Below are 72,089 nucleotides of genomic sequence, written 5' to 3'. Positions count from 1 at the left end.
TGCTGGTTCTGTATGCCTTCAATTTTAAATAAATCCTCAATAGTGTCAGCAGCAAAGCACCCCCACACCATCACACCTCTCCCTCCATGCTTCACGTTGGGAACCAGGCATGTAGAGTCCATCCGTTCACCTTTTCTACAAAGACATGGTGGTTGGATCCAAAGATCTCAAATTTGGACTCCTCAGACCAAAGCACAGATTTCCACTGGTCTAATGTCCATTCCTTGTGTTCTTTAGCCCAAACAAGTCTCTTCTGCTTGTTGCCTGTCCTTAGCAGTGGTTTCGTAGCAGCTATTTTACCATGAAGGCCTGCTGCACAAAGTCTCCTCTTAACACTAGAACTACTGAGGTAGTTATTTTGACTACTTTGCACCATGTATTTCTATATAGGTGTCACAAGTCCAGTAGTTCTAGTGTTAATAGTTGTTCTAGAGATGAGAAGATGTGTCCAAACTTTTGGTCTGTACTGTATATGTACCAGTCTGTTCATAAAGTCTGTTACCACTGCTGCTTTAATGCAGTGGCCAGAGATAAATAGACCAAAGGAGGACCGACGCAACTTGAGGGCCATTGCCTTATGATTGCCCCCCAGGCTAAAATGGGCCAGCCAGCCCCTGATCCTGTGATATATGGGTAGCCAGTGCAATGACTGGCACAGAGCAGAGGCATCCGAGTAGCGGTTAGCCAAATAGTCCATCATTAATGATGGACTGTCGAGGAGAGAGTCTAGTTAGGGGGAGACCAATTAATAGAGAGTTACAGTAGTCAAGGCGGGAGTGGATCAGTGCCAAGGGGAGAGTTTTTGTTGTTTCCATTGAGAGAAAGGGGCGGATTCTTGACATGTTCTTGAGATGCAAGTGGCAGGAGCGGGCAAGAGATTGCATATAGGAGGTGAAGGAGAGATTGGTGTCAAGTATAACACCCAGACAGCAAGCCTGCTGCCTAGGACTTATCGTTGTGCCACACACAGAGAGGGAGATCTCGGGTTTAGGAAGGTTGGAAGACGGAGGGAAAAGAAGAAGTTCAGTTTTGGAAAGGTTAAGTTTCAGATAGAGAGCAGACATGATGTTGCTGCAGTCAGGCAGTCACTGGTGTTCTGTAGAACAGCGGGGGTGAGCCTAGGAGATGAGGTGTATAGTTGTGTGTCATCGGCATAAAGATGGTACTGAAAGCCAAATCTGCTGATGGTCATTCCAATTGGGGCAGTGTAGAGGGAGAAAAGAAGAGGGCCATGGCCTGAACCTTGAGAGACCCCAACAGTGAGAGGAATAGGAGAAGATGTGGAGCCAGCATATGATACACTGAATCAGGGCTGTGGAGTCGGTAAGCCGAATCTGCGACTCCGACTCCTCAATTTCCCTTGCACCGACTCCGACTCCCACATATATTGCTTATATTTAAGTGAAAAATTTATTGTAGTACATTTTTATAGAAATAAAACAAAACTTTGCATAAATTAATGGTACAGATGACAAATATAAAGTTTGTAAAATATGTCATTAGATAGCTTTACTTTGAATTTCCAATCTCAGGCTTTTCTTAGGTACAGCTCACTAAATGTTTCACATCAGATTGCTTCAGTCTATGAAGAGGGGAGGAGGGAGGGAGCAAGTTTGTTGTGTATCATACTCCAGGAACAAAGAAACTGATAATAGAGCTAATAAGTTGATGTGTTAGCTTCTATACAGGTCCTCATCAATACTGTTGCTGTATTTTCCCTGTATATTGTATGTATATTGTATAGAAGCTATCTTCCCAAAAGTATGTAGCGCCCCTGAAACCATCAGGGTGCTACAAGGTTCTGCATCTCCGCAAGGATGAAGGGCCTACCCCCTAGGCCCCGGAATACCAGCGCTGGTAACATGAAAAACCCAGGTAATCCCAGTTTTCCCCCAAACAATCCCCCATATAATGGTGCAAAGCTAGAGTCAGACCAATGGATGGCCGCCTAGAAATGGAACCAGTCCAGTCCACTAGTTGACAGGTGAGAGGAGCGGAGTGTGGACACTGACAGCAGAGTAGAGTAGAGTGTGACGGAGAGTGAAGGTGGACGTGAAAGAGCGAGCTATCCCGGGTTGACGGTAACCTTGTACCCACGAGAGTAGTTGCCGGTGGAGCCAGTGGAGTGCTCCCGGAACTATGCACCGACAGGGTACAGGACCCTAGGACAGGAAGAGCTCCACGCCGACCTGTTAACACCTGAACAGCAAGGGGACCATCAAGGACCTCGCTGACCCCTAAAAATCCGAAGACTCCGTAGCAAAGGGAGAACCGGGGACAGAACCAGAGACTCCAACCCCACAGGGTTCACGCTACCGTCAGGTGGACAGAAGTGGACAAACAACCAGATGGGGACCCCCAGTTGCTCTATGCCACGGGGACCCATTTAGCAGAGAACAGGTGCAGGGGAAGAAGGTACCAGAGTACTGAACTGGCACTGGGACAAAGGGGACCTGGAGGTGAAACCAGCCGGCCTCGGGTATCCAGCTACTACCAACCAGCAGTGAGTAAAGACCAGTTGCACTAAATCTCTGTGTGGACTACATTCTTCCTCTGGCCGTTATATCACCCATCCTCTGGGGCCCGGCCCTGCTTGCAGAGGGCCTACAATCCAGGCTGCAATTAACACCAGCCCCAGTAGTGACATTCTTCAGCGGCAGCTCCACTCTATGTCACAGTAAAAAAAAGTATAGAGTATTAGTGGGGTACAACACCGTTCACATAGTGCATATAACGAAGCTGCCGCCTCACCACCGTGCAGAGCTGCCGCCTCACCACCGTGCAGAGCTGCCGCCTCACCACTATGCGGAGCTGCCGCCTCACCACCGTGCGGAGCTGCCGCCTCACCACCGTGCGGAGCTGCCGCCTCACCACCGTGCAGAGCTGCCGCCTCACCACCGTGCAGAGCTGCCGCCTCACCACTATGCGGAGCTGCCGCCTCACCACCGTGCGGAGCTGCCGCCTCACCACCGTGCGGAGCTGCCGCCTCACCACCGTGCGGAGCTGCCGCGTCACCATCGTGCGGAGCTACCGCCCAACCTACACCCCACCTAATATCTCCTCCCCAAAATCCTATAGAATGTAAGCCTGCAAGGGCAGGGTCCTCTTCCCTCTGTACCAGTCTGTCTACTGTAACTTGTATATTCTGTATGTAACCCCTTTCTCATGTACAGCACAATGGAATCAATGGTGCTCTATAAATAAATAAATAAATAAATAAATAAATAATAATATATGTAGCCGCAACACCGCAAGTGGCATCACGTATAAACATTAACCTAAATCCCATGTAAATATATCCCCCTTTTCAAAAAGCACCCAGAGCATGGAACCGGGCAACGGCCACCAAAGTGATATTCCCCAATTGCAAACCGCCCGGAACCGAGTACTCCATAACCCTGGGTGACACAAGTACATGAGCTCAAAGAAAAATAAACAAGCATCAAGCATACAGAGAGAACATGCAGTATACTGGACTATTGATTTATGCACAGTCTGTTGAAAGTGTAAATGTGCTTTAAGAAGTAATGACCTTAATCTTGTGATCCTGCTCACTCTAGCAATTCTGAGATGAGTGCAGCCCTTCCTTCTTTCTGAGTGTGTTTACTTTTTACCCTTGCCTGTAGAGGAGGAGCTTCAGTGGTGCTCAAGTGCAGCACAGACTTATCTCAGCTAAGACAAAGACTAGATCCTGAGGCTACATACATTCACACACAGCATTTTTGCGGATGTTTTTTTGCAGTGAAATGCAGTGACTCTGGGCATTCAAGATATGACATTTAGACACATCGTTTTGTGAGGATCCGTTTTTGGGCTCAAAAACGGATCCTCACAAAGAATGAGCATGTCAGTTTGTGTGGCGTTTTCCTAATCTGCCTTTGCTATTGAAAACATTATCTATGAGCTCAAAAACCTTTCAGGTGATGCGATTTTTTTTTTTGTTTAAAAAAAAGATGATCTACTTTAGCAGCTTAAAAACGTATCCTCAAAAAACGCAGCAAAAACGCCGTGTCTGAATGTAGCCTTAGATCAGGAACAGAATAGCTATTTATAGGATATTTCATGACTTTCTCAAATTCCTATGAAAAAATATTCAGCACATTCTGCATTGAACTACTGTACCCAATTTATTATATATTTTAGGAGTCGGAGTCCGTCCATTTTATACCGACTCCGTCTCCACCTCCACCAAAATGAACACCGACTCCAACTCCACGACTCCGACTCCACAGCCCTGCACTGAATGAGCGGCCAGAAAAATAGGAAGAGAACCAGGAAAGCACAGTGTCCTTTAGGCCGATAGAATAGAGCATAGAGAGAAGGAGATGGTGGTCAACAGTGTCGGAGGCGGCAGAGAGGTCAAGAAGAATAAGCAGAGAGTGGTCACCATTACGTTTTGCTGTCAATAGGTCATTGGTCACTTTTACAACGGCAGTTTCTGTTGAGTGTAAAGGGTGGAAGCCAGACTGTAAAGGATCTACTAGAGAGTGAGTGGAAAGGTAGTGGGTGGACGAGAATAGACCAGGCACTCCAAGAGTTTGGAGATGAAGGAAAGATTGGAGACTGGTCTGTAGTTGCTTCTGCAGGATGGATCAAGAGAAGGTTTTTTTAATAATGGAGTAATGACAGAGTGTGTGAGGGAGGAGGGGAAAATACCAGAAGAGAGAGAGATTGAAGATTTTAGTTAGGTGAGTAGTGACAACCGGAGAGAGAGAGTAGAGTAGGTGTGAGGGGAAGGGATCAGTAGGGCAAGTGGTAGCACGAAAAGAAGAGAGGAGCCTGAAGACTTCCTCCTCTGTGACTGGGTCAAATGTTCAAAGTGAGCTGGATGGGATGTGGGGAGGGATGGGACGACGCTTGGTGGCTGGGAGCTGATCTCTCGGCGGATGTTTTCTATTTTCTCTGTGAAATACGAGGCCAGGTCATCAGCATGAAGGCTGTGATAGGGGTCTGTACTTTGGGACTGAGGAGGGAGTGAAAGGTGTCAAAGAGCTTTTTTGGATTGTTGGATAGTGAGGAGGTCAGGGTGGTAAAGTAGGTCTGTTTGGTGAGGTGAAGGGAAGAGTTGTAGGTCCTTAACATGAACTTGTAGTAGATGACGTTTTCTGGTGTGCGGGTTTTCCTCCATAGGTGTTCGGCACTCCTAGAGCATCGCTGGAGAGATCGATTTTGGGATGTGAGCCAAGGCTGTTTTACTGTGTTTGGAGGTTCTGAGGGTGAAGGGGTGCTACTTGGTCCAGGGTTCTTCTGAGTGTGTCATTGTAGTGATTTACAGCCAGATCAGGACAGGAAAGGAAGGAGATGGGGGAGGGTGATGAGTGTAGAGAGTCTGTAAGTGTCTGAGAGTCAGTGGCCTGTAGGTTTCTGAATGAGTGATAGGTGGGAGTGTGCTGGGGTGGACGACGGTTTGTAAGCTTGAAGGAGAGGATGTTGTGGTCAGAGAGGGAGGAAAAGAGGTGAGTTGTCAAAGTGAGAGACTTAGCAGAGGCGGATAAAGACCAGGTCAACAGTGTTACTATCTTCATGTGTCTCAGAGGATGAGAGCTGTGAGAGGCCAAGGGAGGTGGTTAGAGATAGAGCTGGGATGCAGATGGGGGGAGGGTCTGTTTATGGGGATGTTGAAGTCTCCTAGGATGAGGGTTGGTAATTCTGAGGACATGAAGTGCGCCAGCCAGGCTGAAAAGTGGTCAAGGAACTGGGTGGGTAAGCATGGTGGATAGTATATGACAGCTACTCTGAAAGAGAGGGGATGCAAGAACCTGATGGTGTGAACCTCGAAAGATGGGAATGAGAGTGATGGAGCTGGGGGATGACGTGGAAAGTGCATTGTGGGGACAGGAGTAAGCCGACTCCACCACTATATTTGTTTTCAGGTCTTGGTGAATGAGAAAAATATAAACCACCGTGAGAAATGGCAGCATGGGAAGTAGTGTCAGAATCGTGAATCCAGGTTTCAGTGAGAGCTAGCAAATTAAGAGAGTTATTGAGAAAGAGGTTGTGGATGTAGGGAAGCTTGTTACATACAGACCGTGGATTCCAGATAGCACAATTAAAAGAGGGAAGTGAGGGTGTACAACTAATGTTAATGAAGTTAGCAGGGTTTCTATGGAAGGTGGGGGAGGAGGTAAAGTTGGCATGGGTGGACCAGGATTAGGAGAGATATTGCCTGAGAGAAGTGGTGTAAAACAAGAAAGGTCAGATGGTTTTTGGAATTGTGGCATGGCTTTTTCTGCAAGACCCTGGAGCATGATGGACTGAGATTATTCAGATAGGTGAAAAGAGCCTGGGAGCTATAGAGAGGGGAGGAGAGAGGGACTGATGTAGATGAGTGATGATGGAGGGGGAACAGGGCAGTGAAAGCACATAGGATGATGGAGATAGAAATAAAGTTAATGGTTGAAACAAAATGTGTCAAAGCTTAGTTTACCTGCCTACTGCCCTAACTAACTTCCATTGAAATAACTACCCCACACTTAGCAACGATGGCACTTTGCATAAGATGGTACGCATGCAGGCACCCCACACACGTGCACCCCTTAAGAAGCACACAAATATATAGGGAAAACTAAAGGAGTAAGTAAGGGGGATTATGGGAGCTCAGCATGTTAATGAAAATTAACAAATGATGATCACACCAGGGAATAATTAATGAATCAAAGGGAACAGGACACATTTAACACCCGGCCTGACTCCAGTCTACACAAAATCACACCTTTCACCATCAGAAAAGAATTACAAAGAGGAAAATACAGTCATACATCGGTGAGTATTAAACATAATGAATGTAAAGATGACATAGCATACGTCACAAAAGCAGAGTTATGTACCTGGAGAGAAATTCAACAGGAGGAGAGGGTAGCAGTCATTGCCTTTCAGCAAGCAGAGTTATGTACCAGGATAGAGATTCAAAAGGAGGAGAGGGGAGCAGACATTGCCCTTCATCAAGAAGAGTTAGGAAGGGGACAAATATACCAGGATGGGTCCAGGACGGGGACATATATACAAGGAGTGGGACATATTTATAAAAGGAGGATATTATACAGAGGGGCAGTGTGTGTGTGTGGAGCGATATACTAAGGGGCAGTCTGTGGGAGGATATATATAAAGAGGGGCAGCTTGTGTGGGGGATAGTATACAGAGGGGCAGCGTATGTAGGGATATTATACAGAGGGGCAGTGTGTGTGGGGGATATTATACAAAGGAGAACTGTTTGTGGGGAGATATTATACAGAGGAGCACTGTGTGTGTGGGGATATACAGAGAAGTGTGTGGGGTGGATATTATATAGAGAAGTAGTGTGTGGGGGGGATATTATGCAGAGTAGTAATATGTTTGGGGGGTATATTATACAGAGGAGTACTGTGTGTGGGGGGGATATTATACAGAGGAGTAATAATAGAAAAGAGGCACTCCCAGATTAAAGTGAAAAACTTGGAAAATGTATTAAACATTCAGTCTTAGTGCATCAGACGTTTCAGCCCAGGACATGGCCTTTGTCAATGACCAACAAATGAGTTATACCTTCAAACCAAAGAAATTCCTTGAGTAGGGAACATGTGCAAAGCGCTATTAGGTATGCGCTTGTGAGATAAGGCTCTATTGAAAGCGGTATCCACCGCTATGTATTTACAAAGCACTAGTGAGTTGACACAATCCGTATGGGATCTATGAAGCAGCAATATCCATCGCTGTGCTAGCAGAGGCAAAGCTGGGGTGGAGTCTCAAAGGGGCCCCAAAATTTTTCCAGTATGGGACCCTGAAATTCCTAGTGGCAGCCCTGCATGTTGATGTCAGATGTATGGGCCCTTATAGCTTTCTAAATCCTATAAAGACAAACTTGTTGCTCCCCTTTATTATGTAGTAATCACAGCACTGTCACCGCATGCACAAGATATCAGAGACTAGTCTCGGCACTTTGCTATAACGTCACCACGCTGGGACTCTGATGTCCTGCGCATGCGCTCATCATTGTCATCAGTAATAGTGCAGGAAGATTGCGTCTCCTGGCATTACCACAGAGGTTAACTATATCAGCGCGCTGAAAAAGAGAGTATGAGGGCACCAAGGCAATATAGATGGGATCATCCAAGAGCACACCAAAATTAGCACAATAAGAAAGGGAAGAGAAAAGGGTGTGCTAAAACAAAGGAGATCGCCAGAATATAATGGCAAAAAATACACAAATTTTATTATAGAAAAAAGACACCAACACAATATTTAAAAACATCTAAAAAGACATAAGTGCAATAAATATCAGGGGTTTGCTAAAATACAGCACAGAAACCCTAGGGGTATCCACCTCAAAATAGTGAACCATGTCCTGTGACCACAAATGACCAATAGCAATGCATAAAGTACAATAAATAAAGAAGCTGCCTAATATAAATGTATGCTAGGGGGGGCACTGGGCCCCCAAACCTGCCGGGCCCGGTCGTGATGGCGACCTCTGCGACCGCAGTCGTTACACCCCTGAGGTTGAGATTCCCCTGTAAATGGAGTAAATACGCCAGCTTCAGTTAAAGGGAAACTCAGCAATTTAAAGATTGTATTAATATGTTAAAATGAGCCCCAAATGTCTTGTAAGACATTATAAGGGGAGCAAAGTATAAAATATGAAATAAAAAAGCACAAATAAAACAGAAAAAAAGCATAAATAAATAAAACAAGGCTAAAAAAGAAACCCTGCCAGTCTGAATTGCTGTTTGTAGCTTTGCCCCTATTGAAAAAAAAAAATATGCTCTGTATATAAAAATATTTTGTATGGAAAGGGGTACATCATTTAAAATGTTTTTAATGGTCTTTTGTGGTGGATAAAAAAAGAGCATTTTCATAACATGAAAATTAAACCCATGTATTATGAAAAAAGGGGCAATAATTATTTGAGTATCCAAACAAGAAATTTGTTTTAGCAGTATTAACCTCTTCACAACTTTTGAGATCGGATGATCACAGCTTCAAGTCCGCTTAAGGAATTATTAAATAAAGTAAAAAGAAAAAAAAAATTGGAGAAAAATAGGAAAAAAAATAAAAATGGCACAAAAGTTAAAATCAGCCTCTCCCTTTTTGCACCATTAAAAACAAAACAGTTTGAAAAAAATAAACATGCACATATTTGGTATTGCTAGTTTCAGAAATGTGTTTTTTTAAAAAAAAATATAAATTAAATTAATCCAATTAGTAAATGCCAAACAAAACAAAAAAAAAATCAAAATTCCAGAACTACATTTTTTGTTCACTGCAAAATTGCAATAAAATGCAATAAGAGGCAGTCAAAACATTGTATCCACCCCCAAATGGTATCAATAAAAATGTCAGCTCAGGGCACAAAGAAAGAGCCAACATACAACCCCAGATCACGAAAAATGAAAACGTTACAGGTCTCGGAAATTGATGACACAAGCAAATTTTTATATATATATATATATATATATATATATATATATATATGTGTATGTGTGTATATATATATATATATACAAATTTTCCCCAAAAGTTTCCCCACTTAAAAGAAAATGTACATGTTTGATATCAATCTACTCGTACTGACCTGGATAATCAAATTGCCATGTTAATTGTATCATATGTTGAACATGGTAAATAAAATAAATAAAACCTCAAAATTGTGTAATTACAATTTTTTGCAATTTCAATGCACTTGGAAAGTTTTTTTCATTTTCTACTACATTATAGATAAACTCAATAGTGTAATTCAAAGTACAGCCTGTCTTCAAAAAACAAACCCTTATACAGCTATATTAACAAAACATTTAAAAAATTCTTCATGGAAAAAGGAGTGGAAAAAAACCCGAAAACAAAACAGAAAATTGCTCAGGGTGAAGGGGTTAAAGGCATATGTTTGATAAAACCCCAAATAGTGCCTGGAAAGGAAAGGTGTGAACAAGCCCGGTCATGAAGTGGTTAAATAGCTAGAATATTGATGGTGAGTAATGTTATACACACAAAAAAAAAAGTGCTGGTGTGATTCTCTAAAAAGAAGTCTGCAAATGTATATTTTATCAGCATCACAAATTCGAAAACGTAGATTTTATCTGGTGCTCGCTGCTTCTAACCTCTGGAAATTCTGCAGTAAGCACTTTACCACACCTTTGCTCTTGAGTGACTGTTGTAGCATCCGTCCAGATGTCTACTGCAGTCCCCCTAAAGAAGGTGACGCTGAAACGTGCGTTTGGGTGGGCGTATCGTGTACATTTCTGCTGGTGCTGCAATCAGAGGTATAGTTGTTTATATTCGATATCTTTACATTACATATGGATTATACACATCTATGTGCTGGTCAGCCATAAACATTAGATATACAGACACATGGCAATACTTTTTATACTCTATATACATGCCACTTTGCTCTTCACCATAATGACTTAGTGTTTCCTATACTGTTTAAATTTATCAGCCTAATACCTTTTATACCACCTTCTTCACAGCACTTGACACTTTATATTTATTACCAGCATTGTATTTTTTTAATATTTAGGCTTAACTATGTGATGTGTGATATTTAATGAGTCATTTATGTCTATTACCTATTTTTCTATTTACATTGACTCATCAATATTTACCTTGCTATTTATGCCCATGCAGCCTGAAACTCACTCCTATTATGTGTTTCCTACAGGTTTTGTACTAATTTGTGAATTCCAGTTGTTTCAAGACAACCTTTTCTGTCATATAATATAATAAAATTATTAGTATTTGTCATATAATAAAGTTATTAGTATTTGTCAGACCTTTGTTCATTTTTTTTCTTTTGCTTTTACGATTTAGAAAATTGTAGATTTTCTCTGGTGCACACTGCTCCGGACCTATGGGTATTCTGCAGTGAACACTTTACCACACCTTTGCTCTTGAGTGACAGTTGTAGAATCCATCCAGATGTCTACTGCAGTCATCACTCAAAAGTACAGAGAAGGTGTTGTGGAGGCTTATTATAGCGAGCCTAGGGCACGTTAGTGTTAGGAAACACTCAGAAAGCTTTTCTGCTTAGCGTTGTGCACCAGATTAAACATACACAGCTACTAAAAACCTATAGAGAGGTACAACAGAGTTGACATCATGCACAGAAACACCACAGGCTTAATCATAGCCGAAAGTCCTGGTTTAGACTGGTTTAGAAGGCTTGTTGTAGCGCACATAGTGACGTAATGAAGTGCGCCATGAGTTTAGGACATGTACTCTTGGAGTACCCAGGGCATTCCTGTGTAGGCGTCCAAAAGTCCTGGCTCAGCATGAAGACACCCCGCTCACCAGTGGTGAGAAGAAGGACCAAGGACCTACAAGAGACAGTAAGCAGTGTCGTATTAGTAGGGGTTTTTTTTCTATATCTTATGTTTCTTATGTCCGGGGGCTCTCAATACCCCAAGGGTTAATAAAGGACTTGAGTTTATAGAGAATAAATTTACTGTGAATCACAATTTTGCGGTAAAATCCTTGCGATTTGGCGAACTTGAATCTCGCCAGATCTGTTTACCTCTAGTGATAAGTTTCATTCTGGAAAAAAACTTTAAATGTTCACATTGTTCAATCTCTTGACAGCTCACATGATGCACAAGCTTTACTTAGAGCTGACAATGTCCTCATTGTGAATAATGTACTGTACAGCCAAGTGATGTATCCCATTTATCTCCCCTGATAGGATACAGCGGTGTTCGGCCAACCACCTCCAGCACAAGCTCTCCTTCCATCAAAGAGAGATTACTATTCCACCATAAGATCGGCTCTGGAGCTTTTGGGAAGGTCCTGATGGCGGAAGATACTTTAACCCGCAAACAATTTGCTGTTAAGATCATCAGCAAGAGAGCCCTGCTAGCAGCTGGTGATGACGAGGATGTCATGGTGGAGAGGCGAGTTCTTCAGCTGGCAACTGGAAGCCCCTTCCTGGTCCACGCAGACTTCTCATTCCAGACCAAGGTATCATGACATTCTGATCATTCTCTGATCACATACAGTGTGAACAGTGTGACTTGTATAATCAACCCACTGGTGTGACCCGAGCCTTAAAAGGGTTTCCACTGGTTTGATATTGATGTCCCATTCATCTGAATAGAAGCTGTTCTGCTGTAAACAATATTCATTCCTTACAATGTTTACATGCGAATTTTGAAGGAGCCGGTAACAGCTGATAGGACCCTCACCAATCTGATACTGATGATCTATTCTAAGGCTAAGTAATCAATATCATAATAGTGGAAAACCCCTTTAACAAATGTCACTGCATGGATTAAAAGCTTCACTGCTTAATGGCCGATGCCTCTGGCAGGGGGCAAACAGTACAGAGGTGATATAGAAGATATTAGTGTTCAGAGCAAAATAGCTCTGTATAGTCTTGAATGTAGTTGAGCTGAAATACCAAGCACAGCCCATGCTTAGACAGCACTTTATTTCTGGAAGAGCAAGCTTTTTTCTTAAATCTGAACAGCCTCTTTAAGGGCTCCTTCACTCATCGTCAGTGTTTTTTCCACCAGTGTGTCATCTGTGTGCCATCAATGTGCCATCAATGTGTCATCTGTGTGCCATCTGTGTGTCATCTGTGTGCCATTTATGTTTTTCCAGTATGTCTAAAGAAATAAAGATATCACAAAGCTTTTTCTATTCTTTTAATATTAAACACGTACAGCACACAGATGGCGCACGGACAAGTGAGCAGCACCATAGGTTATAATGGGTAGGTGTGTCATGTGTGAAAAATACGGAAGCCACATGTACCTGAAACACTGACTTGTGGAGGAGGCCTAAAGGGATTTACTAGACCGCTTGTCATGCAGTATTGATAACATTCCTGTTTTCTCTGCTGTAGATGTAGCGTTCCTCAGAATGCTGAGCTCTGTATAACCCCACTAACACCACTTTTTAGCAGCTTATTGTGTACATTGTGCATTATAATATACAGTGCACGCAAGAAGCTGATAATTAGTGGTGTAATGTAGTGTTGATAATTATCAGCAAACTGCTAATCAGTGGTGGCAGCGGAGTTACACAGATTAGCTGAACTACGTCAGAACATGTCAAACAAAACCTGAGTTTAAAATCTGTACCCCTCAAAGTGTTCTACATTTAAGAGGTTTGTTAACACTTTAGGTGCTTCACAGGAATTAATGCAAGCTGGAAAATAAACTAAAAATTATATTTTTCATTTAATAAAATTTTGCTTTAGCCTCACATTTTTCATCTTTTCAAGGGTAAAATGTTGCTTTAGCCCCAAATTTCTCCTTTAAAGGATAGCAGGTCAAAATTGATCACAAAATTTGTTATGTAATTTCTCTTGAGTTTGTCGATACTCCATATGTGGTAGGAATCTACTGTTTGGGAACAAGGTAGGGCTTGGAAGGGAAGGAGCGCTATTTGATTTTTGAAATGAAAAGTTATCTGGAATACTTTCTGGACACTATGTAACTTTTGCAGAGCTGCCAAGGTGCCAAAACAGCAGAATCCCACAAAAAGTGACCCAATTTTGGAAACTAAACACTGTGAAGGAATTTAAATAGAACCCAATGGTGCTTCACAGAATTTTATAATATTGAAATATTACGTTTTTTTCAATCAAGATGTTGCTGAAGCCCAAATTTAGAATTTTCACAAAAATAACAAAAGATGCGCATTCAACTGAAATATATTTCTGGACAGAAACCAGTCAGATCCCTGCACAGGAAAACAAGCTGCCGGCCAAAGAGAGGCCAACAGCTAATGTAGGCGCACCTGTGACTGGCAGTGACGTCATGCGCTGCCCATCACTTGCACACTGAATTCAGTTGTAGCTTCAGCAGAGGACGCCGTGTGCTGGGAAGCAATGAGAAAGGTAATAGAATTGTTTTTCATGTATTAAAATGCAGTGCCAGATTGGGAGGCATATACACCAAGATGGGGGACATATACGCCAGGATGGGGGACATATACACTAGGATGGGGATCATATATACTAGGATATGGGAGATGTCAGGATGTGACCAGAATGGGAGACATATATACCAGGATGGGGTACATATATAACAGAATGGGCCTAGGATGGGGCACATATATATATATATATATATATATATATATATATACTAGGATAGGCCCTGATTGTGGGAAATATATACTGTATACCAGAATGGGCCCAGAATGAGGAACATATATACCAAGACAGACAAATGTATACCAGTTTGGGGGACATATATACCAGGATGGGCCCAGGATGAGGGACATACAGTGTACATATATATATATATATATATATATATATATATATATATATATATATATATATCAGGATGGGGAACTTATATATACCAGGATGGGCCCAGGATGAGGAACATGTATACGTGGATGGGGGACATATAAACATATATATCATGATGGGGACAAATATATCGGGATGGGCCCAGAATGGGGGAATTACTACATAATGTAAGGAGGAGGAGGGCAATCCATATGGCCTTATAGGATTTAGAATGCTGCTAGGGTCCATGCAACTGACCAATATACGGGGGGAGGGCCAGGTTCAAATTTTCCACCATGGTCCATTGGACTCTAGTTATGCCACTGGTGCCAGGACAGCAGAACCCAACATAAGTGGCCCCATTTAACAATCTACACTCCTTACTAAAATAATCTGGGGGTGCATTGAGCATATTGACACCACAGGTGTTTCACAAAATGTTCATTGAGCAACAAAGAAAAAAATATATTTTTACCACTAAATTATTGTTTTAGCCCCAGATTTTACATTTTCACAAGGGAAAATAGGTAAAAATTGCCCCGTAATTGGTTACACAACATCTCCTAATCATGGCAAGTGACCATTAACTTTTGGAACACAGATTTTCCTAGAATAGTTTCTGGACTCCATTTGCAGAGCCCCTAAGTGCCAGAACAGCAGAAAAAAAGCCAAGTTACCCCAATTTGGATACTAAGCCTCTGAGAATTCATCTACGGATGCAATGACAATTTTGACTCCATAGGTGTTTTCCATTAACAAGTACGCAGTGCACATTGCAAACTGAAAATTGCAAATACTTTATTATAGTGCCCAATACAATGTGCCCAGCTAGTACTTCGGTATACATGCACCTCATAAATTTAGCGGGCTTGCCTCACTATAATATTGACAAACTTGTGGATGCTAACTTCGGTATACCAATCCTAATCACATATGACTTTTTGACACATTTTATTACATTTTTTGTTAAGCTTTATGATGCAAAAGCATAGGTTGATGCAAATATGGCAATACCAAATATGTGTATTATTTGATTATTTTTGTTTTTACATAAACGTGCCTTATTCTGCTTGTTGTCAACATAACTTGTAAAAATTGTATTTCACTTTACGTTATAAAAATCAATAAAGTATACATAAACGTGCCTATTTATTGGTGTAATATTTGTTGCTCTTTATTTGGGGGGGTAAAATTGTTGCTAATTTTTCATGACTTTTTCTCACTTAGTCCCTCTATGGAACTTTTCCTTTTATTTGTCATGTATTTCAATGCATCAGAGCTGTCAGATTACACAGGCAGAATGCCTATTAGAACTAGGCCATGGCTGAGTCTAACAGGCCACCATACCTGGCAAAGCAGGAGGTCATTGTTTGGCCTGTGAGTGCCATGTCAACCTTTGGCTCCCCGTTATTGCGCTGAGCTCCCTCACAACCTTCTAAATGCCGTGATTGCTATTAATCACAGTATTTTTCAGGTAAATTAGCCTATAGCGGTGCTGTCACCGACCCTGGCTGTTACTGCTGCAGTGCAGCTGTCAGCTAAGTTGAATGCTGAACTTCTGCCGATCACATGCTGTGATATGTTAGTCAAATTGGCTAACCAATCACATTGATCAGAGAGCAGAGGCAGCTGTAATTGGTCACCACATCACTAGTTGTACTGGTAGCTCTCTGTGACTGCTGCCGGCATGGACCTGTCCCTGTGTGTCCGCACAGTGACAGTTCAAGTTCATGATGAGCATATGCATCATAATGCAGGAACTGACACCTACTTTTGACAGAAAATATCTGTCATTACTTAAGGGTTTAAATATTCAAATGTATATTTGTCTATAATGTATAATAAATGCATATACAAGTATGTTCCATGTTACAGAGGAGTCTCTTTCTTGGTATGGAATACATGCGCTGCGGGGACTTTGCCAAACTTCTACGGAAGAAGAAGGGGCGGCTTGACATCACCAGTGCCAGGTAAAGTGTCTTATGGTTTGACCTGCATCAGAGGAAAAGTCAGTCACATAATTTCCCTGTTTTCACTGTTCAAGTGGACAATCCTGTGCTTGCAAACATGTGGTCACATGCCGACTAGTCTCACCTGGCTGCACTCAATAGGAGAGAATTGAGAGAAGTGTAATCCCAAGTATGTAAGTTGCATACATGCAGTCACGAGACTGCCCAAACACATGGTAAACATAATGGAATATTGACACTGTGCACTTTTTACACCGTCACATTCGACTTTTCTTCTGAGACCAGACAATTACTTTAAGTAAAACTTCAAGCTACTTTGTACATATATGGGTAGTTAGATACTTCAGTCACAGCGTTACTTCCAATTCTGAAAGGTCAGGTCCTGAGAGTATAAACTAAATAGCAAGTTACCACTGTACGTGGAATAAAGATTCCTGACACCACAAAAGTTAGTATAACACAATAGCAAATAGGTGTATGACACAGAAAAAGACTTAAAATATAACTTTTAATAAATTTATGTAAAATGACCTAGGTCCATTCTGTAAAAAGACACACTAAACGAACATGAATCATTACACAATGGACCACCAAGCTCAAATGGGTCCAAGTGTATGCTGTGGCACAATAAAAGGGGACTGACCCCAAACTATGTACTATGTGAGGCCCGTAAACCTTAAGGGAGCTTTTAAGAGAGCCTTTAAGTTTCTTTGCGTTCCCTGCTGTTGGGACACCTGGAGGTTTTGAACTCTGGTGCCCGTTCACAGCATCCAGATGTCCCAGCAGCTGGGAACTCAAGGAACGTTAAAGGCTTTCTTAAAGTCTCCCTTAAAGTTATCAGGTTGAAAGCTGCTGTGAGAGAGCCTTTAAGAGAGCCTATAACATTCCTTGAGTTCACAGCTACTGGGACATCTAGATAGAGACATTTCTGTACTATATCTGCATCTCTTGGCAGGAAACTGCATAAAAACTGAGGTTTTTTTGCCAGGAGATGCAAATTTGTTGCAATTTATACCGCAAATTCCTGCACTAAATCTGCATCTTCTGGCAAAAGGTCGATGCAGTATTGTTTATAAATTTCAGCACCAAATCTGCATCTCTTGTCTGAAAGAACGCGTTTTTCTTCCAGCAGATGGCACACATTCAGACAGTCCGGCAGTGCCTTTAAAGTTGAAATTCTGCCAGAGTGCGGGTTGCTCTGCACTCCGGCAGCAACTTTTATTTTCAGTCTCAGTTCACATGTTCAGGACACATTTCATCCTGGAAGCAGCATGTCCTTTCCTGTGGAGTCGTAAGTGTCCTCCGCAGGAAATTACAGCTGCCCGTGCCCATAATCAGCGTTCGTGGCGCTGCGTTATTTTCGTCTATTCTCCTTGTGGTGAATATTCGCATTTGCGTAGCATAAATTGACATGCTGCTGCTCTAAGAGCCGTTACTTTATGCTGCGGTGTAAAGAAGCACAGTTTGCATGGGATTTCTATAAATCCCATCCACTGTGCTTCTATTGTATAATACAGCGTTTTGGATGCAGCAGAAACGCGCTGTGTCCAAAACACTGCTATTAATTATCATGGGCACATACCCTCAAAGTGCGGGCGGTGTGTGGGCCGCAACTATACCCTGCATTGCGGCAGTTGCTTTCAAAGTGCAAGAGGAGTGTGGGCCACAGAGGCTGCCGGAGTGTAACATAGCCAGGGCCAGTATACTCGGCTGACGGATGCAGTCCTGTGCCAGCCCCAGCATGTTACAGACAGGCGGGAAAGCGTGTATAGTGGAGTGCGTATGGAGGTATTACCTGCTTGCAGCGGGATGTCCCGGCCATTAGCTGGCAGTTCGGGATCTTGTTGACACCGTGCGATGTTATATTCAGTATTACTACAGATGAGTCCACAACAGTTCTAAACTTTACATGCTTTACTGAATACACGTTTTAAACAATGTTGCATTTTGCTGATAGCAAATCTTATCATTACTACACATATAAATGTACAGTATACACTTAATACAAACATAGACGTCTTCAGGTGGTTGCACGTCACAGGCCACCTTCCTACATTCCACCTTTCTTTAACCGTGACCGTCTTTGGTCATAGTAGTTTAGTCATGTGGTAAAAATCTGCAACACAATAAAATCAGGCATAAAACCAACATATATCTCTATCTAGTCTTTTCTTCTCCGGGGTCTTAACATTTCCTTTCTTCAGGCCGGACAAGCCTAAATCTCCTGAACAAACAAAGTCTGTGTTCTAAAAACAGGCCTGTGGGCCAACAGTTACCATTCCAGTCCAAGGGCACAGTACTTCGCCAGACGACGTAACGGTGGTGGTACAGTCCTTAAAACTATTCATCCATAAAAAATAAAACATGTCCCGACCTGGCCAGCACATCGGGTCATCCTCCACTCATGATTCACTGGACTGGACAGTCTCTCAGGGGTTGGTTAGGGAAAAATCTATATTGGCAGGGTGTAAGTGGGCAAAGTCCATGAAGGCAAACTTCAAACGGCAGTTTGGAGCACAGTTCCTGAGAGCTGCAAGGGGCAAGTCCTTGTCTGAGGGGGTATCCGCCTACAACCCAGAGGGCTCAAAGTTCTCCAAATCCAACAGAGGGGAACGCAATAAGCACAAAACTTGAAGGGGGGAAACAGCACACAATAAAAACCAGGCCTATCTGGCAATATCTCCTTTCCTTTAAAATTTTCACCTTAGGGCCTTTTTCGGCCAACGTGGTTTCCTACTAAGGGTCCTAATGGGGACCTGACTGGCCCCAATTCCTTCCTTTACAAAAGGGCTCTGGAACTAGCTATTTTTTTTAACTTGGCCATCAGCCAACAGTGGAACAGACAGGGGTCATTAGTCCGGTTCAGGACAGCTTCTTTTTCCAGGCTTCCCAGGATTTAGGGGAAGGGGCCTGGTCGATTTCCATGGCTGGTCCAGGTATTCACTCAAGCCTCGGTCCTCTCGGAGAATGTTGCTGCTGGCATAAAATAGTTGTGCCGTCTAGTTCCCAGTAACATTTATGGCAGTACCGGACACAGTGCTGAAACAGGCGGCAGATTGCTGATATTCCTGTTCTGCCAAATGGGGATCTGGGCCACAGGCACCCTTCGAGGATTGAGCTATATGCTCCTCTTGGTGATGGGTCTCCCTTCGACTGACAGATAGCGTTCTCCCGCGATTCAGGCTTCGCCTTTCTTCCTCAGCCTCCTCCTCCCACCTCTCTGCATATCACCACTTGCGGTACCACAGGTGCATGAACGACACCCTTTGCCTCACATACAGGGTCTGTGTACGAGTGGTGAGGGTATGCCGTTTGACCATGACCTGATTCACATATATATGGTACCCAGTCTTATCTTCAGCTATAAACCCAAAGCCTTGGGACTGATTAAAGTCGATGACCTTGCCTTGGGTACAGCCCTTTTCATAGTCGACTCTCTTTGGCTCAGCCAGCCACTGCCGGGCTAAGGCATCTGCCCTCATCCTCTGCTCCACCACGTCAAATGTCTCGTTTATTTTCAGGGAGAAACCAGAGATAGGGCTCCAATGGACTGCAGGGCGGGGTGGAAGGCTGGATGTCTGACTCACTCGGGGGGTGGGAGGACTTATTCCTCTTATTCCTCTTCCTCCTTCTCCTGCTGGCTGCAGCAGACTGGCTTCAAGGGTCTTGTCCCCAGCTCCTCTGCCATCCAATCTCAGCGCTGGATACAGACCTCGCTTCAGACATGGCCGAGCACTGGGTGCTGTACCGTCCCCCATGTTACATATGTGATGGATGCGTTGTCTGTGCCTGCCGCTCCAGGAGCACGACGGTCACCTTGGACCCCAGGGGTCATCAGCCGGATGATGTCCTCCACCTCCGCTCAGTACCAGCAGAACTCATCTTCTTGTCTGCACTCAGGTGATCAGGGCAGCAGGCTGCTACTTCTCCTGTATCCGACAGCAAAATGGCGCCGGCCCATGATGTGACACAATCTTCCGGAGAGCATACCTTGCACTCCGCCCTCACTGCTGGAGTAACCAAACACAGACTGCGTAACACAGAGAGTGGGTGGGTGGGGAAAGCATTGAAAAATCATGAAGTTTAATAAGTGGGCCCAGATGAGAGTCTGACTGCAATACATGACATGGCTGTGATGGGGCCGGGAGTGGATGATATGTACCAACTGAACAGTTACCAAACATAACCAAACATTTGACAAAAGTGTTCGGAAATCCGAGCCCAAGCCGAGCTTGCCAAGGCTCGTACCCAATTTAAAATTGGTGAACCTTTTCCGAACAAGATGCTCATCTCTAGTAATAACAGAAAATTGTTCTGGAAGCAGGATAATATAGAATAATGCTTATATCGACATTGACTAATATGAATTCACAAGTGTATTATCTTCAGGAGCTGATACTTATTCATTTTCTTTTTGTCAGATTCTATGCCGCTGAACTAGTGTGTGGGATCCAGTTCCTCCATTCTAAGGGCGTCATCCATAGGTAATTGAGTTAGTGTTAAAGCTTAGCTGCACTTAACCCTCCACCCTGGTGACCTGCAGACTGATGCCCTGTGAATGGGTTTCTAGCAGGTATCACTGCCAGGAAGCTACAATGAGCGGCCTATCACATGTAGCTGCAGTTATATCCAGAGTGTTACGATTAGGACATATAGTAAAAGATTTTTATTAAAGAAAGTATTTCAATAAAAGAAAATATGGTTATTAAAGTGTGTGTCATCATTGGTCACAGATATAAGTAAACAACTGCTCCATATTCAGGTACTTTTAATTATTCTTACAGAGACCTGAAGCCCGAAAACATCCTGGTGGCTGATACGGGCCATATTAAGATCATGGATTACGGTCTTGCTCTTGACAACATGCACGGAGACCGGACAGCCACCAGTTACGCTGGGACCATGGGTTACATGGCTCCTGAGGTGAGAATAGATTTTTACTTTTTTTATTATTATTATTTTTCTTCTTAAAAGGGGTTTTTCAGGTTCTTTTATATTGATGATACTTCCTTAGGGTAGGTCATCAATATAAAATTGTTGGGGATCCAACAACTGGTATCCTCACCGATTAGCTATCATCATTAGCAGCAACTAGATGTAAACAGCGTGGAAAGCCGCACCTCTGTGCTGTTTAGTGGTCAGTACAGAAAACTGCAGATCAGCCTGTGTTTAGTTCAATAGCAGCTGATCTGTAGTATTGAGCAGCCGCCACTATCCAGTGATCACAGCTGCAAAGCTCCGCTAACTATATTGGTTATATACAAACACCAGGAGCAGCTAATCAGTGGGCATGCTGGCTGTTAGACCCCAACTAATCTTACATTGATGAACTGCAGGTTATCAATGTGAAAATACTGAAAACCGCCTTTAAAGGGAACCTGTCAGGTGTAATATGCACCCAGACCCACAAGCAGTTCTGGGTGCATATTTCTAATCCCTGCCTAACAGTCCCTGTATCTAGTAGCATAGATAACGAGATCTTTAGAACAAGTATTTCTAAAGATCCTTTATGATATGCTAATTAGCGCAGGGACTAGTCACAAGGGTGTTAGTTTCTGAGGTCATTCTGCTCTCTTAGCATGTTAGTACGCCCACAGGGGCATGCTAACATGCTATTCAATGTCCATTGGCCTGCGTCATCAGCGGTGACGTGCATACCTGTGTCCGTTGTCACCGCTTCAGAAGCTGGGCTTAGGGTCATGCGCATGATCAGAATTCCCCACACTTCCGGACATGCGCACTATGAAGCCAGGTGTATGCGTCCTGGCTTCAGAGAGGTCTAGGGTACATAACCACCAGTGCCGAGCATTCTGATGATGTGCACTAACCCTAACCCAGTGTTTCGAAGCGGTGATATTGGACACAGGTGCGCATGTCACCACTGATTAGTACACTGAGCAATATGCATTGAATAGCATGTTAGCATGCCCCTGTGGGCATGCTAACATGCTAAGAGGGTGGAATGAGCACAGGAATGCCCTTGTGACTAGTCCCTGCGCTCTTTAGCATATCATAAAGGATCTTTAGAAATACTTTTTCTAAAGATCTCTTTATCTATGCTACTAGATACATGGACGATTAGGCAGGAATTAGCAATATGCACCCAGAACTGCTCGTGGTTCTGGGTGAATATTGTTCCTGATAGGTTCACTTTAAGGGATTTTCAACTTATCCATAGAACAAGTGTGAAATGTTTCATCTATGGGAGCTTGACAATCACTAAATATGAGGACTAGAGTCTCTCATTTCTCCTAGAGCACATATCTACAAGGATGTTGCACTATGACAGAAGGGGTAATGTAGAGGTATCCAGACCACAGATGCCTTAAAGTGGCAAGATAATGTGTAATAATGATATAGGAATATGTATTATTTATGAGAACTTATATTTACTAGATAACAAGTATCTGAAGTACTTAGTACATTGGACAAAGCTGCTCTGTGTATATTAGACAATGTCAACTGCCACATCAATTCTATCAGCCATAATTTCACATATAGCTCTTTAAAGTCTGAGACGGTAACACACTGGGCTGGTGTTGTGTGCTCTGCCACAATCATATATAGTACATTCATTCTGATTTTTAATGTTCTTCATTCATTCATTCATTCATTTCATTTATTGAGTATGAGTATGAAAGATCCTTTTGTCTCTTGAATAGGTAGTAAAGCCCAGTGCCATTTACTATATAATTACACAACAATATGAGTGACATATCAGTATGGTGACATAGAGCTGGTAGCACTACTAATAATTATTCTCTGACAGATGCTGGACATGAAGGAGTATAACGCCGGAGTAGACTGGTTTTCGTTTGGTGTCATCTTAAACGACATGCTGCCCAGTCAGAGTGTATACCATCGCACACTCTCTGATAAATCTTCCTCCGGCGCCAATGACATCATTAAACAGGTGAGTATGTTCATGGTATAAGATTCTAGTATTGGGGTTGCCATATTAACAGCTGACATGGTGATTGGAATTGAACAGGGCTTTACATAGACATTTTCTGACAACCTTCAATCCAATTACACATTTACATTATATAGTTTTGAAATAAGAGTAGAAATCCATTGATTGCACCCTTCACCGCTAAATACTGCTAAGACACCTAAGAAAGGAGAGCAGCAGGGGTGTAAGTACAATAGGTGCAGAGGTTGCAGTCACATCTGGGACCTGGAGACTTGGAGGTCCCAAACGTCCCTTTGGCCTATATGAAAAGACCAATGCTATAAAAGACTTGCAAAAATTGGGGATGCCTTTGGAGCTTTTGTATTGGTGCACATGAGCTTCAATGATGATACTGGAGAGCAGCATTCAGAATGAAGTGATCACTGTGTTATCGGTCAGATTCTTGTGTGTTTCTCAGATCACAGGGTTCACTTACTAAATTCTAAATATGTTTCTCATTTTCAGCTCCTCCACAAAGATCCTGTCCAGCGATTGGGAGTCAATGGTAACATCCGAGAACATCAATTCTTCCAGTGTATTGATTGGGTCTCAGTGGAAGCCCTTAGGATGGACCCACCATACATCCCTGTAGTAAGTAGATGTACTGATATGTCACTTGGATCAGACTTACATATTCTCCAACACTCTTCACTTTTGGCTTTGTTATACTTTATGATTAATATTAGGATTGCAAAATAATTTGGATTGCGTTAATTTTTACAGTACTATTATGGGGCTGGTTGGACAACTTAATTTATTAGTGAAGCATGTCTAGTCTATAGTATTGTGACTCTTTAAGACCCTTTTTGCAGGCTGTATGAATATAATAATAATTTTTATTTCTAAAGCGCCAACATATTAAGTTTTATCAGGTGAAAATCATTTAATCAAACAAAGTACTGCACAGGAGTTTGTAGCCTGAGCTAGAAGAGAGGAACCTTGACTTAAAAGATTAAAATGAGTAGTCCTTGAGTCCAAGTTCACAACTTCTTGATAATTAAAAAGATTAAAATGTGCAGTCCCTGAGTCCAAATTGACAACTTCTTGATAATTTGTCAGGAAGACCTCCAGAGGAATGTTTGCACTTTTCCATAATTCTCCTTTTTATAGTCTCCACAACTGATTTTGGCCAGAAAAAAAACCAAAAACTATTTTGTCACAAAACAGAACTGATAGAGCTAACAACAATTTGGAAAGTCTACTAACAGGCCCAAGTGTCCAGAGCTGAAGTTATAAGGACAGGTTATATTGCATATGTGTAAAAACTGTTTTCTAGTCACTTCTTATTCTAACCACACTGAGCGCTTTCATGTTACAGTGTACAGAATTCACATACATGTTACAGTGCACATAATTTTGCATCTTATTCATGATAAGACAGAAGTATATTTGTCCATATAGATTATCAGTAGCATTGCAGCTCATTGAGGTGACCAGACGGAGATGCAATGCTCGTGGTGCTGGTTTTGTCTCTAAGATATTCATTTTACATTGGAAAACATTCCTTTAACATTGAGCATGTTTTTTTCAATACTTCAAATCGAAGATTGCTATGATTAGTCACCAAGTTCACTATGACCCTTTTTTTCTGCCTCATTTTTTTGTAGCCAACTAAGCGTCATCCCAGGTCCCGTGCATTTAAGCTTCAAAACATCGAAGCAGCAGCGGCTAGGTGTTCTATAACACCTGAGGACCAGGCCAGGTTCAGAGGGTTTTCATTTGTCAACTGGGAAACCCTCAACAATACACCAGCTCAATAAAATCAGAGCATGCTGTGAACCTGAGCCTCCAGAAGACCATGCAGAGAGGACCAGAAGATCGGATGTCCAACATCACCAGGGACCACCACATGGATGAAGATTTCAATTTCTCTGAAGGCATCTGACTGGGATAAAAGAATCGAGGAGGTCAAGAGAAGAAGCCAGCAGATCCATCCAGCAGCTGGTGGTAAGTAAGCGCTATAACACCTGCGCCACAAGTCATGGGCATGTGTGACACATTTTTTACTTACCAGTAAATGGATTTCCCCATGCTCCTGATAGCACCAGCTTCTAGTGCTGTCCTGGGTAAGAGGGAAATACAAAGGTGAGTGATGGCCGGCTATTAAGGGGAGATGAGGAGGCCGGATTTTTTTTTTTTAAATCAAAACATCTACGCACATGCCTATGATAGTTTTACATTTACTGGTAATTGAATTTCCTTATTCTTATGACAGATCTGTCATGAGTGATGAGGAAAGAGGTGAGTGTTGGCCGGCTATTAAGGGGAGATGAGGAGGCCGGATTTTTTTTTTTTTTTTAATACCAGCTCAGTAATGTCATGTAAGTAAGAAAAATAGGTACCTGAGTCTCCACAGGACCATAAGGGGAAGAACAGAAGATTGGATATCCAACATCACAATGGATCACTACATGGATGGAGACCTCTAATGCACTGACGACGACACCTGACTGAGATGAAAGATGCCAGGAGGAGGACAAGAGAAGAAGCCAGCAGATCCACCCAGCAGCTGGTGGTAAGTAAGTACTATAACACCTGCGCCACAAGTCATAGGCATGTGTGACACACTTTTTACTTACCAATAAATGGATTTCCCCATGCTCCTGATAGCACCAGTTTCTAGTGCTGTCCTGGGTAAGAGGGAAATACAAAGGTGAGTGATGGCCGGCTATTAAGGGGAGATGAGGAGGCCGGATTTTTTTTTTTTAAATCAAAACATCTACGCACATGCCTATGATAGTTTTACATTTACTGGTAATTAAGTTTCCTTATTCTTATGACAGATCTGTCATGGGTGATGAGGAAAGAGGTGAGTGTTGGCCGGCTATTAAAAGGAGATGAGGAGGCCGGATTTTTTTTTTTTTTATACCAGCTCAGTAATGTCATGTAAGAAAAATAGGTACCTGAGTCTCCACAGGACCATAAGGAGAAGACCAGAAGATTGGATATCCAACATCACCATGGATCACTACATGGATGGAGACCTCTAATGCACCGACGACGACACCTGACTGAGATGAAAGATGCCAGGAGGAGGACAAGAGAAGAAGCCAGCAGATCCACCCAGCAGCTGGTGGTAAGTAAGTACTATAACATCTGCGCCACAAGTCATAGGCATGTGTGACACATTTTTTACTTAACAGTAAATAGATTTCCCCATGCTCCTGATAGCACATCATTTGTTCAGTCTTGGGCAATGGGGAAATACAAAGGTGTGTGTTCGCCGGCTATTAAGGGGAGATGAAGAGACCGGATTTTTTTTTTAATCATAACATCTAAGCACATGCCTATGATAGTTTTACATTTACTGGTAATTGAATTTCATTAAGGCCGCTTTACACGCAACGACATCGCTAACGAGATGTCATTGGGGTCTAGGAATTCGTGACGCACATCTGGCCTCGTTAGCGATGTCGTTGCTTGTGAAACGTACGAACGACCGCTAACGATCAAAAATAGTCACCTTATCGTTGATCGTTGACAGATTCTAATCCCAAATATCGTTGATGGTGCTGGATGCCGGTTGTTCGTCGTTCCTGAGGCAGCACACATCGCTACGTGTGACACCCCAGGAACGACGAACAACACCGTACCTGCGTCTTCCGGCAACGAGGTGGGCGTCGCTTTCTTTCGGCTGCTCTCCGCCCTTCCGCTTCTATTGGACGGCTGCCGTTTGACGTCGCTGTGACGGTCCACAAACTGCCCCCTTAGAAAGGATTCGGTTCGCCGGCCAGAGCGACATCGCTAGGCAGGTAAGTCCGTGTGACAGGGACTAACGATATTGTGCGCCATAGGCAGCGATTTGCCCGTGACGCGCAAACGACGGGGGAGGGTGCTTTAACCAGGGACATCGCTAACGATGTCCCTGCGAGTAAAGCAGCCTTTATTCTTATGACAGAACTGTCATGGGTGATGACATAAGAGGTGAGTGTTGGCCAGCTATTAAGGGGACATGAGAAGGCCGGATTTTTTTTTTAAATCATAACATCTACGCACATGCCTATGATAGTTTTACATTTACTGGTAATTGAATTTCCTTATTCTTATGACAGATCTGTCATGGGTGATGAGGAAAGAGGTGAGTGTTGGCCGGCTATTAAGGGGAGATGAGGAGGCCGGATTTTTTTTTTTTCTGATACCAGCTGAGTAATGTCACCCAAGTAAAAATAATAGGAACCTGAGTCTCCAGAGGACCATAAGGAGAAGACCAGAAGATTGAATATCCAACATCACCATGGATCACTACATGGATGGAGACCTCTAATACACTGACCACACCTGACTAGGATGAAAGACACCAGGAGAAGGACAGGAGAAGAAGCCAGCAGATCCATCCAGCAGCTGGTGGTAAGCACCATAACATCTGCGCCACAAGTCATAGGCATGTCTGACACATTTTTTACTTACCAGTAAATGGATTTCCCCATGCTCCTGATAGCACAGCATTTCGTGCTCTCTTGGGTAATGGGGAAATACAAAGGAGAGTGTTGGCCGGCTATTAAGGGGAGATGAGGAGGCCGGATTTTTTTTTTTTTTAATCATAACATCTACACACATGCCTATGATAGTTTCACATTTCCTGGTAATTGAATTTCCTTATTCTTATGACAGATCTGTCATGGGTAATGAGGAAAGAGGTGTGTGATGGCCAACTACTAAGGGGTGGAGGAAGCAGGATTTTTTTTTGTCAGATACCAGCTGAGTAATGTCACCCAAGTAAAAAACTATGTACCTGAGTCTCCAGAGGACCATAAGGAGAAGACCAGAAGATTAGATATCCAACATCACCATGGATCACTACATGGATGGAGACCTCTAATACACTGACGACACCTGACTGGGATGAAAGATGCCAGGAGGAGGACAGAAGAAGAAGCCAGCAGATCCACCCAGCAGCTGGTGGTAAGTGCTATAACACCTGTGCCACAAGTCATAGGCATGTGTGGCACATTTTTTACTTAACAGTAAATAGATTTCCCTATGCTCCTGATAGCACAGCATTTGTTCTGTCTTGGGTAATGGGGAAATACAAAGGTGAGTGTTGGCCGGCTATTAAGGGGAGATGAGGAGGCCGGATTTTTTTTTTTAATCATAACATCTACGCACATGCCTATGATAGTTTTACATTTACTGGTAATTGAATTTCCTTATTCTTATGACAGATCTGTCATGGGTGATGATGAAAGAGGTGAGTGTTGGCCGGCTATTAAGGGGAGATGAGGAGGCCGGATTTTTTTTTTTTTTCTGATACCAGCTCAATAATGTCATGTAAGTAAGAAAAATAGGTACCTGAGTCTCCACAGGACCATAAGGAGAAGACCAGGGGATTGGATATCAACATCATCATGGATCACTACATGGATGGAGACCTCTAATACACTGACGACACCTGACTGGGATGAAAGATACCAGGAGGAGGACAAGAGAAGCCAGCAGACCCATCCAGCAGCTGGTGGTAAGTATGCACCATAACATCTGCACCACAAGTCATAGGCATGTCTGACACATTTTTTACTTACCGGTAAATGGATTTCCCCATGCTCCTGATAGCACAGCATTTCGTGCTGTCTCGGGCAATGGGGAAATACAAAGGAGAGTGTTGGCCGGCTATTAAGGGGAGATGAGGAGGCCGGATTTTTTTTTTAATCATAACATCTACGCACATGCCTATGATAGTTTTACATTTACTGGTAATTGAATTTCTTTATTCTTATGACAGATCTGTCATGGGTGATGAGGAAAGAGGTGAGTGTTGGCCGGCTATTAAGGGGAGATGAGGAGGCCGGATTTTTTTTTTTTCTGATACCAGCTCAATAATGTCATGTAAGTAAGAAAAATAGGTACCTGAGTCTCCACAGGACCAGAAAAATAGGTACCTGAGTCTCCACAGGACCATAAGGAGAAGACCAGGGGATTGGATATCAACATCATCATGGATCACTACATGGATGGAGACCTCTAATACACTGACGACACCTGACTGGGATGAAAGACACCAGGAGGAGGACAAGAGAAGCCAGCAGATCCATCCAGCAGCTGGTGGTAAGTATGCACCATAACATCTGCGCCACAAGTCATAGGCATGTCTGACACATTTTTTACTTACCGGTAAATGGATTTCCCCATGCTCCTGATAGCACAGCATTTCGTGCTGTCTCGGGCAATGGAGAAATACAAAGGACAGTGTTGGCCGGCTATTAAGGGGAGATGAGGAGGCCGGATTTTTTTTTTTAAATCATAACATCTACGCACATGCCTATGATAGTTTTACATTTACTGGTAATTGAATTTCTTTATTCTTATGACAGATCTGTCATGGGTGATGAGGAAAGAGGTGAGTGTTGGCCGGCTATTAAGGGGAGATGAGGAGGCCGGATTTTTTTTTTTTTTAATCATAACATCTACGCACATGCCTATGATAATTTTACATTTTTTTTGTAATTGGCCTTCCTTATTCTTATTACAAATCTGTCATAGGTGATGAGGAAAGAGGTGTGTGATGGCCAGTTATTAAAGGGTGGAGGAGGCCAGATTTTTTTGTTTTTTTCAGATACCAGCTGAGTAATGTCATCAAAGTAAGAACCATATGTACCTGAGTCTCTAGAGGACCATAAGGGGAAGACCAGGAGATTGGATCTCCAACTTCACCATGGATCACTACATGGATGGAGACCTCCAATACACTGACAACACCTGAATTTGATCAAAGACACCAGGAGAAGGACAAGAGAAGAAGCCAGCAGATCCACCCAGCAGCTGGTGGTAAGTAAGCACTGTAACATCTGCGCCTCAAGTCATAGGCATGTGTGACACATTTTTTACTTACCAGTAAATGGATTTCCCCATTCTCCTGATAGCACAGCATCTTGTGCTGTCTTGGGCAATGGGGAAATACAAAGGAGAGTGTTGGCCGGCTATTAAGGGGAGATGAGGAGGCCGGATTTTTTTTTTTCCAATCATAACATCTAAGCACATGCCTATGATAGTTTTTCATTTACTGGTAATTGAATTTCCTTATTCTTATGACAGATCTGTCATGGGTGATGAGGAAAGAGGTGTGTGATGGCCGGCTATTAAGGGGTGGAGGAGGCCGGATTTTTTTTTTTTATTTTGTTTTTGATTTTTTTTAAGATTCCAGCTCAGAAATGTCATTTAAGTAAGAAAATTATGTACCTGACACTTTATAAAACCAGGAGCTGGCTGGCACATTTTAGCCTGGGGGGCAATCATAAGTCAGTGGCCCTCAAGTTGCGGCGGCCCACCTTTGGTCTGTTTATCTCTGGCCACTGCATTAAAGCAGCAGTAACAGACTTTATGAACAGGCTGGTACATATATATGGGAACAGAACCGTGCTTACTGCTTACATAGATACTGCAACAGAACCAAGATGACTACAGAGATATGGGAACTACAAGGAGCTTATTACAGCGATATGGGAACAGAACCGAGCTTACTACAGAGATATGGGAACAAAACCGGGCTTACTATAGAGATACAGGAGCAGAACTGAGCATACTATAGAGATTTGGGAGCAGAACCGACCTTACTACAGAGATATAGGAGCAGAACTGAGCTTACTACAGAGATATGGGAGCAGAACCAAGCTTACTACAAAGATATCAGAACAGAACCCACCTTACTACAGAGATATGAGAGCAGAACCGAGCTTACTACAGAGATATGGGAGCAGAACCGAGCTTACTACAGAGATATGGGAGCAGAACTGAGCTTACTACAGAGATATGGGTGCAGAATCGAGCTTACTACAGAGATATGGGAGCAGAACTGAGCTTACTACAGAGATATGGGTGCAGAACTAAGCTTACTGCAGAGATATGGGAGCAGAACTGAGCTTACTACAGAGATATGGGTGCAGAACCGAGCTTACTGCAGAGATATGGGAGCAGAACCGAGCTTACTACAAAGATATGGGTGCAGAACCGAGCTTACTCCAGAGATATGGGAGCAGAACCGAGCTTACTACAGAGATATGGGTGCAGAACCGAGCTTACTCCAGAGATATGGGAGCAGAACCGAGCTTACTACAGAGATATGGGAGCAGAACCAAGCTTACTGCAGAGATATGGGAGCAGAACTGAGCTTACTACAGAGATATGAGAGCAGAACAAAGCTTACTGCAGAAATATGGGAGCAGAACTGAGCTTACTACAGAGATATGGGAACAGAACCGACCTTACTTCAGAGATATGGGTGCAGAACCGAGCTTGCTACAGAGGTACGGGAACAGAACAGAGCATACTACAGAGATATGGGTGCAGAACCGAGCTTACTATAGAGATATGAGAACAGAACCGAGCTTACTACAGAGATATGAAAGCAGAACCGAGCATACTACAGAGATATGGGAGCAGAACCAAGCTTACTACAGAGATATCAGAACAGAACCCACCTTACTACAGAGATATGAGAGCAGAACCGAGCTTACTACAGAGATATGGGAGCAGAACCGAGCTTACTACAGAGATATGGGAGCAGAACTGAGCTTACTACAGAGATATGGGTGCAGAATCGAGCTTATTACAGCGATATGGGAACAGAACCGAGCTTACTACAGAGATATGGGAACAAAACCGGGCTTACTACAGAGATACAGGAGCAGAACTGAGCTTACTATAGAGATTTGGGAGCAGAACCGACCTTACTACAGAGATATAGGAGCAGAACTGAGCTTACTACAGAGATATGGGAGCAGAACCAAGCTTACTACAGAGATATCAGAACAGAACCCACCTTACTACAGAGATATGAGAGCAGAACCGAGCTTACTACAGAGATATGGGAGCAGAACCGAGCTTACTACAGAGATATGGGAGCAGAACTGAGCTTACTACAGAGATATGGGTGCAGAATCGAGCTTACTACAGAGATATGGGAGCAGAACTGAGCTTACTACAGAGATATGGGTGCAGAACTAAGCTTACTGCAGAGATATGGGAGCAGAACTGAGCTTACTACAGAGATATGGGTGCAGAACCGAGCTTACTGCAGAGATATGGGAGCAGAACCGAGCTTACTACAAAGATATGGGTGCAGAACCGAGCTTACTACAGAGATATGGGAGCAGAACCGAGCTTACTACAGAGATATGGGAGCAGAACCAAGCTTACTGCAGAGATATGGGAGCAGAACTGAGCTTACTACAGAGATATGAGAGCAGAACAAAGCTTACTGCAGAAATATGGGAGCAGAACTGAGCTTACTACAGAGATATGGGAACAGAACCGACCTTACTTCAGAGATATGGGTGCAGAACCGAGCTTGCTACAGAGGTACGGGAACAGAATCGAGCATACTACAGAGATATGGGTGCAGAACCAAGCTTACTATAGAGATATGAGAACAGAACCGAGCTTACTACAGAGATATGAAAGCAGAACCGAGCTTACAATAGAGATATGGGAGCAGAACCGAGCTTACTGTACTACAGAGATAAGGAAGCAGAACCGTGCTTACGGCAGAAATAAGGGAGCAGAATCAAGCTTACTACAGAGATAAGGGAGCAGAACCGAGCTTACTACAGAGATAAGGGAATCAATACCAAGCTACTACAGAGATATGAGAGCAGAACCGAGTTTACTACAGCGATACAGGAGCAGAACCGAACCTACTACAGAGATATGGGAGCAGAACCGAGCTTACTGTACCCATACAGGAACAAAATTGTACTTACTTAGTCTACTACATAGAAACAGCAACAGGACACCAAGCAAGGACAACAAGTTTACTGCATAGACATAGTACCATAACTAAGCTTACTGCTTAAATATGGTACCACAACTGAGCTTAGTGTATTGCTACAGGAGCAAAACTACATAGATTCAGTACCATTACCCAGCTAACTACATATACAGCAATTACAAAGCTTATCCTATATTTTCAATGTTAAACTCGTACAGAACACGGCTGGCACACGGACTATACACTTATGCCATATGTGTGCTGTGTGTGTTTTTCACGGCCTCATAGACGTCTATTGGCCTTTGTCATCTGCGCTGCCAGAAAATAAAAAACAGATGTCTCCGTAGGGATCACACACAGTCTGTGTAAACACACAGACATGTGAGCAACACCATAGATTATAATGGGTACTCGTTGTAACCGTGAAAAAAACGGACACAACACATACCACATACACAGACACATAAAGGAGGCCATAAGGTGGTGACATAGCTACCTCACAGTGCAGGGGTTAATTTCACTTCTTTTCATAAACATGGAAAGACAAATGACATTCCCTAACACATATGTGAGTAAGCCCTTAGTGCTGCGTGCCCACGATCAGTGTCGACAGCGTCTTGGACGCAGAGTGTTTTCACTGAGTCCAAAATGCTGCATTGTACAGCACAGGCACAGTGGATGGATTTATAGAAATCTCCGGCCCCCTGGGCTCTTTTAGACCCTCCATAAACTGACCTGTGGCGCTGCTTTCCTATCCTCAGCATGTCAGTTTACTCTAACAGCGATGCTAGTGCTCTGAGCGGGAGAATACAGTGAAAATCTGCTGACAGTCACTCTGATGGTGTGCACGGACAGCGCGTTCTCCCGCCTAGGAGACTAGCGTCTCCAGCAGAGAAAGTACGCTGCGTCTCCAGACTGTGAGGACGCCTGATGGTGTGCACGGACAGCGCGTTCTCCCGCCTAGGAGACTAGCGTCTCCAGCAGAGAAAGAACACTGCGTCTCCAGACCGTGAGGACGCCTGATTGTGGGCACTCACCCGTATAGATTTACTGTTGTGTCCTACAGATACAAATGTTTTACACATACACAATACACTATAAGGCTACGTGCCCATGGTCTAGACATGATGTGTCCTGGACGCAGCATTTCCTCTCCTGGAGGGCCACGACTGCTCTCCACAGGGACCACAGCAGCCTGTGCCCACAGTCAGGGTTCGGGACGCTGTGGTCTCTCTTCTGTTCTCTCTGTGGAGACACTTGTGGCTACACAGCAATAAATTGACATGCCAGGGCTCGGGAAGCAGCACCACAAGTCAGATTTCGCTGTGGGCTGTACACACACAGTGGGCACAAATCCCATCCACTTTGCTTGTACTGTACAATGCAGCGAAAACACTCTGAATCCAAAACACTGTGAACCCTGATGGTGGGCCCGCAGCCTCACATACAGGCATCTTACACACATACACAACCCCAGAAACACGGACTGTAAACATACAGTACAGAGATGTGTACACATATATAGACATATACACCGACACGGTATACACCTACACACACACACCTGCGTACAGCCATATACACATACACATACACACACCTCTGCATACAGCCGTATACACATACACACACCCCTGAGTACAGCCGTATACACATACACACACACCCCTGCGTACAGCCTTATACACACACATACACCCCTTCGTACAGCCGTATACACATACACACAAACCAACCAAACCCCTGCGTAAAGCAGTATACACATACACTCAAACCCCTGCATACAGCTGTATACAGATACACACAAACCCCTGTGTACAGCCGTATACACATAGACACAAACCCCTGCATACAGCCGTATAAACACACCGAGAGTACAGCCATATACACATACACACACACACCCCTGTGTACCGCCGTATACACGTAGACACACACACCTGCGTACAGCCGTATACACACACACCCCTGCGTACAGCAGTGTACACATACACACACACCCCTGCGTACAGCCGTTTACACGCACCCCTGAGTACAGCCATATACACATACACACCACTGCGTACAGCCGTATACACACACACCACTGAGTACAGCCATATACACATACACACTCCTGCGTACAGCCGTATACACACCACTGAGTACAGCCATATACACATAAACACCCCTGCGTACCGCTGTATACACATAGACACACACCTGCGTACAGCCGTATACAAACACACACCCCTGCGTATAGCAGTGTACACATACACACACCCCTGCATACAGCCATATACACATACACACACACCCCTGCGTTCAGCCGTATACACACACCACTGAGTACAGCCATATACACATAAACACCCCTGCGTCCTGCCGTATACACATAGACACACACACCTGCGTACAACCGTATACACACACACACACACATCCGCATACAGCCGTATACACATAGACACACACACCTGCGTACAGCCGTATACACACACAGACATACCCCTGCGTACAGCCGTATACACATAGACACACCGGCATACAGCTGTATACACACACACACCTGCGTACAGCCGTATACACATACACACACCTGCGTACAGCTGTATATACACACACATATACACAGACACATACACAGATATAGTCACATAGAAGTGTATACATATTTGAAAACATTCACATACAAAAATTCATACACAGACACAATCCTGTACACTCAGACACATACTGGGGTGCTTTTTTACTTTTGATGATTGGGGGACACTTCTCTCTTCTTCTCTCCCATGCAGCCACAGACTTCTTTGATGGTAAAATCAAATCACATGGGCTAAAGGACCTGTGGTGACGTCACGCTCATGTGATCATAAGGGGCTTGGCCTCAGCAATACAGCTGAAAACAGAAAGAAACTCCAGGTGTCCTGGAGTTCTTTATGATAGAAGCAAGGGTCTGAGTTAAGACCTCCAGATGGGAGGTTCAGGGGGGTGGAAGGGGAGAGGGGGGGCGCAACCTGCATGATTATAGTGGACGGGAGGAAACATGGCTACGCCCACTAACAAAGCTGGTCACGCCCACTACCTAGGCAGCTCCAAGAAACTGGGATGTAGCTGCAAACCTTGTCTGATGCTCCTTGGCTGGATGGAGGCAGAGCGTGTTGCATGACGTCATTATAGCACACGTGGCCGCTCACTGTGCACTGCGAGCTGCCGGGTCTCCTGAACTATACGGCCGGTCATGTGCCTGTAGAAGTGTCAGTGTGCCCGGCCACAGTACAGGAGACACGGCCGCGCGCAATTCACTGTGCGCGGCCAGGTGGGGGCAATTGCCCCCCCGCTCCCCGGCCCAGCCCGCCCCTGTATAAAACCATATCCAATATCATCATGGATCACTACATGGATGAAGACCCACATTACTCCTCTGAAAACACCTGACTAGGATGAAAGATGTCAGGAGGATGGTAAGCAAAGAAGCCAGCAGATCCATCCAGCAGCTTGCAGTAAGGGTGGCTTTACACGCTGCGACATCGCTAGCCGATGCTAGCGATGATGAGCGTGATAGCACCCGCCCCTATCGTTATGCCGATATGTGAAGATCGCTGCCGTAGCGAACATTATCGCTATGGCAGCGTCACACGTACTTACCTGCTCGGCGACGTCGCTGTGACCGGCGAACCGCCTCCTTTCTAAGGGGGCGGTTCGCTCGGCGTTACAGCGACGTCACTAAGCGGCCACCCAATCAAAGCGAGGGGCGGAGATGAGCCGGACGAACATCCCGCCCACCTTCTTCCTTCCTCATTGCTGGCGTGTGGCAGGTAAGGATAGGTTCCTCGTTCCTGCGTCGTCACACGTAGCGATGTGTGCTGCCGCAGGGACGAGGATCAACTTCGCCCAAGTGACAGCAGCGATAATTGGGAGAGGACCCCCATGTCAACGAGGAGCGATTTTGGACGTTTTTGCAACGATCCAAAATCGCTCCTAGGAGTCACACACAACAAGATCGCTACAGCGGCCAGATGTGCGTCATAAAATCCGTGACCCCAACGAGATCGCTGTAGCAAACTCGTAGCGTGTAAAGCCTGCTTAAGTAAACGCTATAACATCTGCGCTATATGACATAAGCAGGGCTGCAACCAGGATTTTCAGGGCCCCATACTGCTAAAATTTTCAGGCCCTTTTGAGTCTGCGGATCCGCCCCAGTTCTGCCTCGAACCTTCCAGAGTCCCACCACCACTCTTGGAAAATCTCCAATTCTGCAAACAGTCCTCACCAATCAAACATTAACCACTAGTCTTCATTTTGACAGCACGAAAAAAGCTATATGCACCATTTTTCAGGTTATGAAAATGACGAACCCCAAACAGAATACTCAGCCATATGAGTATATACATAATATATTTATAATACAAAAGATACAGGCTACTAGCTATATATATTAAAATATAGAGGATGCTGGCTGTGTATCTAATATATAAAGCTGAATGTGTGTGTGTGTGTGTGTGTATGTATGTGTGTGTGTGTGTGTGTGTGTGTATGTATGTATGTGTATGTGTGTATGTATGTGTGTGTGTGTGTCGCAGCTACAGCCACAAAATTTTATGAAGAAAAAACAAAAAGCCAGCACCAAATGTGCACTGCGGCACTAAACATTCCAAACTGTACTTATTTTAAAAATTTTGAGATTTTTGGCAAAAAATTGCAATTTCTTGAGCTGCTTCGCCACGTCACGGCAAATCTCATTTGAAGCAGTCCTACACTAAAATATTTTTATAAAATGTGCCATACGGCCTCACATATGAATAGTAGAACTGCTCTCAGCAGCACTCACCTGGTCTATTTCAATCCCGTACCCATGACTGAGTCATGGCTGTGGGCGGGACAGGTCCAAGCAAATGCTGCATGAAGTAAATAGCCTGTGGACAAAGCCTGATGACTTAATGTGAACAGTCACCAACCGCCAAAATCCAGACAGATGGAATACATCCCAAATTGGGGTGCATAGCAAGGTGGAGGTCAACCACCGACCAATTCAATGAAGAAAAAACAAAAAGCCAGCACCAAATGTGCACTGCGGCACTAAACATTCCAAACTGTACTTATTTTAAAAATTTTGAGATTTTTGGCAAAAAATTGCAATTTCTTGAGCTGCTTCGCCACGTCACGGCAAATCTCATTTGAAGCAGTCCTACACTAAAATATTTTTATAAAATGTGCCATACGGCCTCACATATGAATAGTAGAACTGCTCTTAGCAGCACTCACCTGGTCTATTTCAATCCCGTACCCATGACTGAGTCATGGCTGTGGGCGGGACAGGTCCAAGCAAATGCTGCATGAAGTAAATAGCCTGTGGACAAAGCCTGATGACTTAATGTGAACAGTCACCAACCGCCAAAATCCAGACAGATGGAATACATCCCAAATTGGGGTGCATAGCAAGGTGGAGGTCAACCACCGACCAATTAAATGAAGAAAAAACAAAAAGCCAGCACCAAATGTGCACTGCGGCACTAAACATTCCAAACTGTACTTATTTTAAAAATTTTGAGATTTTTGGCAAAAAATTGCAATTTCTTGAGCTGCTTCGCCACGTCACGGCAAATCTCATTTGAAGCAGTCCTACACTAAAATATTTTTATAAAATGTGCCATACGGCCTCACATATGAATAGTAGAACTGCTCTTAGCAGCACTCACCTGGTCTATTTCAATCCCGTACCCATGACTGAGTCATGGCTGTGGGCGGGACAGGTCCAAGCAAATGCTGCATGAAGTAAATAGCCTGTGGACAAAGCCTGATGACTTAATGTGAACAGTCACCAACCGCCAAAATCCAGACAGATGGAATACATCCCAAATTGAATTGAATTGGTCGGTGGTTGACCTCCACCTTGCTATGCACCCCAATTTGGGATGTATTCCATCTGTCTAGATTTTGGCGGTTGGTGACTGTTCACATTGAGTCATCAGGCTTTGTCCACAGGCTATTTACTTCATGCAGCATTTGCTTGGACCTGTCCCACCCACAGCCATGACTCAGTCATGGGTACGGGATTGAAATAGACCAGGTGAGTGCTGCTGAGAGCAGTTCTACTATTCATATGTGAGGCCGTATGGCACATTTTATAAAAATATTTTAGTGTAGGACTGCCTCTAATGAGATTTGCCGTGACGTGGCGAGGCAGCTCAAGAAATTGCAATTTTTTGCCAAAAATCTCAAAATTTTTATAATAAGTACAGTTTGGAATGTTTAGTGTTGACGTGCACATTTGGTGCTGGCTTTTTGTTTTTTCTTCATTGAATTGGTCGGTGGTTGACCTCCACCTTGCTATGCACCCCAATTTGGGATGTATTCCATCTGTCTAGATTTTGGCGGTTGGTGACTGTTCACATTGAGTCATCAGGCTTTGTCCACAGGCTATTTACTTCATGCAGCATTTGCTTGGACCTGTCCCGCCCACAGCCATGACTCAGTCATGGGTACGGGATTGAAATAGACCAGGTGAGTGCTGCTGAGAGCAGTTCTACTATTCATATGTGAGGCCGTATGGCACATTTTATAAAAATATTTTAGTGTAGGACTGCCTCTAATGAGATTTGCCGTGACGTGGCGAGGCAGCTCAAGAAATTGCAATTTTTTGCCAAAAATCTCAAAATTTTTATAATAAGTACAGTTTGGAATGTTTAGTGTTGAAGTGCACATTTGGTGCTGGCTTTTTGTTTTTTCTTCATTGAATTGGTCGGTGGTTGACCTCCACCTTGCTATGCACCCCAATTTGGGATGTATTCCATCTGTCTAGATTTTGGCGGTTGGTGACTGTTCACATTGAGTCATCAGGCTTTGTCCACAGGCTATTTACTTCATGCAGCATTTGCTTGGACCTGTCCCGCCCACAGCCATGACTCAGTCATGGGTACGGGATTGAAATAGACCAGGTGAGTGCTGCTGAGAGCAGTTCTACTATTCATATGTGAGGCCGTATGGCACATTTTATAAAAATATTTTAGTGTAGGACTGCCTCTAATGAGATTTGCCGTGACGTGGCGAGGCAGCTCAAGAAATTGCAATTTTTTGCCAAAAATCTCAAAATTTTTATAATAAGTACAGTTTGGAATGTTTAGTGTTGAAGTGCACATTTGGTGCTGGCTTTTTGTTTTTTTTAGCCACAAAATTTTGCACACTCACACGTCTGGACCCCGAGAGCATCATAGACTATGTTGTGAGGTTAAATTTTTCCAATTTATCAATCAATTTTGCCCCTATCTACATAATGGGGAAAAAGTGAAACGAAAAGTGTATCCGCACCGTCACATTTACAATCACAAAATTTTGCACACTCACACGTCTGGACTAGAGTTGAGCGCGGTTCGTGGTTTGCGGTTCGCCAGTTCACGATTCGAGTGATTTTGGGGGGTGTCCTAGATAGAACTAGAACTCAAGCTTTTTGCTAAAAGTTCGGCAGCTCGAGTTACGTTCGAGAACGGTTCTATCAGCAAAAAGCCTAGCTAATTACTAGCTGGCTTTTCACTGTAATAGTGTGAGTCACTCTGTGATTCACACTATTATCAAATTTCAACGTATAGTGTGCGGGGAGGACAGGTTTTAGATCTGTGGTGCTGAGAAAATGCCGATCGCCATTTTTTTTTATTTTCTTTTCTAAGCGCGCGTGTAGTGAGGAGGGCAAGCATGTCAGCCAATCCCAGACACACACGGCTAAAGGGTACTTTACATGCTGCGACATCGCTAGCGATCTCATTAGCGATGTGGAATTCTAGATCGCAAGTGCGATCTTTCGAGATCGCACATGCATAAAATGACCTATTTGCGGTCTCTAAAGCATGTAAACTACCCTTAAGTGGACTTTTTGCCAGAGAAGCAAAGGCATGTGTCATAGGCTGTCCATGTCATATGTCCTTGCATTATAAATACGGACATTTTCTCTCAGGACACCATTATCTGCCTTCTGCGTCTGGGTGACAGTCACTGCTCACGCAGCTCCTGTCGCCGGTCCTGCTGTGTACGCTATACACACAGCGCTCTAGATATTAGGGACAGAAGTTTATTTCAGCCCTTTTCAGGACTAATTTCATGAAGCTCAGAGCCATAGGTGACAGTCAGGTCACAGCGTCTGTATACCTAAGCTCAGGGAATTCCTTACTGCATTTCACCATTAGGAGGGATAGAAAGTGAGGATTCCTTTCCTCTACACTGACCCACAACCCAGCCACTGTACCCTCCTGCACATTTTTGCAAAGCCATTTTAATTGAAAAGAGTGCTGCCAGTTAGTGCCATCCAAAAAGTGGCTACTGTACTCCATTATTGTGCCACTTGTGCCAAGCAAGTCCCACCACCTCTGCATTCTCCCCTCCTGCACATTTTTGCAAAGCCATTTTCATTGAAAAGAGTGCTGCCAGTTAGTGCCATCGAAGGAGTGGCTGCTGTACTCCATTATTGCGCCACTTATGCAAACCAAGTCCCACCACCTCTGCATTCTCCCCTCCTGCACATTTTTGCAAAGCCATTTTAATTGAAAAGAGTGCTGCCGGTTAGTGCGATCCAAAGAGTGGCTGCTGTACTTCATTATTGTGCCACTTGTGCCAAGCAAGTCCCACCACCTCTGCATTCTCCCCTCCTGCACATTTTTGCAAAGCCAATTTAATTGAAAAGAGTGCTGCCAGTTATTGCCATCAAAAAATTGGCTGTTGTACTCCATTATTGTCCCACTGGTGCCAAGCAATTTCCAGCACCTCTGCATTCCACCTTCCTGCTCATTTTTACTAAGCTATTATAATAGCAAACACTGCTGAAACTTAGTGGCATTCAGAAAGTGGCTGTTGTACTCCATTAGTGTCCCACTGGTGCCAAGCAATTTCCAGCACCTCTGCATTCCACCCTCCTGCTATTTTTTGCAAAGCCATTTTAATTGAAAAGAGTGCTGCCAGTTAGTGCCATCCAAAGAATGATTGCTGTACTCCATTATTGTGCCACTGGTGCCAAGCAAGTCCCACCACCTCTGCATTCTCCCCTCCTGCACATTTTTGCAAAGCCATTTTGATAAAAAAGAGTGCTGCCAGTTAGTGCGATCCAAAGAGTGGCTGCTGTACTTCATTATTGTGCCACTTATGGCAAGCAAGTCCCACCACCTCTGCATTCTCCCCTCCTGCACATTTTTGCAAAGCCATTTTAATAGAAAAGAGTGCTGCCAGTTAGTGCCATCCAAAAAGTGGTTGTTCTACTCCATTAGTGTCCCACTGGTGCCAAGCAATTTCCAGCACCTCTGTATTCCACCTTCCTGCTCATTTTTACTAAGCTATTATAATAGCAAACACTGCTGAAACTTAGTGGCATCCAAAAAGTGGCTGTTGTACTCCATTAGAGTCCCAAGGGTGCCAAGCAATTTCCAGCACCTCTGCATTCCACCCTCCTGGTCATTTTTACTAAGCTATTATAATAGCAAACACTGCTGAAACTTAGTGGCATTCAGAAAGTGGCTGTTGTACTCCATTAGTGTCCCACTGGTGCCAAGCAATTTCCAGCACCTCTACATTCCACCCTCTTTCTCATTTTTGCAAAGCCATTTTAATTGAAAAGAGTGCTGCCAGTTAGTGCCATCCAAAGAGTGGCTGCTATACTCCATTATTGTGCCACTTGTGCCAAGCAAGTCCCACCACCTCTGCATTCTCCCCTCCTGCACATTTTTGAAAAGACATTTTAATTGAAAAGAGTGCTGCCAGTTAGTGCGATCCAAAGAGTGGCTGCTGTACTTCATTATTGTGCCACTTGTGCCAAGCAAGTCCCACCACCTCTGCATTCTCCCCTCCTGCACATTTTTGCAAAGCCATTTTAATTGAAAAGAGTGCTGCCAGTTAGTGCCATCTAAAAAGTGGCTGCTGTACTCCATTATTGTGCCACTTGTGCCAAGCAAGTCCCACCACCTCTGCATTCTCCCCTCCTGCACTTTTTTGCAAAGCCATTTTAATTGAAAAGAGTGCGGCCAGTTAGTGCCATCCAAAAAGTGGCTGTTGTACTCCATTAGTGTCCCACTGGTGCCAAGCAATTTCCAGCACCTCTGCATTCCACCTTTCTGCTCATTTTTACTAAGATATTATAATAGCAAACACTGCTGAAACTTAGTGGCATCCAAAAAGTGGCTACTGTACTCCATTAGTGTCCCACTGGTGCCAAGCAATTTCCAGCACCTCTGTATTCCACCCTCCTGCTCATTTTTACTAAGCTATTATAATAGCAAACACTCCTGAAACTTAGTAGCATTCAGAAAGTGGCTGATGTACTCCATTAGTGTCCCACTGGTGCCAAGCAATTTCCAGCACCTCTGCATTCTCCCCTCCTGCTCATTTTTGCAAAGCCATTTTAATTGAAAAGAGTGCTGCCAGTTAGTGCCATCCAAAGAATGGCTGCTGTACTCCATTATTGTGCCACTTGTGCCAAGCAAGTCCCACCACCTCCGCATTCTCCCCTCCTGCACATTTTTGCAAAGCCATTTTAATTGAAAAGAGTGCTGCTAGTTAGTGCCATTCAAAGAGTGGCTGCTGTACTCCATTATTATGCCACTTGTGCCAAACAAGTCCCACGAACACTGCATTCTCCCGTCCTGCACATTTTTGAAAAGCCATTTTAATTGAAAAGAGTGCTGCCAGTTAGTGCCATCCAAAGAGTGGCTGCTGTACTTCATTATTATGCCACTTGTGCCAAGCAAGTCCCACCACCTCTGCATTCTCCCCTCCTGCACATTTTTGCAAAGCCATTTTAATTGAAAAGAGTGCTGCCAGTTAGTGCGATCCAAAGAGTGGCTGCTGTACTTCATTATTGTGCCACTTGTGCCAAGCAAGTCCCACCACCTCTGCATTCTCCCCTCCTGCACATTTTTGCAAAGCCATTTTAATAGAAAAGAGTGCTGCCAGTTAGTGCCATCCAAAAAGTGGCTGTTGTACTCCATTATTGTCCCACTGGTGCCAAGCAATTTCCAGCACCTCTGCATTCCACCTTTCTGCTCATTTTTACTAAGCTATTATAATAGCAAACACTGCTTAAACTTAGTGCCATCCAAAGAGTGGCTGCTGTACTCCATTATTGTGCCACTTGTGCCAAGCAAGTCCCACCACCTCTGCATTCTCCCCACCTGCACATTTTTGCAAAGCCATTTTAATTGAAAAGAGCGCTGCCAGTTAATGCTATTCAAAGAGTGGCTGCTGTACTGCATTATTGTGCCACTTGTGCCAAGCAAGTCCCACCACCTCTGCATTCTCCCCTCCTGCACATTTTTGCAAAGCCATTTTAATTGAAAAGAGTGCTGCCAGTTAGTGCGATCCAAAGAGTGGCTGCTGTACTTCATTATTGTGCCACTTGTGCCAAGCAAGTCCCACCACCTCTGCATTCTCCCCTCCTGCACATTTTTGCAAAGCCATTTTAATAGAAAAGAGTGCTGCCAGTTAGTGCCATCCAAAGAGTGGCTGCTGTACTCCATCATTGTGCCACTTGTGCCAAGCAAGTCCCACCACCTCTGCATTCTCCCCTCCTGCACATTTTTGCAAAGCCATTTTAATTGAAAAGAGTGCTGCCAGTTAGTGCCATCTAAAGAGTGGCTGCTGTACTCCATTATTGTGCCACTTGTGCCAAGCAAGTCCCACCACCTCTGCATTCTCCCCTCCTGCACATTTTTGCAAAGCCATTTTAATTGAAAAGAGTGCTGCCAGTTAGTGCCATCCAAAAAGTGGTTGTTCTACTCCATTAGTGTCCCACTGGTGCCAAGCAATTTCCAGCACCTCTGTATTCCACCTTCCTGCTCATTTTTACTAAGCTATTATAATAGCAAACACTGCTGAAACTTAGTGGCATCCAAAAAGTGGCTGTTGTACTCCATTAGAGTCCCAAGGGTGCCAAGCAATTTCCAGCACCTCTGCATTCCACCCTCCTGGTCATTTTTACTAAGCTATTATAATAGCAAACACTGCTGAAACTTAGTGGCATTCAGAAAGTGGCTGTTGTACTCCATTAGTGTCCCACTGGTGCCAAGCAATTTCCAGCACCTCTACATTCCACCCTCTTTCTCATTTTTGCAAAGCCATTTTAATTGAAAAGAGTGCTGCCAGTTAGTGCCATCGAAAGAATGGCTGCTGTACTCCATTATTGTGCCACTTGTGCCAAGCAAGTCCCACCACCTATGCATTCTCCCCTCCTGCACATTTTTGCAAAGCCATTTTAATTGAAAAGAGTGCTGCCAGTTAGTGCCATCCAAAGAGTGGCTGCTGTACTCCATTATTGTGCCACTGGTGCCAAGCAAGTCCCACCACCTCCGCATTCTCCCCTTCTGCACATTTTTGCAAAGCCATTTTAATTGAAAAGAGTGTTGCCAGTTAGTGCCATCCAAAGAGTGGCTGCTGTACTCCATTATTGTGCCACTTGTGCCAAGCAAGTCCCACGAACTCTGCATTCTCCCCTCCTGCACATTTTTGTAAAGCCATTTTAATTGAAAAGAGTGCTGCCAGTTAGTGCCATCCAAAGAGTGGCTGCTATACTCCATTATTGTGCCACTTGTGCCAAGCAAGTCCCACCACCTCTGCATTCTCCCCTCCTGCACATTTTTGAAAAGACATTTTAATTGAAAAGAGTGCTGCCAGTTAGTGCGATCCAAAGAGTGGCTGCTGTACTTCATTATTGTGCCACTTGTGCCAAGCAAGTCCCACCACCTCTGCATTCTCCCCTCCTGCACATTTTTGCAAAGCCATTTTAATTGAAAAGAGTGCTGCCAGTTAGTGCCATCTAAAAAGTGGCTGCTGTACTCCATTATTGTGCCACTTGTGCCAAGCAAGTCCCACCACCTCTGCATTCTCCCCTCCTGCACTTTTTTGCAAAGCCATTTTAATTGAAAAGAGTGCGGCCAGTTAGTGCCATCCAAAAAGTGGCTGTTGTACTCCATTAGTGTCCCACTGGTGCCAAGCAATTTCCAGCACCTCTGCATTCCACCTTTCTGCTCATTTTTACTAAGATATTATAATAGCAAACACTGCTGAAACTTAGTGGCATCCAAAAAGTGGCTACTGTACTCCATTAGTGTCCCACTGGTGCCAAGCAATTTCCAGCACCTCTGCATTCTCCCCTCCTGCTCATTTTTGCAAAGCCATTTTAATTGAAAAGAGTGCTGCCAGTTAGTGCCATCCAAAGAATGGCTGCTGTACTCCATTATTGTGCCACTTGTGCCAAGCAAGTCCCACCACCTCCGCATTCTCCCCTCCTGCACATTTTTGCAAAGCCATTTTAATTGAAAAGAGTGCTGCTAGTTAGTGCCATTCAAAGAGTGGCTGCTGTACTCCATTATTATGCCACTTGTGCCAAACAAGTCCCACGAACACTGCATTCTCCCGTCCTGCACATTTTTGAAAAGCCATTTTAATTGAAAAGAGTGCTGCCAGTTAGTGCCATCCAAAGAGTGGCTGCTGTACTTCATTATTATGCCACTTGTGCCAAGCAAGTCCCACCACCTCTGCATTCTCCCCTCCTGCACATTTTTGCAAAGCCATTTTAATTGAAAAGAGTGCTGCCAGTTAGTGCGATCCAAAGAGTGGCTGCTGTACTTCATTATTGTGCCACTTGTGCCAAGCAAGTCCCACCACCTCTGCATTCTCCCCTCCTGCACATTTTTGCAAAGCCATTTTAATAGAAAAGAGTGCTGCCAGTTAGTGCCATCCAAAAAGTGGCTGTTGTACTCCATTAGTGTCCCACTGGTGCCAAGCAATTTCCAGCACCTCTGCATTCCACCTTTCTGCTCATTTTTACTAAGCTATTATAATAGCAAACACTGCTTAAACTTAGTGCCATCCAAAGAGTGGCTGCTGTACTTCATTATTGTGCCACTTGTGCCAAGCAAGTCCCACCACCTCTGCATTCTCCCCACCTGCACATTTTTGCAAAGCCATTTTAATTGAAAAGAGCGCTGCCAGTTAATGCTATTCAAAGAGTGGCTGCTGTACTGCATTATTGTGCCACTTGTGCCAAGCAAGTCCCACGAACTCTGCATTCTCCCCTCCTGCACATTTTTGCAAAGCCATTTTAATTGAAAGGAGTGCTGCCAGTTAGTGCCATCCAAAGAGTGGCTGCTGTACTCCATTATTGTGCCCCTGGTGCCAAGCAAGTCCCACCACCTCTGCATTCTCCCCTCCTGCACATTTTTGCAAAGCCATTTTAATTGAAAAGAGTGCTGCCAGTTAGTGCGATCCAAAGAGTGGCTGCTGTACTTCATTATTGTGCCACTTGTGCCAAGCAAGTCCCACCACCTCTGCATTCTCCCCTCCTGCACATTTTTGCAAAGCCATTTTAATAGAAAAGAGTGCTGCCAGTTAGTGCCATCCAAAGAGTGGCTGCTGTACTCCATCATTGTGCCACTTGTGCCAAGCAAGTCCCACCACCTCTGCATTCTCCCCTCCTGCACATTTTTGCAAAGCCATTTTAATTGAAAAGAGTGCTGCCAGTTAGTGCCATCTAAAGAGTGGCTGCTGTACTCCATTATTGTGCCACTTGTGCCAAGCAAGTCCCACCACCTCTGCATTCTCCCCTCCTGCACATTTTTGCAAAGCCATTTTAATTGAAAAGAGTGCTGCCAGTTAGTGCCATCCAAAGAGTGGCTGCTGTACTCCATTATTGTGCCACTAGTGCCAAGCAAGTCCCACTACCTCTGCATTCTCCCCTCCTGCACTTTTTTGCAAAGCCATTTTATTTGAAAAGAGTGCGGCCAGTTAGTGCCATCCAACAAGTGGCTGTTGTACTCCATTAGTGTCCCACTGGTGCCAAGTAATTTCCAGCACCTCTGCATTCCACCTTTCTGCTCATTTTTACTAAGATATTATAATAGCAAACACTGCTGAAACTTAGTGGCATCCAAAAAGTGGCTGTTGTACTCCATTAGTGTCCCACTGGTGCCAAGCAATTTCCAGCACCTCTGCATTCTCCCCTCCTGCACATTTTTGCAAAGCCATTTTAATTGAAAAGAGTGCTGCCAGTTAGTGCCATCCAAAGAGTGGCTGCTGTACTCCATTATTGTGTCACTTATGCAAAGCAAGTCCCACCACCTCTGCATTCTCCCCTCCTGCACATTTTTGAAAAGCCATTTTAATTGAAAAGAGTGCTGCCAGTTAGTGCGATCCAAAGAGTGGCTGCTGTACTCCATTATTGTGCCACTGATGCCAAGCAAGTCCCACCACCTCTGCATTCTCCCTCCCTGCACATTTTTGCAAAGCCATTTTAATTGAAAAGAGTGCTGCCAGTTAGTGCGATCCAAAGAGTGGCTGCTGTACTTCATTATTGTGCCACTTGTGCCAAGCAAGTCCTACCACCTCTGCATTCTCCCCTCCTGCACATTTTTGCAAAGCCATTTTAATAGAAAAGTGTGCTGCCAGTTAGTGCCATCCAAAAAGTGGCTGTTGTACTCCATTAGTGTCCCACTGGTGCCAAGCAATTTCCAGCACCTCTGCATTCCATCTTCCTGCTCATTTTTACTAAGCTATTATAATAGCAAACACTGCTGAAACTTAGTGGCATCCAAAAAGTGGCTGTTGTACTCCATTAGAGTCCCACTGGTGCCAAGCAAATTCCAGTACCTCTGCATTCTCCCCTCCTGCTCATTTTTGCAAAGCCATTTTAATTGAAAAGAGTGCTGCCAGTTAGTGCCATCCAAAGAGTGGCTGCTGTACTCCATTATTGTGCCACTGGTGCCAAGCAAGTCCCACCACCTCCGCATTCTCCCCTTCTGCACCTTTTTGCAAAGCCATTTTAATTGAAAAGAGTGCTGCCAGTTAGGGCCATCCAAAGAGTGGCTGCTGTACTCCATCATTGTGCCACTTGTGCCAAGCAAGTCCCACCACCTCTGCATTCTCCCCTCCTGCACATTTTTGCAAAGCCATTTTAATTGAAAAGAGTGCTGCCAGTTAGTGCCATCTAAAGAGTGCCTGCTGTACTCCATTATTGTGCCACTTGTGCCAAGCAAGTCCCATCACCTCTGCATTCTCCCCTCCTGCACATTTTTGCAAAGACATTTTAATTGAAAAGAGTGCTGCCAGTTAGTGCGATCCAAAGAGTGGCTGCTGTACTCCATTATTGTGCCACTGGTGCCAAGCAAGTCCCACCACCTCTGCATTCTCCCCTCCTGCACTTTTTTGCAAAGCCATTTTAATTGAAAAGAGTGCGGCCAGTTAGTGCCATCCAAAAAGTGGCTGTTGTACTCCATTAGTGTCCCACTGGTGCCAAGCAATTTCCAGCACCTCTGCATTCCACCTTTCTGCTCATTTTTACTAAGCTATTATAATAGCAAACACTCCTGAAACTTAGTGACATCCAAAAAGTGTCTGTTGTACTCCATTAGTGTCCCACTGGTGCCAAGCAATTTACAGCACCCGTGCATTCCACCTTCCTGCTCAGTTTTACTAAGCTATTATAATAGCAAACACTGCTGAAACTTAGTGGCATCCAAAAAGTGGCTGTTGTACTCCATTAGAGTCCCACTGGTGCCAAGCAATTTCCAGCACCTCTGCATTCCACCTTCCTGCTCAGTTTTACTAAGCTATTATAATAGCAAACACTGCTGAAACTTAGTGGCATCCAAAAAGTGGCTGCTGTACTCCATTATTGTCCCACTGGTGCCAAGCAATTTCCAGCACCTCTGCATTCCACCCTCCTGTTCATTTTTACTAAGCTATTATAATAGCAAACACTGCTGAAACTTAGTGGCATTCAGAAAGTGGCTGATGTACTCCATTAGTGTCCCACTGGTGCCAAGCAATTTCCAGCACCTCTGCATTCTCCCCTCCTGCTCATTTTTGCAAAGCCATTTTAATTGAAAAGAGTGCTGCCAGTTAGTGCCATCCAAAGAATGGCTGCTGTACTCCATTATTGTGCCACTTGTGCCAAGCAAGTCCCACCAACTCCGCATTCTCCCCTCCTGCACATTTTTGCAAAGCCATTTTAATTGAAAAGAGTGCTGCCAGTTAGTGCGATCCAAAGAGTGGCTGCTGTACCTCATTATTGTGCCACTTGTGACAAGCAAGTCCCACCACCTCTGCATTCTCCCCTCCTGCACATTTTTGCAAAGCCATTTTAATAGAAAAGAGTGCTGCCAGTTAGTGCCATTCAAAGAGTGGCTGCTGTACTCCATTATTATGCCACTTGTGCCAAGCAAGTCCCACGAACACTGCATTCTCCTGTCCTGCACATTTTTGAAAAGCTATTTTAATTGAAAAGAGTGCTGCCAGTTAGTGCCATCCAAAGAGTGGCTGCTATACTCCATTATTGTGCCACTTGTGCCAAGCAAGTCCCACCACCTCTGCATTCTCCCCTCCTGCACATTTTTGCAAAGCCATTTTAATTGAAAAGAGTGCTGCCAGTTAGTGCGATCCAAAGAGTGGCTGCTGTACCTCATTATTGTGCCACTTGTGACAAGCAAGTCCCACCACCTCTGCATTCTCCCCTCCTGCACATTTTTGCAAAGCCATTTTAATTGAAAAGAGTGCTGCCAGTTAGTGCCATCCAAAGAGTGGCTGTTGTACTCCATTAGAGTCCCACTGGTGCCAAGCAATTTCCAGCACCTCTGCATTCCACCCTCCTGGTCATTTTTACTAAGCTATTATAATAGCAAACACTGCTGAAACTTAGTGGCATTCAGAAAGTGGCTGTTGTACTCCATTAGTGTCCCACTGGTGCCAAGCAATTTCCAGAACCTCTGCATTCTCCCCTCCTGTACATTTTTGCAAAGCCATTTTAATTGAAAAGAGTGCTGCCAGTTAGTGCGATCCAAAGAGTGGCTGCTGTACTTCATTATTGTGCCACTTGTGCCAAGCAAGTCCCACCACCTCTGCATTCTCCCCTCCTGCACATTTTTGCAAAGCCATTTTAATAGAAAAGAGTGCTGCCAGTTAGTGCCATCCAAAAAGTGGCTGTTGTACTCCATTAGTGTCCCACTGGTGCCAAGCAATTTCCAGCACTTCTGCATTCCACCTTCCTGCTCATTTTTACTAAGCTATTATAATAGCAAACACTGCTGAAACTTAGTGGCATTCAGAAAGTGGCTGTTGTACCCCATTAGTGTCCCACTGGTGCCAAGCAATTTCCAGCACCTCTGCATTCTCCCCTCCTGCTCATTTTTGCAAAGCCATTTTAATTGAAAAGAGTGCTGCCAGTTAGTGCCATCCAAAGAGTGGCTGCTGTACTTCATTATTGTGCCACTTGTGCCAAGCAAGTCCCACCACCTCTGCATTCTCCCCACCTGCACATTTTTGCAAAGCCATTTTAATTGAAAAGAGTGCTGCCAGTTAATGCTATTCAAAGAGTGGCTGCTGTACTCCATTATTGTGCCACTTGTGCCAAGCAAGTCCCACGAACTCTGCATTCTCCCCTCCTGCACATTTTTGCAAAGCCATTTTAATTGAAAAGAGTGCTGCCAGTTAGTGCCATCCAAAGAGTGGCTGCTATAGTCCATTATTGTGCCACTGGTGCCAAGCAAGTCCCACCACCTCCGCATTCTCCCGTTCTGCACATTTTTGCAAAGCCATTTTAATTGAAAAGAGTGCTGCCAGTTAGTGCCATCCAAAGAGTGGCTGCTGTACTCCATCATTGTGCCACTTGTGCCAAGCAAGTCCCACCACCTCTGCATTCTCCCCTCCTGCACATTTTTGCAAAGCCATTTTAATTGAAAAGAGTGCTGCCAGTTGGTGCCATCCAAAGAGTGGCTGCTGTACTCCATTATTGTGCCACTGGTGCCAAGCAAGTCCCACCACCCCTGCATTCTCCCCTCCTGCACTTTTTTGCAAAGCCATTTTAATAGAAAAGAGTGCTGCCAGTTAGTGCCATCCAAAGAGTGGCTGTTGTACTCCATTAGTCTCCCACTTGTGCCAAGCAAGTCCCACGAACTCTGCATTCTCCCCTCCTGCACATTTTTGCAAAGCCATTTTAATTGAAAAGAGTGCTGCCAGTTAGTGCCATCCAAAGAGTGGCTGCTGTACTTCATTATTGTGCCACTTGTGCCAAGCAAGTCCCACCACCTCCGCATTCTCCCCTCCTGCACATTTTTGAAAAGCCATTTTAATTGAAAAGAGTGCTGCCAGTTAGTGCCATCCAAAGAGTGGCTGCTGTACTTCATTATTGTGCCACTTGTGCCAAGCAAGTCCCACCACCTCCGCATTCTCCCCTCCTGCACATTTTTGAAAAGCCATTTTAATTGAAAAAAGTGCTGCTAGTTAGTGCCATTCAAAGAGTGGCTGCTGTACTCCATTATTATGCCACTTGTGCCAAGCAAGTCCCACGAACACTGCATTCTCCTGTCCTGCACATTTTTGAAAAGCCATTTTAATTGAAAAGAGTGCTGCCAGTTAGTGAAATCCAAAGAGTGGCTTCTATACTCCATTATTGTGCCACTTGTGCCAAGCAAGTCCCACCACCTCTGCATTCTCCCCTCCTGCACATTTTTGCAAAGCCATTTTAATTGAAAAGAGTGCTGCCAGTTAGTGCGATCCAAAGAGTGGCTGCTGTACTCCATTATTGTGCCACTTGTGCCAAGCAAGTCCCACCACCTCTGCATTCTCCCCTCCTGCACATTTTTGCAAAGCCATTTTAATAGAAAAGAGTGCTGCCAGTTAGTGCCATCCAAAGAGTGGCTGTTGTACTCCATTAGTGTCCTACTTGTGCCAAGCAAGTCTCATGAACTCTTCATTCTCCCCTCCTGCACATTTTTGCAAAGCCATTTTAATTGAAAAGAGTGCTGCCAGTTAGTGCCATCCAAAGAGTGGCTGCTGTTCTCCATTAGTGTCCCACTGGTGCCAAGCAATTTCCAGCACCTCTGCATTCCACCCTCCTGGTCATTTTTACTAAGCTATTATAATAGCAAACACTTCTGAAACTTAGTGGCATTCAGAAAGTGGCTGTTGTACTCCATTAGTGTCCCACTGGTGCCAAGCAATTTCCAGAACCTCTGCATTCTCCCCTCCTGCACATTTTTGCAAAGCCATTTTAATTGAAAAGAGTGCTGCCAGTTAGTGTGATCCAAAGAGTGGCTGCTGTACTTCATTATTGTGCCACTTGTGCCAAGCAAGTCTCACCACCTCTGCATTCTCCCCTCCTGCACATTTTTGCAAAGCTATTTTAATAGAAAAGAGTGCTGCCAGTTAGTGCCATCCAAAAAGTGGCTGTTGTACTCCATTAGTGCCCCACTGGTGCCAAGCAATTTCCAGCACTTCTGCATTCCACCTTCCTGCTCATTTTTACTAAGCTATTATAATAGCAAACACTGCTGAAACTTAGTGGCATCCAAAAAGTGGCTTTTGTACTCCATTAGAGTCCCACTGGTGCCAAGCAATTTCCAGCACCTCTGCATTCCACCCTCCTGGTCATTTTTACTAAGCTATTATAATAGCAAACACTGCTGAAACTTAGTGGCATTCAGAAAGTGGCTGTTGTACTCCATTAGTGTCCCACTGGTGCCAAGCAATTTCCAGCACCTCTGCATTCTCCCCTCCTGCTCATTTTTGCTAAGCCATTTTAATTGAAAAGAGTGCTGCCAGTTAGTGCCATCCAAAGAGTGGCTGCTGTACTTCATTATTGTTGCACTTGTGTCAAGCAAGTCCCACCACCTCTGCATTCTCCCCTCCTGCACATTTTTGCAAAGCCATTTTAATTGAAAAGAGTGCTGCCAGTTAGTGCCATCCAAAGAGTGGCTGCTGTACTCCATTATTGTGCCACTGGTGCCAAGCAAGTCCCACCACCTCCGCATTCTCCCGTTCTGCACATTTTTGCAAAGCCATTTTAATTGAAAAGAGTGCTGCCAGTTAGTGCCATCCAAAGAGTGGCTGCTGTACTCCATCATTGTGCCACTTGTGCCAAGCAAGTCTCACCACCTCTGCATTCTCCCCTCCTGCACATTTTTGCAAAGCCATTTTAATTGAAAAGAGTGCTGCCAGTTAGTGCCATCTAAAGAGTGGCTGCTGTACTCCATTATTGTGCCACTTGTGCCAAGCAAGTCCCACCACCTCTGCATTCTCCCCTCCTGCACATTTTTGCAAAGCTATTTTAATTGAAAAGAGTGCTGCCAGTTAGTGCCATCCAAAGAGTGGCTGCTGTACTCCATTATTGTGCCACTGGTGCCAAGCAAGTCCCACCACCACTGCATTCTCCCCTCCTGCACTTTTTTGCAAAGCCATTTTAATTGAAAAGAGTGCGGCCAGTTAGTGGCATCCAGAAAGTGGCTGTTGTACTCCATTAGTGTCCCACTGGTGCCAAGCAATTTCCAGCACCTCTACATTCCACCCTCCTGCTCATTTTTACTAAGCTATTATAATAGCAAACACTGCTGAAACTTTAAGGGCCATAGTTGCATTGTCAGGGATAGTCAGTGTTGTTTCTTCAGCTGTCAATAAAGCTAGACCACCTCTGCAATCTACACCACCTCTCAATTTTTACTACCACATTTTAAGTGGACAATCTTGTCGCTATCAAAATGAGTGGCAAAATGACAGATGCTGGTGGAAAAGGGAACAGGCGTGTTGGAAAAGGAAAAAAAGTTTTTGTCCGTGGGGAAGGTGGAAAACGCTACATTAACATCTGCTGAAGATAGGCCATCTTCCAGCAAAAGTAAGATGTCTACTACTTTCCGTGGACAATCTGATGTGCTCCCTTTTTTACGGACCCGAACAACTATAACAAAGGTAGATGATGCACAAAAAAAGCACATGCTTGAATGGATCTCAAGTGCTCCAACAAGTGCCCTCTCCTTCACCTCAACTACCGCATCCAAAGAAAAACAGTCCTCTGAGTTGTCATCCCAATCACACTTGCTTTCTCCCAGCTCTCAAGTCTCCATCCGCCCTGCACAGTATGGTGGAACAGAGATGGCTGAGTCTGCTGAGCTGTTCAGTCACACTATAGCCTTGGAATCAGAGGTATGCTCCCAAGCTACAGTGAGTACAGACCAGGAAATGGTCTGCAGTGATGCCCAGAACCTTTGTGACTCAGATTCAGGCCGTGATGACCAAGTTTCTGAGCATAATGTTGACCCTTATTCACAAAATGTAACACCTGTTGGTAGAGACAATGAAGAACATACTGATGACGATGAGGCGCAGATACCAGATTGGAATAACAACTTAAATATTCAGTCAGGGCAGGCAGAGGCTAGGTATGAGGGTGAGGGGAGTGCAAACACAATGCTTGATGAGGAAGTTCTAGATCCTACTTACTGTCAACCCACAGTCAGGCACTCGAGGAGGTCAACAGAGGCGGTGGAGGAGGATGCAACTGATGACGAAGTTACCTTGCGCCTTCCTGGACAGAGGAGGAGTACTGGTAGCATGTCTACAACTGCATCCTCAGCCATCCCTCTGCCTCTGAGCACTAGTCGGGGTGGCTCAGCAGGTCACATGTCCTCTAAGCCTTTCCTAGCCTGGTCCTTTTTTGACCTTGCAAAGGATCGTCCAAATCATGTGATCTGTAAAATTTGTCGGGAATCTGTAAGTAGAGGCAAAAACATCAGCAGTTTGACAACTTCTTCCATGAATCGTCACATGAATAAATATCTTATGTCCCAGTGGGAAGCTCACCATGCTGCAATGCGGCCTAGCGGAGTGGGCCATCCACTGCCTACCCCTTCCAGTGCATCCGCGCTCTCTTCATCTTCTAGGACTGTGGGGACAGCTGTCACGCCTGGTTTTCCAAGCACACCTTCCACCACTGTAACCACAACAGGCAGTTTGCTTGGTAGGTCGTCAGTTGGTTTGGAAGGGGAAACAAGTGCGGGTGTACAGCTATCTCAGACATCGATAGCACCAACGTTGGATGAAGGCAACATCATGTCTACGCCTGCACTTTCCTCACAAACCTGCATTTTTCCAGGGACACCCTACTCACCACCGTCTACACACAGCAGCCAGATCTCTGTCCCTCAGATGTGGACAAATAAAAGGCCATTTCCTGCGACCCATGACAAAGCTAAGAGGTTGACTTTATCCCTCTGTAAGCTCTTGGCTACCGAAATGCTGCCTTTCCGCCTGGTGGACACACAGGATTTTCGAGACCTTATGTCCGTCGCTGTGCCCCAGTACCAGATGCCCAGTCGCCACTACTTCTCTAAGAAAGGTGTGCCTGCGCTGCACCAACATGTCACACACAACATCACCGCTTCCTTGAGAAACTCTGTGCGTGACAGGGTGCATTTCACCACAGATACTTGGACCAGTAAGCATGGACAGGGGCATTACATGTAGCTGACTGGGCACTGGGTAACTATGGTGATAGATGGTGAAGGCTCTTCTGCACAAGTCTTGCCGTCCCCACGACTTGTGCGTCAATCCTCTGCCTGTCCAAGTTCCTCCACTGCTTCTGCCTCCTCAACCTCGTCTGGATCCTCCACCTCCGCCCCAAGCCTGCCAGGTCAGGCCACCAGCATTGTAACTGCACACAAGTAATCACGCACACCTCATTACTATGCTGGCAGCAGAGTGCAACGGCATCAGGCGGTCTTTTCTTGAAATGTCTTGGAAATAAGAGTCACACAGCGGCTGAGTTGTGGGCAACTCTGGAGACTGAGTTTGGTAAATGGTTGTCTCCACTCAACCTGCAGCCTGGTAAGGCCGTGTGCGACAATGCTGCACACCTGGGTGCGGCCCTTTGTCTGGGCAAGGTGACACACATGCTTTGTATGGCTCACGTGTTGAACCTTGTTGTCCAGCAATTTTTAACACACTATCCCGGCCTAGATGGCCTTCTGAACAGGGCACGAAAACTGTCTGCTCACTTCCGCCGTTCAACCGCCGCAGCTGAGCGACTTGCATTGCTCCAGAAGTCTTTCAGTCTGCCGGTTCATCGCCTGAGATGCGATGTGCCAACACGCTGGAATTCGACTCTCCACATGTTCCAGCGACTGTGGCAGCACCGCTGAGCACTGGTGCAATACGTCATGACGTATAGCCTGGGCCAACGAGATGCAGAGGTGGGGCAGATCACCCTCATGGAGTGGTCTCAGATCAAGGACCTATGCACCCTTCTGCACAGTTTCGACATGGCGATGAATATGTTTAGCGCTGACAATGCCATTATCAGCATGACAATTCCAGTCATTTACATGCTGGAGCACACGCTAAACACTATTCGGAGTCAGGGGGTGGGACAACAGGAAGTGGAGGAAGTACAGGAGGATTCATATGCGCAAGAGACAACAACATCACCAAGGTCCAGACGTTCAACATCACCAAGGCGGCAGGCATGGGACCATGGGGGACAGGGATCAACAAGGGTGCATGGTAGCAGGCAAAATGTTGAGGAAGGTGCAGGAGAACATGAAGAAATGGACGAACTGTCCATGGACATGGAAGACTCAGCGGATGAGGGAGACCTTGGTCAAATTTCAGTTGAAAGAGGTTGGGGGGAGATGTCAGAGGAAGAAAGAATGGTTAGCACCTCTATGCCACAAAGACAGCGTGGACTTGGTCCGCATGGCTGCGCAAGACACATGAGCGCCTTCTTGCTGCACTACCTCCAACATGACCCTCGTATTGTCAAAATTAGAAGTGATGATGACTACTGGCTTGCCACACTATTAGATCCCCATCGTCATCAACAGTCTAACCGTACCAGCAGCACCGTATCTGGTGCTAGTAACAGCAATTTTATTGAATCGTTTCATAATTTTTTTAGACCATCCTTTGCAAGGCCAGCAGAGACAAGAAGTCTGACACATAGTAAACGGCTGGAGAGGATGATACAGGAGTATCTCCAAATGAACATCGATGCCATTACTGTGCAACTTGAGCCTTGCTCATTTTGGGCTTCCAATCTGGATAAATTGCCTGAGCTCGCAACTTACGCCTTGGGGATCTTGTCGTGTCCCGCAGCCAGCGTTCTCTCGGAACGTATCTTCAGTGCTGCTGGGTGTGTGTTGACAGATAAGCACACGCGTCTGTCCAGTGACAATGTGGACAGACTAACGTTCATCAAGATGAACAAGTCATGGATCCGCAAGGACTTTTCTACCTCTGTGTCATCCAGGGGAGGTAAAAGGCTGGTGGATTTTTTGATAGTGCTTCATGCAAATAAACTTTTTAAGTTCGCAACTGGGGGACAACTGATGCCAGTGAAGTGGTGTGTGTGTGGCCCAATTTTTGGAAAAGAGGGAGATTGGGGTTGGAGTCCCCTTTTTTTTGAAAAATGAACCAAGATCAGGAAGTCATGGATCACAGAGGACTTTTCTACCCATGTGTCATCCAAGGGTGGCGAAAGGCTGGTGGATTTTTGAGCGTGCTTTATGCAAATCATCTTTTTAAGTTTGCAACTGGGGGACAACTGATGCCAGTGAAGTGGTGTGTGTGTGTGGCCCAATTTTTGGAAAAGAGGGAGACTGTGGTTGGAGTCCCCATTTTTTTTGAAAAATGAACCAAGATGAGGAAGTCATGGATCACAAAGGACTTTTCTACCCCTGTGTCATCCAGGGGAGGCGAAAGGCTGGTGGATTTTTGAGAGTGCTTCATGCAAATCATCTTTTCAAGTTTGCAAGTGGGGGTCAACTGATGCCAGTGAAGTGGTGTGTGTGTGGCCCAATTTTTGAAAACGAGGGAGACTGTGGTTAAAGTCCCCTTGCTGCGTTTTACATGATTTTGGAAGGGCATGACATGCCTAACAGGTTGACTTTCAGCATCTGCAAGCTGTTGGCTACAGAAATGCTGCCTTTCCGCCCTTTTGACACAGAGGATTTTCGAGACCTTATGCCCATCGCAGTGCCCCAAGAGCCGATGCCCAGTCGCCACTCCTTCTCCAAGAGAGGCGTGCCCGCGCTACACCAGCAGGTCGCACACAACATCACCACTTTCTTGAGAAACTCTGTGTGTGACAGGGTGCATTTCACCACAGATACTTGGACCAGTAAGCATGGACAGGGGCATTACATGTAGCTGACTGGGCACTGGGTAACTATGGTGAGAGATGGAGAAGGGTCTGCTGTACAAGTCTTTCCGTCCCCATGAGTTGTGTGTCAATCCTTCCTCTGTATGTAGAAGTTCCTCCACTGCTTCTGCCTCCTCAACCTCGTCTAGGTCCTCAACCTCCACTCAAAACCTGTCTGGTAAGGCAACCCGCGTTGTAACTGTGCACAAGGAATCCCGCACACCTGCTTACTATGATGGCAGCAGAGCTCAACGCCATCAGGCGGTCAATTCTTTACTTTGAATTGTATGGGAAATGTGAGTCACACCGCTGAGTTGTGGACGGTTAGCTCTGGAGACCGAGTTTCATCAATTGTTGTCTCCTCTCAACCAGCAGCCAGGGAAGGCCGTGTGCGACAATGATGCAAACCTGGGTGCGGCCCTTCGCCGTGACAATGTGACACACGTGCCGTGTATGGCTCACGTGTCCAACCTGGTTGTTCAGCAATTTTTAAACCCCTATCCTGGCCTAGATCGCCTTCTGCAGAGGGCGCGGTGTAACGCCTGAGGGAAGCTACTCAACAAGCTGCACCCCTAGAACTCTGAAACCCTTTAACCCCTATACAGGGATTTGGAATTACACTGGGCCAAAGGTGATCAATACCTGTGGAAGGCTGCAGTCCAAGAGAGTAGTAGTCAGGCAGGGTCAAACCAAGAATTGAGGAACATGAACAGAATCGGACGGCCAGGACATAATCAGAAAACAGGCAGAGGTCAAATGTGGATCAGGCAACGAGGTACATAAACAGCAGGCAAGAGACGTAGTCAGGAAACAAGCGGTAATCAGCACACAAAATCACAAAACAGAACTGGGCGGAACAGGAACCAGAAGTTCAGAACTTTGTCTGGCAGTGGTCAGCAGACAGGAGGGGCCTAAAAAAGGGTGTGGTGTCTTCCCATTGGTTGTAGCTGAATGATGGTACTTCAGCTGTGAGACAACCACCACCTACAGTCAGCCAGTGGTACTGCAGATCTCAAGGTAACCCAGCCCAGTGGCTGTGCGGAACCTGCGGCCACCGGCGCCGCTGGCATTGACTCCTCTCGCATGAACAGTACTATCTACGAAAGGAACACGTTGTTACCTGGCGATCGGAGTACAAGTTGCTGGAGCGGACTCCGGTGGTGACGTAACAGCCGTGTGCGACAATGATGCAAACCTGGGTGAGGCCCTTCGCCAGGGCAATGTGAGACACGTGCCTTGTATGGCTCACGTGTTCAACCTGGTTGTCCAGCAATTTTTAAACCACTATCCCAGCCTACATGGCCTTCTGCAGAGGGTACGCTCGCTATGTGCTCACTTCCACTGTTCACAACCAGCAGCTGAACAACTTGAATCGCTCCAGAAGTCTTTCAGTCTGCCTGTTAACCACCTGCCATGCAATTTGCAGACACGCAGGAATTTGAATCTGCACATGTTGCAGCACCTGTGGCAGCACCGGCGAGCCCTGCTGCAATACGTTATGACTATGCAATAGAAAGGGGAAAAAAGTTTGTGTCCGTGGGTTTGGAGGTTAAGCAATAGTAAAATCTGCTGAAGAAACACCATCTGTTACGGGGGGACTGGCAGATTTGGATAAGGTGGTATATATCCCAATCGCCAGTTAGGGACCACCGTGTTCCTAGATGGAAAAGGAGATGCTGGCAACCCGTAGGTTAGGCGGGAGATACAGAGCTGGGTGGCTCTGAAAAAAATAGTAGCCTGAACCGAGTTAGACGACACTCGGAATCAGGAGACTGTGAACCCTGTTAGCGTCACAGGGTCCACACATCCAGCCCAGGAACTCCCTGTTAACAACACAGGGGCCATTGGGTACGCTGTCCTTGTGCGTAGGTGGCACACCTGTGGACAGCAGGCGCAGCAGCAGCCCAGTTAATGCCACTGTGCTTCACTAGCAGGACTGGTAGGACAGGAGCTGGTTGTAACCATTCTGCGTTACCAAGTGTGGTGACGTCCTGCACCAACGCCCTATCCCTGCCTACCTCTGGTCTAAAGCCACAATGGGGTCAACACATAGAGGTGTGCTCTGTCTGAGCATAATAGAAGACTGCGCACCTCCTTGTTGTCTCCAGCCCCTTTTCTAACCTGGGTCTACCCCAACCCAGGGTGGACCACAATGCACCTCCATGAGCCAAAAGCAGAGTGCCATGTCATCAGTGACATAACCAGCTGCCTATACGGAACAGCCACTTCAATGATGACCTCATGGCAGCCACGCCCCAAACACCTGACCAGTCATTGTCTGACAAATAATGATAAGGTGCCAAATTATAGTGGCGGGCCACATCATCAGGACACCCGATGCCCTCTGGACTATCATGGATTGACACCTCACGGACATGGCAAGTGAGTTCCTTAATGGACCTAGCCTCTGATGCACTAAGTGCCTGAGCATGCTCATTTGTCTGAAAACTGTCTCAGAAAACAGACTATCAGCTTCTGCATGCTCTGTAGGCCCAACACAGGACTTACACACGGCATGGAGTCCAAGTACCTGTGCAAAGAGGCTTTTATCACTAAGTGTGGGAGCATGCTCAGTAGCACTAACTGAGGACTTAGCCTCAGGAATGGCACAGTCATGCTGACCATGCTCACTAGGCAAAACACTGTACTTAGGCTGTGTCTGGGGTAAATTGGCACACACATGCGCACTAGCCGTCTCTCCACACTTAGACGTGGATGAAGAAGCAGCCAGCTGGACGACCCGAGGCACGAACAAAAATGGCAGCTGACGCCTGGGCGCAACTGGAACCGCAGCAGGCTGCTTGCGTCTACGGCGGCACCGATTCATAACACCGACTACCAACCAGCCAAAATAAGAGGTGTACTTCTTCCCATGGATAATCTGATATGATCCCTTTTTTCAGGGACACGACCATCGCTACCAAATGACCAAATGTAGATGAGGCACCAAAAGAGCAGGTGCTTGAATTTATCTCAACTGATTCATCAAGTGGCCTCTCCTCCACCTCAACTTCAATATCCCAAATACTCCATTCCTCTGTGGTGTCAACCCAATCGCACTTGCTTCCTAACAGCTCACAAGTTTCCACCAGCCCTGCTAAGTATGGGGTAAAAGAGATGGTTGAGTCTGCAGAGCTGTTCAGTCACACTATAGCCTGGGAATCAGAGGTCTGCTCCAAAGCTGCAGTGAGTCCAGACAATGAAATGATCTGCACTGATGCCCAGAAGCTTTGTGAGTCGGATCCAGGCCCCGATGAAGAAGGTGCTGAGCATAATGTACACCCTCATTCCCAAACTGTAAATCCTCCTGGTGGAGACAATGGGGAACATGCTGAGGAGACTCAGATACCTGATTGGAACGACAACTTTACTATTCAGTCAGGGCAGGAAGAGGTTGGCTCGGAGGAGTCAGGACAAGGGGAGTGAAAACACACAGGATGATGATGAGGTTTGAGACCCCACTTACTGTCAAACCAAAGTCAGCCAGTTGATGAGGTCAGCAGAGGAAATGGAGGAGGATGCTACTGACGACGAGGTTACGTTGCGTCTTCCTGGACAGAGACAAAGTACTGGAAGCACGTCAACAACTGAATCCTCAGCCACAACTCTGCCTCTGAGCAGAAGTTGTGGTGGCTTTGCATGTCGCATGGGCTGTAAGCCTTGCCTAGCCTGGGGCTTTTTTTTACATTGCAAAAGATCACCCAAGTCATGTCATATGTAAGATTTGTCACCAATTTCTAAGTAGAGGCCAAAAACTCACTACTTTGAGTACTTCGTCCATGAACTGTCACCTGGATATGAAGTGAAAGCGTGAGGGTGTATTGATGAGCTTTATCCACTGTGAATGCAACATGCTTATTTGCCGTTCATTGCATGCATTGTTGCAGACTACCCACAAGGGGCTGCTGTTTTTTGCATCTGCCTCTGACCGTTTGGTCACTATAGCAATAGCAAAATGGTCTTCGGCTGTGGACTTGGAGAGCGGAGGAGGTGCTGTCTGTGAAGTGAAGGAAAAGCTAAAGGTGTGCGTTACAGCAAGGAGCCACCGCGGAAACACTTCGGTGAATTGTGAGGGGACTCGTGTTGGAGTTTGGTGAGGAGGACCGTAACGCCTGTGAGCAGCATCCTGTGCTGGAGACCGACATTCTTCTGGTGCTGTCTATACTGTTTACCGGGAGAGGATCGTAAACTCTGTATTGATGGCAACTGGAGACCACAGTACCCGGGTACGGTAGGCTGGGACCAGACAGTAATGCGTGCACGCAACACATTGTTTTCTTAGCAAAACACATCTGTTCTGCTTCGGCCGACTATATAGACAATAAGACTTGATGCCTCTGCTCTGTCAATTTGTCAGTTACAGTTAAAATCATAGAGTGACAGCAACACATGTTTGCATGGACCATTGCTTTACAAGATTTCCAGGACTGTGTTGCTGAGCTGTGTGGTTTGCCTTCAAACTGTTATCATCTGCCTTTTCTGTGAGGCTTCAGCTAAAAAGGGTATTCAGGGGCGGTAATGGGTTTTGTCTATATTTAGGTAGATAAGTTGTAAACTCTTGTGACGCGACACTGGTAAGTCGTGTTTACACACACACACACACACACACACACACACACACACACACACACAATTACTCCTGCTATGCAGAGGGATTACCAGAAAGTAGGCAACTGTTTAGACAGTCCCTTGGTTAGGCAAACGTTGGTGAGAAGGGTGTTTAAATCGCCATTACGAGTGTCGCAGCATAGGGGTGTAGGCTTTTGGAATTGTGAATAGATTGTTCTAGTCTTTCAGTTTTATGCATGGTTTTTATTGTTTGTTTTTGGAAAGTTAAACAATCATCAACCCAACTGCCTAGAGTTGTTTTCCTAGTGTGTGGTTTTTCTGTATACTGGGGAGCCCACCCTGTACACTACTTTAAATGAAGCATAAATCACAATGGGAAGTTCACTGTGCTACAATGCGGCCTAGCGGGGCTGTGCAACCACCGTCTGCCCCATCAATGGCATCTGCGTGCTCTTCATCCTCTGTGACTGTGGGGACAGCAGTCACACATGCTTTTTGACGCTGACCTTCCACCAATTTACCCGCAACAGGCAGTGTGATTGGCAGGTCGTCAGTTGTTTTTGAAGTGGAAACAGCTGCTGGTCTTGAGCTCTCTGTGACATCAAGAAAACCACCTTTGGATGAAGGCAACATTATATCCACGCCTGCACCGTCGTCACAGATTGCCTGGACTACCTGCAGTTATACATGTGGTGTACCTTGCTTTGACAGGAGAGGAACCCTAAGGTAGTATCCTGGACAATTTTACTATGCCCCTAAAAGTGTCAGCACTTTTGGAATTTAAAATTGCGTAGCAGAAATGGAGAGGAGTGTAGAATGCACATGTGGTGTTCCTTGCTTGACAGGAGAGGAACCCTAAGATAGTATCCCTGACAATTTTACTATGCCCCTAAAAGTGTCAGCACTTTTGGAATTTAAAATTGCATAGCAGAAATGTAGAGGAGTGTAGAATGCACATGTGGTGTACCTTGCTTGACAGCAACGAAACCCTAAGGTAGTATCCCTGACAATTTTACTATGCCCTTAAAAGTGTCAGCACTTTTGGAAATTAAAATTGCGTAGCAAAAATGGGCAGGTGTGTAGAATGCACAGGTGCTGTAGGTAGCTGGACAGCAAAGGAACACTAACTTAGTATCCCAGACACTTTTAGTATGCCAGTAAAAGTGTCAGCACTGTTTGCAATTAAAATTGCTTAGCAAAAATGGGCAGGTGTGTAGAATGCACAGGTGCTGTAGGTAGCTGGACAGCAAAGGAACACTAAGTTAGTATCCCAGACACTTTTAGTATGCCACTAAAAGTGTCAGCACTGTTTGAAATAAAAATTGCTTAGCAAAAATGGGCAGGTGTGTAGAATGCACAGGTGCTGTAGGTAGCTGGACAGCAAAGGAAGTCTCACTTTCTATCTCTGCCAATGAAAAAATGCACCAAGGAATTGCCTGAGCTGATGGAGCCAGACGCTGTTATATAAAACCCTGCACAGCGTTGGCATGGACCTGCCTAGCAACAATAGCTATGAACGGCTGTAATGCAGCCCTGAAAAGGGCTGAAATTACAAGTAGTCCCTAATCCCTAAAGCGCTGTGTAGATTGCACTGTATGTCTATAGCGCACACAGCAGCAGCGGCAGCTGGAGCGGTGACTGTCACCCACCTGCAGCAGAGAGATAATGCGACGACGGTGAAAATAGCTGGGTCTTATAGGGCAAGGACATGTGACATGCACAGCCTATGACACATGCCCTTGCTTGTCTGGCAAAAATCCACTTTGCTGTGTGTGTGTCTGTGATTTGCTGACAGCCTGGCCCGCCCCACTGCACGCGCGGTTAGGAAAAAAAAAATGACGATCGCCATTCTTTCAGCACTCAGCAGCAGCACTGATCTAAACCACGTCCCCCCCACACACTATACGCTGAATTTTGATAATATCATGATTCACATTGACTCACACTATCACAGTGAAAAGCCAGCTACTAACTAGGTACACTTTTTGGTGATCGAACCGTTCTCGAATGTAACTCGAACTACCGAACTTTTAGCAAATCATTCGAGTTCGTCGAACCACTCGAACACACCCCCCCCCCCCAAAATCACTCGAACATGAAATTGGCGAACCTCGAACATCGCTCACCTGTACTGATAATCCATTTAATCCAGATAAAGTTGTGAAATTGCTAATTTTTAGACCTTTTTGTGACGTTTCATATTTTTATAAATAAATGCAAAACATGGCAACCTAAATTTACCATTATCATGAAATATAACTAAAGATGAGCGAGCACAACCGTGCTTGGTACTGGAAATGAGTAGATTGGACACTCAGATGGGCACAACTCGAATACCGAGCATTAATGGAAAAAGTCAATGGGAAATTCAGGCATTTTTTTGGAAGATCTGGAAAAATGGTCGAGATTCCCATTGACTTCCATTATGCTTGATCTTTGAGTCGAGTGTGTCCGACCTGGTTGTTTCCAGTACCGAGGACCCAGGCATGGCAAGGCTCCCTCCAAATGTAACCATGGTACACATCGAGTTACTAAGCAAAGCGCTTTGCTTAGTTACCCGATATTTACCCTGGCTATGTGTGCAAGGAGCCAGCGCAAAGTGGTGTACGCTGGTAACCAAGGTAAATATCGGGTAACCAAGCAAAGCGCTTTGCTTAGTTACCCGATATTTACCCTGGCTACGTGTGCAAAGAGCCTAACTGAACAGCCCGAACCGCCGCCCCCCGCACTCCGCATGTATACACTGAACACACACACACACACACACCTGGATAGTTACCTGTCCCCAGCCATGCAGTCCGCTTGGCTCCACCCCCCCCGCACTCCGTTCCCTGCACACATTAGGCTGCTTTCACACTTGCGTTGTGAGGCATCCGTCACAGTGCGTTGTGGGACGCATGTGACGGATGCGTTGCAAATAGTGTACTAATAAAGTAAAGATCCTGTAAAAGAACGTTTTGCGTTTTTTGTTGTTTTTTTTAATGTGTCGCCGGGAAAAGGAGATTTGCGGTTGGGAGGAGAGAGAGAGAGGTAACCGCAAATCCCCTGAGTGACCACAGTGAGCCGCGCGATCAGCTGTGCCATCACTCAGGTGACCCGCGGCCACGGCTACAGTCCTCCACCTGAGAGCTGTGTCCATGGGTCACCTGAATGAGGGCTCAGCTGATCGCGTGGCTCACTTCAGTTGCTGCGTGGAGCTGATGGAGAGCGGTCGTGTTCTACGGCCGCTCCTGTGAGCTTCATGTAGCAGAGCTGAATGCTTCGTGGAACCTCTGTGGATTACGTCGGACCCGAAGGGGTATTTGGGGGTTTAATAAAGTGGTAAATGGGGGGGGTTGTCTTTTATTCCAAAAAGAGGATTTTTTGGGTGTACGTGTTTATTTTCTTTAACTTACAGGTTAATCGTGGAAGGTATCTCGGGGAGACGCCTGCCATGATTAACCTAGTGTCATGTTGTATGTGCTTTTCTCCATCCCATATTTTTTGTATAAGATGCCATGTGATGTATTTTACCTTCTCACTGTATTTGCTGTAATACTATGTCAGGATGTGATGTAACTTTCCTTTGGTTGTACTCACTGAACACTTTGAAATGTCTTGGGATGTAAGATACCTTCCCCCCATCTCCTGTGTCTCTGGGCCCATAATGCAATTATCTCTTGTCCACACAGCCAGGGGAACTTCCCATTGTTTCGTAAACAGTGGATAACGCCAACTACACAAACCTGTAGACATCTCGGAGCCAACCTTCTAGAATCTTCTAGTGGGCCCAACCATTGCATAGACCCCTACCCTTGAGGGGCGGGCCCACGAGCTCAGACAATACACTCCTGTTTCTAAGTGCAGTTGGGAGCTGAGCTTTGAAGAGGAAGGGAGCGAGATCTGATTCTGCGGACAGATCTCATCATCCAGTGGATTGTGTGGGATTTCTGGGACTCTGAAAAGGACTATTACGTCGTGATCTGGCACTTTGGATTATCGGGAGGTGCCCCGAATCTGTTTTATTTGGACTTGTCGTGTGCTGTTCCTGTATTCCTGTTAGTAAACCTGTTGGATAATCCTCGGCCTGTTGTCTCTCCTTGCTCTGCTGTACACCCCGTCACAAACTGGTTGGCAGCGGTGGGATCAGAGCAGAAGGAATGGAGGACAACGGCCCATCAACAGCTGGAACCAGAACCTCAGAGTACAAGAACTGGACTGCAGTGGACCTACAAACAAAGGCCCGTGAACTGGGAGTCAGCTACAAGGGACTCTCCAAAGAGCAGCTGATTGAGGCGTTGGAAGGAGTTTGCTCACAAAATGACGCTGAGGAAGGATCCTCCCAGCAAACGGAAGAAAGACGGCAGCCGGAGGTAAATACCCAAAAAAGTCAGTGGGTTGTGTGGTACGAGGAGGAGATGGCCTTGCTGGGAGAGGAGACCACTATAGAATATAAGATGGAGGTCATGCGTGGAGCTAAAGAGAAGGAGCGCAGGATGGAGGAGATGGCATTGCTGGATAAGCAGCTCGCTGTGGAAGCCGCTAGAGGTTCCAGACAGACTGTAACCCCAGCACCCACCATGAGGGAACTTCCCAGAGTGTCCCGCAAAGACTTCAAGCAGTTTAATGAGGCTGCTGGTGACATTGAGGGCTTCTTCCAGGACTTTGAGCATCAGTGTCGATTAATGGAAGTCCCAGAAAGGGAGCGCGTCCGGCATCTGGTTGGGCTCTTAAAGGGTGGAGCTGCCGCAGCCTATAGAGCTATGGACCCTCGGTGGAACTGTGAGTATGCGGATATTAAACAGACTATTCTAGAACATTATGCTGTAACGCCAGACACTTACAGGACTCAATTCCGTACTTTAGCATGTGATGAGGAAGTGTCTTTCAAGATGTATGCCCACAAACTCAAACATCTGTGGCATCGTTGGCTGGAGGCAGAGGAGGCCTTAACCTTGGAGACCGTACTCCAGGTCCTCCTAAAAGAGCAGTTTTACTTCAAGTGCCCCGCTGAGATCCGGGAATGGGTGCGTGAAAGGAGACCAGCCACTGTGGAGGAAGCTGCAGCTCTAGCTGATGAGGCTCTCACCATCAATCCTCAGTGGAAAAAACTACTACTCAGTGAGAAAAAAGCCACCAGCCCCCCAACGCTGGTGGCCCCTGGTCCTTCTGGCCCCAATGTTCACCATCACCCTAGACCGTCAACTCATGGGGACCTTCGTGTGACTGTGCCTCGCATTACTCCTGCTCCACCTTTGGGAATACGACGTGGAGGAAGAATCCCAGAGCACAGATGTTATGGATGTGGGCAGCCTGGGCACATGCAATTCTAATGTCCAGGTGTTCGGAGGCAGAACAGCTACAGACCGCCTTTGCCTGTTCATTATCTACAGACACCTTCACCAGGAGAAGAGCTGGATTCTGTGCCTGATGACTTGCCAAGTGACTCTGATATCCTGGCTCCCCTACCCGGAGTCTATGGGGTGCGAGCTCCAGCCACCTGATCTTCTGATCTTCAGCACAAACATCTACAGGAGGTCGTGCTGGATGGCCAAAAAGTTGTTGGCTTCCGTGACACTGGGGCTTTCCTCACCATAGCCGATCCCCGAGTAATTCAACCAGAAGCAATTCAAAAGGGACCAGGAATTGCCATTGAACTGGCAGGAGGTACCGAGAGATATATTCCAAGAGCGAGTGTGACACTGGATTATGGCTTTGGGGCCAAACAATGTGTGGTCGGTGTGATGAGCGGCCTTCCTGCAGACGTTCTTCTAGGAAATGATGTGGGGAATCTTCATTGCCACCTTGTCGGTGCGGTAACCAGAAGTGAAGCCAAGAGAGCAGCCCATGTGGACGTGTACAACCCATCCATGGAAATGAGGCCACCAGAACTGCCATTACAGCCGCACTGTGGCCAAGCCTCTTACTGACCTGACCAAGAAAACAATGCCCCGGCTGGTGATCTGGACTCCAGCCTGTGATGAGGCTTTTAACCGGCTGAAGGACGCTCTGATCTGCGATCCTGTCCTGGCTGCTCCAGACTACGAGGAGATTCATTGTGCAAACGGACGCCTCTGCTTATGGACTGGGAGCTGTCCTCAGCCAGGTGAATGCAGCTGGGGACGAACACCCCATCGCCTATCTCAGCCGGAAACTGCTGGACCGAGAAGTGGCCTATGCAACTGTTGAAAAAGAATGTCTGGCTGTAGTGTGGGCCCTTAGGAAACTAAGGCCGTATCTGTATGGGCGAGAATTCACTGTGGTTACTGATCACAATCCCCTCACCTGGTTGAACAGAGTCTCTGGGGACAATGGACGCTTATTACGATGGAGCCTGGCTCTGCAGCCCTATAACTTTACCATACAGTATAGAAGAGGCAGCCAACACCAAAATGCAGATGGACTGTCCAGGCAAGAGGAGCCTTGAGTCCTGTCAGCCATGCCTGCGTGTACTTAACCAGCGACCTGTAGAGGTCCCTAGTACATACACAAGTTGGGAGGGAAAGAGATTGTCATGATGTATGTGCTTTTCTCCATCCCATATTTTTTGTATAAGATGCCATGTGATGTATTTTACCTTCTCACTGTATTTGCTGTAATACTATGTCAGGATGTGATGTAACTTTCCTTTAGTTGTACTTACTGAACACTTTGAAATGTCTTGGGATGTAAGGCTATGTGCACACGCTGCGTTTTTTTGACGCTGCGTTTTTGTGCGTTTTTGGCCGCTAAAAACGCACAAAAACGCACCTGCGTCGAAAAAACGCGGCAAAAATCGCACGCGTTTTTCCGCGATTTGGTGCGTTTTTTTGCTGCGTTTTGCTGCGTTTTTGCTCACTGCGTCCTTATGCGTTTTTTATCAGTGAACAAAAAAAAAAAAGGTCTGATGTCATTTCCTTCTTCAATGTGTTCTTCATTCTCCACTAGTGTATGCAGAAGAGCAGACAGCTGCAGAACTACAAGGCTCAGCATCCTCGATCCAATAGTGTATGCAGGACAGCAGACAGCAGCTGTCGAACTACAAGGCTCAGCATCCTCCATCCAATAGTGTATGCAGGAGAGCAGACAGCAGCTGTCGAACTACAAGGCTCAGCATCCTCCTTCCAGGACTGTATGCAGGATTTCTCTTCCCCCCCAAAAAAGAAAAATGACGTGGGCTTCGCCATATTTTTGTATGCTAGCCGGGTACAGCAGGCAGGTACGGGCTGCCCCCAACCCCCAGCTGCCTATTTGTACCCGGCTGGGAACCAAAAATATAGGGAAGCCCTTTTTTTTTAAATTATTTCATGAATTTCATGAAATAATTTAAAAAAAAAAATGACGTGAGCTTCACCCCATTTTTGAGTCCAGCCGGGTACAACTAGGCAGCTGGGGATTGGAATCCACAGTGCAGGGTGCCCAAGCTTTCTGGGCACCCCCGCTGTGAATTGCAGTCCCGCAGCCACCCCAGAAAATGGCGCTTTCATAGAAGCGCCATCTTCTGGCGCTGTATCCAACTCTTCCGGCTGCCCTGATGTCGGGTGGCTAGCCAGGTAATAATGGAGTTAGGGCTAGCTGTATATTATCAGCTAGCCCTAAGCCCGAAATTCATGCTGTCACGCCAATATTAGACATGGCCACCATGAATTTCTAGTAAAGATAAAAAAAAACACAACACAGAAAAATATTTTTATTAGAAATAAAACACAACACAATTAGTGACTCCATCTTTATTGAAATAAACCCCACTCCGCAGTAATCCTGGGTCAAGGGTCCCGCGCCGTCCAATCCGGATCCAATATCATCTGATCGGTTTGCTGGAAGGCAAAGCGATCAGATGATGTGTCAGGTTAAAGGATGTGAATCCCATCACACATCAGCTGATTGTATAAACGGCTTTTATACAATCAGCAGATGCATCAGTAGAAAAAAAAAAAAAATAATACTCACTTATGTGCTGAATTACCGGCAGCTCCCGGAGCGATGGGGCGGGAGTCTGATCCTGTCCGATCGCTGCAGCAGCTGCCGGTAATCAGGGATGAAGTCTCCTGACGCATCCGCTGATACCGGCCGGGCGCCCGCGTCAGCTCGAGACTCGATCAGCTGATGCGTCAGGTGACTGCATCAGGTGATTCATCGCCAGGTCCTGCAAGCAAGGTCCTGCCCCGGGGAGACTGCACACAGCCGGAGCGGGAGCGGCCATACCGTGACAGGAGCTGGGAGCGGGCATGGCACCGCGAGGCTGCAGACAGGTGAGTATAACTTTTTTTTTTTTTATTCTACTGTTAACTTTTGTTTTCGCAGCCGCTTCCACCTCCTGCCTGTACATGGCGCCGCACGGCAGCATACATGCACAGGACGGGAGATGGACGCGGCGGTGACGGTACCGGGAGGATTCATGCTTCTGTCTATACTGACAGAAGGAATCCTCTTCCTGTACACGTCACTTTACTACCCACCTCCTGCGCTTATAGCTGCGTTTTTGGTCTTAGAAACGCACCAAAACGCAGCTATTTGCGTTTCTCATTGCGTCTTTCAACATCCCATTGAACTCAATGGATGAAAAGCGCAGTGAAAAACGCGGGAATAATTGACATGCTGCGTTTTTGTGGTCACCACAAAAACGCAGCTGAAAAAAAACGCTGTGTGGGGACAGCAAAAATGAAAACTCATAGACTTTGCTGGGGAAGCAAAGTCATGCAGTTTTGAGGCCAAAAACGCACCCGAAAAACGCGCAAAAACGCCGAGAAAAACGCACCGTGTGCACATAGCCTAAGTAACCATACCTTCCCCCCATCTCCTGTGTCTCTGGGCCCATAATG

Source organism: Anomaloglossus baeobatrachus, chromosome 4 (genome assembly GCF_048569485.1).
Source record: "Anomaloglossus baeobatrachus isolate aAnoBae1 chromosome 4, aAnoBae1.hap1, whole genome shotgun sequence".
In the NCBI taxonomy this organism is placed as follows: domain Eukaryota; kingdom Metazoa; phylum Chordata; class Amphibia; order Anura; family Aromobatidae; genus Anomaloglossus; species Anomaloglossus baeobatrachus.
This window is presented reverse-complemented; position numbering follows the sequence as displayed.